The following is a 72,089-nucleotide window of genomic DNA, read 5'->3' on the forward strand; positions in this document are numbered from 1 at the left end:
CTTCTTTACATTTTAGAGCAGAGCTGTCCACATGTGTAATTTAAAATTTTCTGGTAACTAGCCGCATTTAAGAAGTAAAACAACAAAAACTGAAATTAATACTTTTTAATTTAACCCAATATATCAAAAATATTGTTTCGACATGTCATCAAAACAAATTTATTCAGGAGGTGGTCTTTGACATCCTGTGTATGGTTTAGACGCACAGGGCGCCTCAATACCTACCGGCCACACTTTAAGGGCTCAATAGCCCCGTATGGCAAACGTATAGGACAGCAGCCTTAGAGGACTTTGATATTAACTGATTCCTTACATTCCGAGTTGAGGATTTCTCTTACACCATACACTGTCTCCATGGTGCTTACAGATCTGGGAGGAATAAGATTATTTTGCTCTCGGGTCGGTTGCGATCCAAGACAACACAGCATTAAAAGCAGTGAGGGAGGAAGGCAATGGGACAGCCAAGCGCCCAGGAACGTGGCTTGGAGGACGGCCGAAGCCTCTCCGAGTAGTGCGGGCCGGAGAAGTGGCAGACACAGCTTTCGAAGCTGGATTTCGAGACAACCGGGGCGGCCGCCTAGAACTCCGTGTCTTTCTGCGGGGCGCCGGGAAACACTGGAGCCCGACAGAGGGCAAGCAGCCTTCGGGCCGGACACAGGGTCACGTGCCGCCACCGCCGAGGGAGGCCGGTGCGGCGCCGCAGTGCTGGCCTCCCCGGGGCGCCGCCGCCCGACGCCGAGGGTTAGGCGCGGCCGGAGACCGGAGACCGGAGCCCGCGGGGAAAGCAGGCTCGCGTCCAGCAGAAGCCTCCCGGGGGCGCGCTCCCGACAGTGACGGTGACGCAGCGGGCGCGCGGGCGGCCGGGGTGGGCGGGGAGCCGCGGCGCGCACCGCCCCTTAGAGGGACGGGCGCCGCCGTTCCGGTGGGCGGAGGCGGGGCGGGGCGCGCCGGGGAGTCGGAGCGCTGGCCGCCGGTTTCGATTAGTGCGCGGAGCTGCGGCGGCGGAGCAGGGTGTGGAGTTGTGCGGTCCGGGGCCGGACGGCGAGGCGGCGGGGCGTTGGCATCGGGGGCGCAGGCGCGCAGGGTCCGGCCGGCGACCGCGAGGGTGTGGAGAGGCGAGCCTGAGCGCGGGCCGCGGCCGCTCTGACCACGGAGCCCGGCCACCGCAGCGCCCGCAGTCGCGAGCGCGCCCAGGACCGAGCGCGAACGAGTGCGCGCGGGCGGGGCGCGCAGGCCCTGCCCGCCCCTTCCGTCCCCACCCCCCTCCGCCCCTTCCTTTCCCCACCTTCCTCTCCCCTCCTGCGCCCCCGCGCCGGGCGCCCACCCTGTCTTCCTGCGGGAGCGCGGTCCGCGGCGGCGGCCGGAGCGGGCCGGGCCGGGCCGGGGGATGGCGCTGCTGGACCTGGCCTTGGAGGGAATGGCCGTCTTCGGGTTCATCCTCTTCTTGGTGCTGTGGCTGATGCATTTCATGGCCATCATCTACACGTGAGTGAGGGGCTGCTGGAGGAGCCGTTGGCTCGGGGTCCGGGGCCAGGGCCACGGGGTGAGAGGGTGGAAGGTGGGAAGCATTGCGCTTTGGAGAGCATTGGGTTCGGGTGGGGGTGGGGAAAGCTAATTCTCATACGGTTCCCCCCATTCCCTTTCCCCTTGGACCAGCTGGGGCGGGGGTCCTTGAGGGGAAAAAGTGATGAGTGAGGGAAACGTTTTGCTGGGCTGCGGGAGACTGCACAGCCAGGGGGGAAGGAGACTGTGCTCTTTCTACGTGCCGGGAGGAAGGTTGCTTGCTTGATTTCATTGTGTTGGGAATTCGTTTGATTTTTCATCTGGGCCAAGATGTATAGTCTGTTGTTGCTGTTGCTGTTTTTTCGACCTGGACGACATTTCTATTATGATGATGATCGTTCCCACTCTACTGGGAGCTGCACATAGCTACTCGGAGACCTCCCTGTGGATTTTCTTCTTCCTGGAAGAGCGCTATGCTTTTAGATAAGGTGTGGAGCACCTGTCCAGCTTAAAAATGTCCACCAAACCTCCGGGCTGATGTTACAGCCTTGAGTCATGTCAGCTTGTACATTTCATTGTGGTTTTCTTTCCTTTCCTCCAATTCCTTATTTATAGTGTTACTTAATTTGTCCCCTCCGCACACACACCCCTTTTTCGTTATTCAACAAATAACTCCTTGAGGCCTACTAGATGCCATTCACTGGGGACACAGTGGTGAGGAGGAGAGAATTCTTGGCCTCATAGAGCTTACATTCTAGAAGGGAGAGAAAGATAATAAAAATTCGAAAAAGGTTATTTCATATCGTAATAAAGTCTGTGAATAATATAAAAACGGTGGTGGGATGAATAATGACAGAGTATGTAGCTGGTTTGATATTTCAGTTTTTTAAATGTCTTTAAAATAAAATCTGTTTTTCTGAAGAAATGGAAGAATTGCATAGAGCACTTTTTTGATGTGGACTTACTGGCATTTTATCCTGAAAAAGAAAAAAAATGACTATACGTAGTAATCTTTATCACCAACTAGAAGAGGGTATGTGTTAATAGAGGGGATGGAAGGACGTTTAAGAAATCTGTTGCTTTACCCCCCTTTCTTACTACAGAAAAAAATGTGCTTTTTTTCTTTTGGAAATTCTGCATTTTGTTAGTATGGAGTGGCCTTTCCTGGTATTAGAGAAACATGCTACATTGTAGAAGACATACCAATTTGAATATTGCTGATACTAGTTTCTGTAGTTTGTGAGCTGTTGTCGCTGGACACATTGTGGAGTTCTTTTTTTTTAATGTATGTGTTCTTAAAAATCAATTTTGTTACTTTTTTCCAATCATAAAAATTAAAAAAAAAATGCTTACTATATAAGGAATTTAGACAATACAGAGGGGAATAAAGAAGAAAGTTAAACACACACACCAAAACTCCATTACCTTGTTAACCTTTGTGACTGCCCTTCCGTGTGTGTGTGTGTGTGTGTGTGTGTGTGTGTGTGTGCGCGCGCGCGCGCCTGTAGAGAGAGAAGGGAGGGAGAGAGAGGAAAGGGGAGTCGACATGATTATTGTTCTGTAGCTTGCTTTTAAAATTAATCTATTTAGTAAATGCTTTTGGGGAAGCTCTTTTGTACGAGGCACTGTTTAGGTACTTGAAGTAAGGTTGCAGAACAAGACATCCAGGGTTTGCCCAACCTGTTCACATGGAGTTTCCATGTAAAGTGTTACGACCATTTTTTTTCCATGTCAATAAATGTATGATCTCTGCATCATTTTAAATAGATGGTGACATTTTGTTTAGGAGGTACTAATATGTATTTGTTGTTATTAGTTGGCATGTAGGTTGTCAATTCATAGAGATTACAAACAACACTGTGGTGGATTCATTTGTGTATATTTTGAGAGAGGATGTCCTTAGTTTATGCCTCTGAAAGAGGAATTACTGGGCCGGAAGCCTGTGCATTTTAAACTTTGATACATACTGCCCTGTAGAAAGTTGTATCTGTTCATAGTCCTGGTAACAATATATGATGGTACCCATTTCCCCTTAATAAAATATCAGGCTCTTCGCTGTTTTCTGTCTTTTATTTTCATTCCTATAATTACTGGTTCCATTGAATGTTTTTCATATATTGTCATGCTGGTTACATTTAGTTGTAAATTATATACTCATAATCCTTTGTGCTGCAATCCATTGCCCCATTAATCTTGATATGAAGATTGTTTTTCTGTGATAGGTTGCAGGTTTTTTTCCCTAGCTTTTTTTTTTTTTTTTTTTTTTGGTCTCTCAACTATGTTCATATATTTAACATGGAGAAAAATATGTGTGCCTGTGTTTTGGGTTTGCAGGGCTTTTAAAAAATGTTTCTGATTTGTGTAATTTTATATCTCTTTCTCCAATTATTATATAGTTAACATCTGTTTTTTCTTGAATTTTCTTTGTTTTGTATTGTTTTTACATTTTATCATGTGATGTACTCATTTTACTTCGTGGTATGATGAGAGCCAGACCCTTAATTTTAGGTTCACCTAAATATTTAGCACTTGTCCTCGAATCACTTAGTGGATTATTATTTGGTTATTATTTGATTGATTATTATTTGTTCCATGGTTTTGAAGTACTGTTTTTATTATAGACTAAATTCTTCTGTATACTTACATATGTCTCAAGGTTCCCAGTGCTCCCAGTGCTATTTCATTGATCTGTTCCTGTACTAGTATCCACTGTTTTAATTAAGTTTATTACCTTACTACTGGTGAGGCAAACCTCTCATTCTTTTCCAAACTTTATTGGCTTTTACACATTTTTACTTAAAGGTGTAGTTTAAAATTTTTTTTAAGACCCTAAGTAATCTTGTTTTTTTAACTGCAATTTTTAAATCTTGTTTTTAAATTGGAATTGTTAAATTTACAGCTCAGTTTGGGAAAATTTGACTTCTTTCAACATAGGACTATGGTATATCCCTTCCTCAATTATATATACATAATGATAAAGTCCTCTTTCTTTAATTAAAATGAATGCTAGCGATGTAGCCTAATATTCCAAGTAACCTGTGCTGTTAGACTGAGACAACTCCATAGTTGTTTTATTTTTGTGCCTAATGATGCACAGCAGAGTTTTCTTTAAATATTTTTTGTTTGAGAATAGTGCAAGCACCTAGGTAGTTAAAATACTATAGAGAGGCTTTGTATTTATTTTCTAATATCTCATGTAGTTACCTTCGTGACTGATAGTAACAGGATCCTGAAAATAGAAGAAGAAAATGCAATTAGTTTATAAGAGATTATGAGGAACAACTAATTAAAGGAGTTTTGTGAATACCTTTCTGAAATGGGTAATTCAACATAGAGCAAATAGTCAGCAGCTTAATTTATGTGTAAATTAAATCCTGATTCCCCCCTCCTTTTTTTGGATAAGTTCCTTTCTTTAGGTACCACCTTCAAAATTACTTAGGTGTTTGGTCTGATTACTTTCTTACTGAAATAAAAATACATCCCAGTTCAATGAGTTATTTTCAGCAGAGAAATACGGTTTGTGGCCCACCCCCCAAAATGTCTTCAGTGAAATTGCAAAGTAGTTAGCTTAACATTTGATGAGGAAAGCTAAAGAACACTGGCAACAATATTTTGATTAAAACAGTGTGCTGACATTCTGTATTTTATTGAAAAATATATTTTCTGAACACATGTTCCTTGTCTCAAATCTTTTTTGAAATAAGGTAAAGTGTACATAAAATAAGCAAATATTGAAACTCTTCTACTTTGCGCTTGTAACTGGTGGAAATGGAACCTATTTCAAAAACTTACATTGCACCATTATCTGGTTGTCACATTAAAGAGATGAATCACGGACCCCTAATTGTTAAAAGCTATTAAATCATGGAAATATTATAGTAGATGGCTAAGGAAAGCTAAAAACTTTAAAAAATGAATTGGTTAATAAAATTAAATACAGTGTTTAATGGTATCTAGTTAATTTAGATTCAGCGTTCTATTGAATTGTGTCCCCTTAGAAAGAGACAGAGCTAAGTATTGGCCTGTGTTAAAAAATGGAGTTCAGGGGCACCTGGCTGGCTCAGTTGGTAGAGCATGCAACTCTTTTTTTTTTTTTTTTAAGATTTTATTTATGTATTTGACAGAGAGAGATCACAAGTAGGCAGAGAGGCAGGCAGAGAGAGAGAGAAGCAGGCTCCCCGCTGAGCAGAGAGCCCGATGTGGGGCTTGATCCCAGGACCCTGGGATCATGACCTGAGCCGAAGGCAGAGGCTTTAACCCACTGAGCCACCCAGGCGCCCCCAGCATGCAACTCTTGATGTCAGAGTTGAGAATTTGAGCCCCATATTGAGTGTACAGATTACTAAAAAAAAGAAACTTAAAAAAAGAAAAAAAGGAGCTCAATATGATTAATACAATAAATAGTTCTTGCTCAAGTTACTCAGATTTCACAAGTGTCTCACAATTCCTGTAAGCCTGCAATTAAAAAAAAAAAATGAGGGGCGCCGCGGTGGCTCAGTTGGTTAAGCCTCTGCCTTTGGTTCAGGTTATGATCCTAGGACTTCTGGGATCAAGCCTTGCTTGGGGCTCCTCCTCCACAGGAAGCCTGTTTCTCCCTCTCTGTCTGCCTGCCATTTTGCCTCCTTGTCCTCTCTGTTTCTGTTGTATAAGTAAAATCTTAAAAAAAAAAAAAAAAGTTTAAATTGAGATAATTTATAAGCTAGAAAACCACTCTTTTCTTTCTAAAAAAAGATTTTATTTATTTGAGAAATGCGACCATGAGTGGCGGGGGTAGGGCAGAGGGAGAGAAGGAAGCAAACTTCTTGCTGATCAGGGAACCCGATGTGGGGTTCCATCCCATTACCCTGAAATCATGACCTGAGCCAAAATCAAGAGTGGTTTGTTTGCCAGTCCACTGAGGCAGCCTTCCTTTCCAATTTTCATATTGAACTGATGCTTAGTCATTTTGTAATATATTCTAGATGACAGACTTTTGTGGGATTACTGCCTATAGCATCCAAGATAATAGTCAGATTAGAGCCTAAAATTCAGGGCTCTTATTCCCAAGATTTTTTTTTTTCCCCTAAAAATAACTAATGATTCTAACCTCAGGCAGAGTTGGTTAAGTGATCTTTGAGTTTTTTCCTTTTTGAGAGCTAGTGTGGTTTGATAGCTTGAGGGCAGCAGTGAAGTCCTACAGAAGTCTGGAACCAGTAATTTTCTTCTCTTTTTAGTCCTTGGGAGCCATATTGCTTCATGATAAGAGTATCTGAGAGAGGCACCTTGCCTTTTTCCCTCCATCTCCCTATTTTTTCTTTTCTCCCTCTCTTTCCATTTCTCCTTCTCATTGGATTATAATTTTTTGTCCTCTGTTTGTAAAGTTCTAATGTTCAGTGCTAGGCTTTATCTTTTAAGTGACAGGAGGTGCCAGGCTAGTGTGGAAATACTTCTTGTATCTGTAAATATTAACTGCCCTCTAGTAGAGCAGAGGTCTTTCCCTGGAGTTTCCTTTCAAGTTCATACTACCTTTTCAAACCTTCTTAGCACAGCAGCTTTTATACTTGCTGCCTAGCTTTTTAGTGGAATTTAAATAGTTATTGTATCAGGTTGTCTGTGAACATCCTATCAGAAACTAATTGTTTTTAATGTAAATTTTAGCATTTCAAATGTTATTTTTAGATAGTATGATCTTTGCCTTAAATTCATTAATACATTGGTGTTCTGAGCCGTAGTGGAACCTGGGTTGAGAGTTTCTTTCCTAGGTTCAGTTCTGAGGATGCTCTTGGACTTTGGTCATGTGTTGCTCTGTCAGGGTCATTGCTGCCAGGACAACTTGTGGGAGAATGAATGAAGCGATAGAACCCCCCCACCCCCCACTTTTTAAAAATTATTTTATAAACATATAATGTATTATTAGCCCCAGGGGTACAGGTCTGTGAATCGCCAGGTTTACACACTTCACAGCACACACCCTCCCCAGTGTCCATTACCCCACCCCCCTCTCCCTATCTCCCGTCCACCCTCAGTTTGTTTTGTGACATTAAGAGTCTCTTATGGTTTGTCTCCCTCCCGATCCCATCTTGTTTCATTTATTCTTTTCCTACCCCTCAACCCCCCCATGTTGCATCTCCACTTCTCATATCAGGGAGATGATATGATAGTTGTCTTTCTACGATTGACTTATTTCGCTAAGCATAATACCCTCTAGTTCCATCCACGTTGGCGCTTGAACCCCTTTAACCTGAGCCTGGGAAGATACCGAATTTAGACGATAGTGTGATCGCTTTAAAAAGCAAAATGACAGTTGTAATTTGGTGATTAATATTCTGTGATGGTTCTGTTAACTCCATCATCCCACCGTTTTCCTACATCAGGAGTGCAGTACCCTTTATCTCTACTCTAGAAAAGTGAAACTGTCTCTATTCACTGGTATCTCTACCCACAGCCATGCTCTGTTTCTACTTTATTTTTCTTAATGCAGCCTTATCCTCCTGGAGCACTAATATTAGACCATGTGCTTAAAATTTTACCATGGTTCCCCCACTGCCTTCAGGCTAACATTTAGGCTCCTTAACAAGAGACATGCATAGTTCTTTGAGAACTGAGCCCTTGTACCTAGGTCTTCAGCTGTGTGTGTGTGTGTGTGTGTGTGTGTGTTTTAAGATTTTATTTATTTATTTGACAGAGATCACAAGTAGGCAGAGAGGCTGGCAGAGAGAGGGGGAAGCAGGCTTCCTGCTGAGTAGAGAGCCGGATGCGGAGCTCCATCCCAGGATCCTGAGATCCTGAGACCTGAGCCGAAGGCAGAGGCTTAACCCACTGAGCCACACAGGTGCCCCAATTCTTTAGCAATATTGAATTACTGAAATTCCCCTGAATATGCTGTGTGTTTTCTTTAGAACTCTCTTTCCGTTCTTTCCTCTCCCCACCTTTTTTGTTTAACTTCTACTCATTCAAGTTTGTTTACACTTCAGCTTTTATTTTTTTTAATTTTTATTTTTTATTTGACAGAGATCCCAGGCAGGCAGAGAGAGAGGAAGCAGGCTCCCTGCTGAGCAGAGAGCCTGATGCGGGGCTCCATCCCTGGGACCCTGGGATCATGACCTGAGCCAAAGGCAGAGGCTTTAACCCACTGAGCCACCCAGGCGCCCCTAGGCTTTAGCTTTTTACTGTGTTAAGTGGCTCTTCTTCTTCCTTCTCCTCCTCTTCTTCTTTTTCTTCTTCTTTTTTAAGATTTTAGTTATCAGAGACTGAGAGGGGAAGTGTGGGCAAGCAGGGGGAGCAGCAGGGAGAGGGAGAAGCAGACTTCCTGCTGAGCAGGGAGCCTGATGTGGGACTTCATCCCAGGACCCCCGGATCATGACTGGAGCCAAAGGCAGATACTCAAACGACTGAAACACTCAGGCGTCCCAAGCACCTCTTCTGATATTTTAGTGCTTTGAATTTACACATCTAAATTGGAAATGTGTGCTCAGTTTTCTCTTTTTCCCAATTAGGTTGTAAGCTCTTGAGGGTAGGGGCAGTGTCTTATTAACTGTTCTATGTCCAGTGTGTACTAGGCACTCAGTTACTGCTGGTTGAATGAATGAACTCTGATTTTTTTCCAGTAGTAATGGTGGATTTTTCAGTGTCGTTAGTTTAGTGTCATTTGGTCCTTGTGATCTGAGGTAGGTGGTCAGATTTGGGGATGTTTTCAGCAGTGATGGGCTTCAGTGAAATTCATTGGACCAAATGGAATCTTTATTTCACTATTTCTAATGAATAGCACGTTAAAATAGGAAACAGGGTTCTGTTAATGTTTACTTACAAATCTGAATCCCTCCCCCTCCCCAGGGTTTTCCTCTGGGAATGCCTGTCTGGTGATAAATAATCTTTACGCTAAGATCTGACTTTCAGATGGTGCAGAACCCAGTGCTCTCCTCAGTTGGTGTGCAAATCATAATGTGCCCCCGCTTTTCCTCCATCCACAGAATTTTATTTTATATACAGAATAATTCAAACATCACATTCTGCTTTAGGTAATTTTGTAGAAGAGCTTTGGGATAGTCCCATTAGTTTCCTTTTATTTGAAAAGAGTGTAAGCATATGGTATGTTTGAGGGTCTCCTGTGTTTCTGAGCTTTGTGTACTGGGACCATAGCTTCTGCTGGGCTCCTGGCTTGCTTAGTTACTATTAGCGAAGCTCTGTGCTCTTACCTGTTTTCCCTACACTAGGGCCAGCTCTTTTGTCCCCAAAGAATTAGTGAGTTGGGGGGGCACCTGGGTGTCTTAGTGGGTTAAAACCTCTGCCTTCGGCTCAGGTCATGATCCCAGGATCCTGGGATCAAACCCTGCATTGGGCTCTCTGCTCAGCGGTAAGCCTGCTTCCCCACCTCTCTGTCTGTCTGTCTGCCTTTCTGCCTACTTGTGATCTCTGTCTTTAAAATAAATAAATAAAATCTTTTTAAAAAATTAGTGAGTTGGGGTGTTTTGGGTAAAGTTAATAAAGATCTGTTACTTGTTTTCAATGGTAACGGAATCTTTTGTATTCTGTGTTATGTAAGTCTACTGTCCAGTGGAAATAGTTTGTGTTTTTTCATAACACTAACTCACTGTTGGTTGTGATGTGTTCCGTGGGGAAGCTTGTGTCTGCCGAGTTCAGGTTGTACCAGAAGGTGTGCTTTGTGTTGCTGAAGAATCCCATTTTGATGCAGTGCTGTTGTTGAAAAGATCGGTGCATTACGGAAGTACCATGAGTCATGACACATACTGATCATAAACACACGGTAACAGCCTTGCAGGGCACAGTCACAAGTAACAACAACAGAAGCCTTTAATCATGGGAAATTGCAGGCAGGGACTCTGAAGTAGGGGACCTGCTGATACAGCAGTCAGCCTCATTTCACATATTAGCAAGCTTGGAGCAGAGAAGATAAATTCCGAGAATCAGATAAAGTGGTTCATGGGAGCCACCGAGCAGAACTGTAAAAAAGCACGGTCTGGGGCTGGTAAGCAAGGTGAACTTTGCTCTCAAGGAATCCACGTTTTCCTTGGAAGCCTTGCTGGAGGATCTTGGGCTGCCTCTCCCGGAGGTGTTGCTTTGCTGTAGACACTGCTGCCCGCCCACGGAAGGGGCACAGCCTGCCCTCCCTCCAGGGACTTCCCTTCGCACCAGGCTTGCCTCCTGAATGGAATTAGGATAGGAGCCGGTAAAATAAATCATTTGAAATGGTACGCCCTATCAAATCAAAAACTTGAGAGGAAGCAGGGAATGGGAACTACAAGCTTAGACGGATGAAACAGTAAGCCATAGAAAGAGTAACAATTTTAGAGACTGAGCTCTTTGGAAATAAAAATCACCTAAGATAAAAGAAGGCCATTCCAGCAGCTCAGAAGTTGAAAACCCTAGTGCCAAGAGGTGATTAGATCTCATCAAGCTAAAGCTGCTATAAAATCCAGCAGAACCTCCGAATATTTGAATATTTCTTAACAGGCGCTTAGAGTTCTTTGAAGTGTTCCCTGAATAGATGTCCTTCTAGCTCACAGTGGAAAGCAGGGCCCTGAAGGCCTCTCTCTTTTTTGCCTGTGATTCATCCCTCACGACCTTTCGGACTTCACTTACTCTGAGGAAGCACCCCTGCTCCCGGCACCCTGCTGGCAGGGGCACCCCTGCAGGAGCCCTCCCCCCATGGTGATGGGTCTTAATTACAGGAATGCGAGTTTTGTGACAGAGTGACTACCTTCTGATTGAAACTTTAATTCAGAAATCATTCCTCGGGAGTGACATACGGAACTTTTCCTGTGCTTTCTCTCTCCCCAGCGTTGCTTAGTCACATTTCAGGATCATTTTAGTCTTTAAAAATGAAACAAATCAAAAACATTGATCGGATGTAGAGGAGGTGCATTCCTTTTATAGCCATTGTGTTACTGAAAATATAATACAATCAAATTTCTGAAAATCAAATGGACATAGGTGTTAGGGGAGATTCTGTTTCTTAAAGAACTAAGATCATTATCAAAGTCCCAAATTAATGGTTCTGCTGGGCCCGAGGCCTGGACATGCTACCATTGGATTGAGGGCTTTCCAGGTGTTAGGGGTGGTGGGGAGGGGCCTCCCCCTGACCTGGACTAGCAGGAGAAGGGTGCCTTGTAGCATTTGCTCTGGGTACCGCCCTGGGCATGGTGATTTTATGGTCAACAAAACACGGTCATCTGGAATCCCTCAGAACGTCTCCGTCCTAGAAAGGCAGTGTGCTCGGGTTACATAGCAACTGGGAGTTACTCTGCTCATTGTGTCTGGCCTTCTCTCAGCTCTGAGCGTGGCAAGCTCTCCCTCTCGCAGAGCCAAGGGAAGGGTTCTTGTAGCACTGGAATCCCACATTTCCAGTGAGGCTCTGAGGGTAGAGGAATTCAGAGAAGTCAGGACTGTGCAGCACCTCTGCCCAGTGGAGAACGTTTCCAGTGGTTTAAAAGGAGAGCTCAGGCCACTCTCAGTGGCTTATTGGTGATATTTAATGTTCTCTGTTGTACTTCCGTTGTCTCTGTGTTTTTGAATCATCTGTAGAACTTTAAATTGGTTCCTAAATATTGGGCACAATTTTAACTTGGAATATAATTTTAGCCTAAATGCTGCATATAATTTAAACTTCGCATTAAATCTTATGCCCTCTTTCTACTTTGTTTTAACCATGATTTGGGACTTTTGATGATTCTCCTTTCCCCTTTTATCTTTCTTAATACACAAGGATTGTTTTATGTTTTAACCCTCCCACCCCCACCCCGAGAGCTTGGGTGGCTCAGTCAGTTAAGCATCCAACTCGATTTCAGCTCAGGTCATGATCTCAGGGTCACAAGACTCAGTGCTACACGGAGCCTGCTTAAGAGTGTCTCTCTCCACCTGCCCCACACCCCTCAAGTGCTCATGCTCTCTCGCTCGCTCTCAAAGGAAAAAAAAAAGACACCAACGTGGGGGCACCTGGCTGGCTCAGTCCAGGGAGCCTGACAGTCTTGATCTTGGGGTTGTGAGTTTGATCCCCACATTGGGTATAGAGATGAATTAAAAACAAAATCTTTAAAAAATAAACATATATTTAAAAACCGCAACATAATGGCTTAATATTTAAATATCTATGAAAGAATCTTTAAATATATATATGAGTTTCCAGTTCTTCCATTCTGGTATATAAGCGTCATCAATATTTGACAATTCTAAATCTCTTACTAGAACTATGGTAACTCAGAGAAGTGAACTGTGGTAACTCAGAGAAGTGGGAAATGTCCTTGAAATTAGCAGTTTTAAAAAAAATTGGCAGTACTGGCTATCATTGAATGCTTTCTCTGTGGCTCAGTCTCCTCTATTTCTCACTACTAATTGTCCAACTTTTTAAAAAAATGAGATAAAGAAGTATTTTACCCAAGGATACTCAGTTACTTTGCTGTGAAACTGGCATAAAAATCCAGGCGATCTGCTCCAGCCCGGGCTCTAAAACCAGCGTTGGCCAGTGTAACCTAAAAATAACCCGGGAAGTAATCCACAGGGATAGAGTATCTGCGCGGGACTTTGGCTTGAGGTTCTGATAACTGGTGACACAGAGTTCTGTGGAGGGACCCCCTGCTCCTTTTCTGCAGCTTTTCCCATTCTCACGCCACTTGAACTGCTTCACCGCTACCTTGTTCTCTGCCGTCCCGGAACCACTGATCTTCCTTCGCTTCCAGCCCTTCTTGCGTCCTTCTCTTCGCACAGTTACCTAGTCTTCCCAGGTCCATGGTTCTCAGCTCGGCCTTCCCTTTGGAGTCCCCAGGGGAGGCCTTAAAAAAAAAAATACTGCTTACCTGGGTCTTAGCCCTAGACATTCTGATTTAACGGTCTGAGCAGCAGGCTTTTTTTTTTTAAATAAAGCCTCAGGTGATTTTCTTGTGCAGTCAAGGCTGAGAACAACTGCCCTAGGCTGTCTGTTGACAGTTGTGGCCTCCGCCTGTTATCTCTTGGTTTTGTCGGATTCTCCCTCTCGCCAGAACTCAGAGTTCATCACTCCATCAGCTTGCCCCTCGCCTTCCCTCCTAGCAGGCTGCCTTGTTATCCTGAGCCCATCTTACAATTTATAGCTTCTCAACTTTCAAAATCCCGCAGAGGGCAAGCACACAGCCACGTGGGTTAGTACTATGACACATTCATGGTCTCAGATCTCTGCCGAGCCTTCAGCGCTGTCTGGCAGTGCTTGCTTGCTTTATTTAGCTCCTGTCACCCATTACTGGCAGGACCTCCTTGAACTCTTCACCCTTCTACCTCAGTCTTGCCAGATTTTCCCAACTCCTGCTCCACACCGTGGGTCCCAGCGTGCCATGAATTCTTTTAAATGCTCTCTCTTTACCTTGGACTGGCTTGTTCCCCTTACTTTCATACTCAGGTATGAAAGAAGAAAATTATTTTTCCAAAATTAAACTGAAAAACCTTTCTCCATCTAGTTCCTTTGGCCAGAGTAACTTACTCAGATCAGATCTCAGGAGAAACTGTTACCACATTGCACTTCTCATTCATTTGCTTCTCAGCCTGTTTTCATGGACCTGCCCCTGCCCACAGTGCTCCAAGGGCCCCAAGTCCACACAGTCAGGGGAAAATTCCAGTTCTTTTTTTTTTTTTTAAAGATGTTTTTTATTTATTTATGAGAGAGAGAGAGAGAGAGAGAGCGAGCACAGGCAGACAGAATGGCAGGCAGAGGCAGAGGGAGAAGCAGGCTCCCTGCCGAGCAAGGAGCCCGATGTGGGACTCGATCCCAGGACGCTGGGATCACGACCTGAGCCGAAGGCAGCTGCTTAACCAACTGAGCCACCCAGGCGTCCCGAAAATTCCAGTTCTTGTCTTGACCTCTCAGCTGCATTCACTGTTGCTCTTCCTTGAACACTTTTTTTTTAAAGATTTTATTTATTAGAGAGAGAGAGCGAGCGAGCGATCACAAGTAGGCAGAGAGGCAGGCTGAGCAGAGAGCCGGATGTGGGGCTCAATCCCAGGACCCTGGGATCATGACCTGAGCCGAAGGCAGAGGCTTAACCCACTGAGCCACCCAGGTGCCCCCCTTGAACACTTTCAAAAAGAGAAACAGCTTAGCCAAATAAAGCCTTCTTTACTAAATCCTTTCTTCCTGCCTGTCTTTCTGCTTCTTGGGTTACTCACTTATAGTCCCCTTCGTGCATGACCGGCCCTCTCTCTGTTACATTGATCTGTGGCTAACTGCTGATGGCACGCTCTGCCCGCGAGAACTCATGTATTTAACAAACTCTGGAGGGCTCCATATTTTTATCTCTGAACTATCCTTACCTTCTGAGCTCTGTATATGTTTATTTACTCTTACTTAATAGGTGTTTTTTTTTTCTTAATTGAGATACATGTACTGTTTATTATTATTTTGCTGGAGCCTGGAGAATTTGTAGTCTACTTAATGTGTCTCACTGCTGGCCTGCATCAGAATCCTTTGGGATGCTTGTGAAAATACAGATTCTGAAGTTCTGCAGCTGGTCCATTAAGCTGCAGCTTTTACCTCTGGGCATTATATATGTAAATTTGGAAAAACACTCGTCTCCTGGCCTGGAAATTGTTTCTAGGCAGTAAGCTGGGGCAATTGGAGAGCTTACATTATTTGTTTTCCATGTCGCAGGAGCCCGTGTCCTCCTTCACCTTATGTCCGGTTATCTTAAAAATCCATTGTTTTCCAGGGGCGCCTGGGTGGCTCAGTGGGTTAAGCCTCTGCCTTCGGCTCAGGTCATGATCTCAGAGTCCTGAGATCGAGCCCCACACTGGGCTCTCTGCTCCACATGGGGCCTGCTTCCTCCTCTCTCTCTGCCTGCCTCTCTGCCTACTTGTGATCTCTGTCAAATAAATAAAAAATCTTAAAAAACCAAACCAAACCATTGTTTCCCATGTTTTGTCTGATTTTTAAAAAATTGCTTCAGGTGGGCAAGCAAATCCAGTCCCTATTTCTTCATCTTGTCCAAAATTTTAAGTCCAGGGGTGGGGTGGGGTTTAGGCCAGGGTTTTTGATAATTTTGTAAGGACAGAGACAAGGCTGCAGACTCTGTGTGTATTAGCCCCAAATTGGAAATAACCCAAACACCCATCAACGGAAAGTAACTAAATAAAGTGTGGTGTATTAATACAAGGAATACGTGATGTAATAAGAATGAAAGAACTAGGGGCACCTGAGTGAGACAGTCGGTTGAGCGTTGGACTCTTGATTTGGGTTCAAGTCATGATCTCGGTCGTAAGCTCGAGCCCTGTGTCAGGCCCCATGCTCTGCAGAGTCGGCTTGAGGTTCTTTATCCCTCTCCCGCTGCCCACGCTCCCTCTTGAAAATAAATAAATCTTTTTTAAAAAGTGAATCAACTGTAACTAAATTTAACAGCAAAGATGAGTCTCACAAACACTGAAGTCAAAGAAACCAGACACAAAGGAGTACATCCTATGGGATTCCATTTAGATAAAATTTTAATGCTGGTAGAATTAGTGTGTTGGAAGTCAGGATGTTACCCTTGAGGAGGAGGGTAGTTAGTTGGGGACATGCCAAGGGCTTCTGGGGTTCTGGTAATATTCTGCTTCTTGATCTGGGTACACTGGTTACACGCGTGTTTCACTCTGAGGAGATTCATTGTGCTGTGTACTTATATGTGGTCTTTGCTGTATGTGTGTTACCCATCAATAAAAAATACTGTCCTCCACCCTCTAAAAGAAGGACAGGCCCCCAAGCCAAATGCATGATGGGGAGGAAGAACTGGATTCCCAGTGTAGAGCCTGAAGGATCCTGACAGAAAGCAAGTCACCTGCTTTAGGCCAGTGGTGGCAATGGGCACCCATGGTAAAGCCGTGGCCGGCGTGTGGATGTGTTGGGCTCAAGTTCAGTTCTGAGTGATCCAGAGCCCCTGCCCTGAGATACCAAAGTTAACACTGGTTTGAAACCAGTAACCCTTGTAGATCCTGTCAGAGCCACCCCACTTGGAGGACTCCACCACTCGGGCCACTTGTTGAGACTCTGGGCAGACAGGCTGTTGATCACATTTTGAAAAATACTGATTGGTTTACAAAACACTGGCTACGGCCAGGGCACCCACCAGCATCATTTCTCCAGGTGGCAGGCCAAGTTAATATATTTCTTGCTTTAGAATATAGCTTGGTTGACTATAACAGTTTTATATGGGGAAGAGCTTCTGTACGTGTGCAACTCCCCCATACGACTGCAGCCCCTGGACAGTCAGGAATTCCCCTGTTCATCGCCGTTATCACCAGTGCACAGGATGATGGCTGGTGTATATTTGGGGTTCAAAAGTGATTGTTCAGGAGGGGGAATTGCTAAGTAGTCGTGGAACACCACTGTGTGGTAAGCACAGTGCCGAGTGATTTTGTGTGTGACTTAATGGGTATTTTACTGTTTTTGATAAACATTTCACCTAATTTGTAACAAGGGGCTTTGTCAGTTGTGTTACGTAAATCGAAACAGTATTCTCCAAAGTAGGATTCCTATATCCTAGGATATACTCCACGAGATGATGCCTTGGAGTATGAAATACTGGGGGGTGGGAGAGGAGAGATAGATATGGGAGAAACACAAATGGGAATTTTTTTTAAAGGTCCCATGATACAGTCTGGGTTATCGTTATTTTGAGTATAAATTTCTGATACAGTATTAACCAGTTCTCTTCATCATAAACCTGGAGACAGCTTCATTGCTGTTGGGTGAGTCAGAATGTGTCCGATAAAATACTGCATTCTTGATATGAAAATATCTCCAAAGGATAGAAGGTATATCTATATTAGCATTTAAAGTAAAATGTCTTAATAAAGAAGAAGGGAAAGGGGAAATGGAATCAATTCTAGACTATTTAACACTGTTTAAGTTATCTTTGTTGTTTTTAATCTGAAGACTTGCCAAATTCACTGGGTTAGTAGGCTGGGTTTCTCTGTATTGGTCATGAACTCGTGCATGTTTTGATGAATTTAATAGCACTTAATGATCATGCAGTGGGAAGAGATGAAAAATTCCTAGGATTTCAGGCCTTTTTATTTTATCCTCCATGTCTCAAACTGTTCCATGATTTCAGTGTCTTTGCGTCCCATTCTCTTTGTGCCTTCAGGATGTGGCCCATCCTGAATAATTTCTTTGAATCTAGATTCCAGTTCTCCAGTTCTCTTTTGAACTGTATATGCATTCTTCTGTCCTGTCTATTGAGTTTCTAGTGTCAGTGATTATAATTTTTATTTCTCTTGGGTTTTGTTCAAGCAGCGCAGGTAGTTTGCCTTATGGGTTCCAAACCCATGTGGTTGGGTGTTCTCTTGGAAGACTTTTTCCTTTTATTCCACTTTATTCAGGAGTGAATCTAGGAAGGCAACATCCCTATCTTCCTACTGTGGGCCAGCCTTTCAGAGATTCCATATTTCCACAAGGTGGACAGAACAGAGTTCCCTCATTCTTGTCTCAGGCTTATCTGCACCTCTGGATCACCACGGACCAACAGATGGCCCTGGGTCAAGCAGCCAGCTCTCCCTCACTCAGAGATTTCTCCTCATTTCTGACCTGGGAGGTTCCTTTATTCTCCTAACAGTTCTGTTACGTATTTTAAAACATGCTTTTAATGCATCTATGTTAAACATTATAAATATTATGGAAGAATTTGTATGTGTGTGTTGGCTTGTATATGCAATTTTTTTTTAAGTTTCTGGAAAGATGAGTAAGAAACTAATAATGCTGAGCCTGGGGGGCAGGGGTGACAGGGAGACTTCTTTCATGTGACTGTCATAATATCTTCAGTGATTTGAACCATGTGAATATTACTGTCAATCAATTAAATATATAAACTTTTTTTTCCTCCAGCAGTCTGTATGTTCTGTATTGGATAGGTTTCTCCAAATATCTCCAGTCTGCCATTTTGTTAGGTATGGAATAGTGGTCATTTTTGTGATTATATAAATTTTGTTTTATTTATTTTTATTGTTTTTTTTGGAGAGAGAATGCATGCATGTGAGAGTGGCAGCGTTGGGGAGCGGGAAGAGAGAGAATCTGAAGCAGGCTCCATCTCACACTCAATCTCATAACCTGAGATCCATGACCTGAGCCAAAAGCAAGAGTTGGATGCTTACTTAGACAACTGAGCTGCTTAGGCACCCCTTAATTAATCTTTTTAGAGAGAGAGAGAGAAAGAGAGTACATGCATGTGTGTGGGGTTGGGGGAGGGAGAGAGAGAATCCTAAGCAGGCTCCATATTCATGAGCACAGGCTCAATCCCATGACCCTGAGATCATGACCTCTGAGCTGAAATCAAGATTCGGACGCTTAACCAACAGAGCCATCCAGGTGCCCCAGTGGTTGTATAAATTTTAGATCGTGGTTTTTACCTCTGTCCAGCCTCTCGATGAACTTGCTAGATGAATATTTTCCAAACTATCTATGGCAGAGGATCAGCTCTTTAAAATTTTTCCAGTCTGGCACAGACTGATACTTTGGTAAACTACAATAAAAATAAATACTGATCACGTGCTTGGATGGCACGTAAATGTCAGATTGCTGTAAATGTTTCTAAACACTTTCTTTCCATTTCTTCTCATGGCAGACCAGTAAAACAACTTGCACACTAACTGTACCGTGCAGCACTACTGAAAATGGCGCCCCATTATTTTCCAGCTTTTGGGGGCTGTAGATCTGATAGTGATACCATCTTGTTCTTTAAAAAAATCTCTTACTGCTTTAAATGTTTTCCATTGTAGGTAACCCGCTTTCTTTCTGTGAAATGTCTTGTGGCCTTATCTGAAACATCAGATGTTCTCTGTGGCACATCCCTGCCCTTCAATTAGCTGAGCATGAGCACATGGCTCACTGCTCTGCCTAACGTTAGTGGTGTACTTTCAGAAGTCATTCATGGATTAATAGTGTATTTCATCAAATCAGAGATGCATTGATGCTGGCATTTTCTTGATCTTCTAGAAGGTTTCGTTGGTTGGTTTTCATGCTACTAATTTAGGACTGCCATCTGGCTGCCACCAATTGTTAAGATGCCTTCGATTTCAGAGATGTTAAAATGTGGAAGAACGTGTGTCTTAAAATATCTCGCGCATGGTCCCGTGATTGTTCTAACCTCTAATTAACTGTTGAGTGCTTGGAGACTTGCTTATAAGAAAGAGGAAAGACTTCAGTGACTTCCTTTAGAAACATCACCACTCTGCCGAAAGGCATCTCTTCTCTTTGTTCACGCCACGAACGTTAACCAGGGCACATTCTCTCATTAAGCGGCATGGCTTCCCTCCTTAGGAGCCCTGTGCTGTCATACCCTTGGGATGGACCAGCTCGGAGAACCTTGGCCAACTGACTTGTGTTTTGGTGGCACCGGTGTATCTTCCAATGTTATTAATAGACATTTTGCTCATCATAGAGATTTTTTTCCCCTTAACTTTGAAATTCACTCTGTTCCATTCCTGCCGTTCTGATCTTGTGAATATCAGGAGGTCTGCTAGTTATCCCAGCTTGCCATGCTGGCAGTGTCGTGCTTCTTTCAGTTGTGTGTTGTGTGGACTGCTTCTTACAAATATTTCTCAGATTTTTCTGGTTACATTTCTCCCTCTTTCTGGGGAAGATGGGGTCCCTCCCCCCACTACTGTTGCAATTCTTGGTCCACATATATGGCAGGCTGGGAGGAAGGGCAGTTAATATGTGGGCTAACTATAATTCATTTCTTCACCATGTATTTATTTATTGGCTGCGTACTCTCTGCTGGGCATAGTTCTCGAAGCATAAACCACAGTCTTAAGCTCCAGGCTTCATCTGAACATTCATTCTGCTTAGTTCTGGTTTTCCTAAACTAGACATTTATCTGGTTACTTTCCTTCATTTTTAGATAGCTTTTTAAAACTGAGAATTTAGTAATTTCTTCTTCTTTTTTTTTTTTTTAAAGATTTTATTTATTTGACAGAGATCACAAGTAGGCACAGAGAGATGGGGTGGGGGGGGCGGGAAGCAGACTCCCTGCTGAGCACAGAGCCCGATGCGGGACCAAATCCCAGGACCCTGAGATTATGACCTGAGCCGAAGGCAGTGGCTTAACCCACTGAGCCACCCATGCGCCCGAATTTAGTAATTGCTTGATAGGCTGATTTAGCACTAATGTGTTCTCCAGAAATGATGTATACATCCTTTGCTTTTTAGCCGATTACACCTCAACAAGAAGGCAACAGACAAACAGCCATACAGCAAGCTCCCAGGCGTGTCTCTTCTAAAGCCACTGAAAGGAGTAGATCCTAACCTAATCAACAACTTGGAGACCTTCTTCGAATTGGATTACCCCAAAGTAAGTACAACCTTGTACTCATTAGGTATGGGTGAGACCTCTTTTTTTGAGTGGGGGGCTTTTCTGTTGTGGTAAATGCTTAGAGAGGCATCTTTTTTTTTTTTTTTTTTTTTAAGATTTTATTTATTTATTTGGCAGCGATCACAAGTAGGCAGAGAGGCAGGCAGAGACAGAGAGAGGGCGGAAGCAGGCTTCCTGCCGAGCAGAGAGCCCAATTCGGGGCTCGATCCCAGGACCCTGAGATCATGAACGAGCCAAAGGCAGAGGCTTAACCCACTGAGCCACCGAGGTGCTCCCTCTTTTTAATCTCTTCCCTTTAATATTCAACCTGTAGTTTCTTAGGACAACTTACTAATCAAGAGATTATGTATCTAGCTTTATTGCAGCTTTTAAAATTGCTTGAAACACTGCTTTTGAATGTGTCTTTTCATTTCAAGCAGGTAGCTGCTTGATTTTTCGGTCCATGTGGATTTTCCTCCTTGGTCCCTATTTGCTTGTGTCTGTTTTGACCCTCAGTGTCTCAGTTTGTCCATAGTTTTTGCCATTAGGAGGCTCTTCCCCTCCTATTTCTTTAGGACATCTGAAATTGTGAGAAGGAAAATAATACATACACCACACTTCTCATGGTGACAGGTTTTCACACTCATTTCTTTCCTTTTAGCTTGTACTTTCTCGGTAGCATCAATGAAAAAGAATAGAGAAGACACAGATGTGATGTAGCCTTAATACAACTCTTATTAAGTATGTAGACATGAGTATAATTTGGTTAATTTTTTAGTGTTTTTTATATTAGTGCTTTTAAATTTTGGAAGTCTAGGTATTTGAAGCTAATTTGAAGCAAAATGGTTATTTCTTCTAGTTTGTGTGTGCGTGTGTGTATGTATTTAATAATTTTAGAGCTCTGACTCATGTATGCAGTACCTATCCAATAAATTGAATATGTAATTTTTTAAAAATAAGATTTATACTTGATTTTTTCAAACTAAAAGTGGAGAAAGTGTCCTTTTGTAATTTAGAAAGAATGATACAAATAAATTAATTGCAAAATAAGTTTTACAATAAGAAAAATGGAAGGTTTTTAAACCTTATGTAAGTAAATGCAAAGAGAATTTTTCTACTGAAAAATATTCATTGATTATTATTAAATATTTTATTGATTATAAGCTAGAATCATATATTTGTCCTTGTGAAATTTAATGTCACATTTCAGTTGTTTAATCATCATCCCACCCTTTACCCCCATTCACCTACTCTCAGAATTTGGTTATGGACCTTTTATTTCGGGTCCTTGGGAGATGATAGTCATGGAATTGAATTGGTCATGGAAGTTAGTGTGGGCTTTAGTTGTAGAAAGAGTGTCTAAGAATAACCCAGGAATATAGTATCCATTAATCCTGAACATTTGGGATAAGTCAATAGTTGATTGCTTCTTCTGAATGAAGTGTTGTTTTTTTTTTTTTTTAATTACAATTTGATATTATCTCAAGAGCTCTAGTTTTTGCTTTTTCCATTTTTGTCATTGAGGTATTTAAATTGATTGTGGAGAAAATGGTTTTGATACGTACTATAAAATGAGGAACCACATAGAAGATCATTTTTATTCTTTTTTTCAGAACTTTACTAATTATAAAAGTACTGTTTGTTAGCTGTGTAAATAGAAAATAAAGAAAGCGGAGGGAAAGTGCTAAGGACCTGTAATCTAAAGGAAAACTTGGACCTCATGGCATTTTTATTGGCTTTTTAAAAAGACCAAGCCCAGTGGCAAATATTCCACAGGAAACTGAAGTTAAACCACTGAAATCCCACAAATCTGAGTGTGAACAGGCAAGTGGCTGTGTCACCCAGGAGGCATGTAGTCCTGAAACGAATATTTGTGTGACTGCCAGGCCCAGCACACTTTACTATTGGCTTTTTGTCGAGGGCGAACATTGTTTTCCAGAAGTATGTCTGGTTTCAGTCCGGACATACGATTTTCCTGCTAATTTGATTCAGAACATTATAGACCACTCTAGAAAAAGAACATGTTGAAGTTCATAACTTTTGTTTAATTTGGGGTACATGCAAGATTTACTACTGGTACTTGCCCTGAATTTCTGGGCTTAAATTTTGGTGAGAATCGTTACTGTACTTTGCCCTGAAACATTTCTGTACTTGACATATCTTGTCAGTCCACTATTTCGGGTTGTTTTAAGATTTTATTTATTTGAGAGAGAGAACGCATCAATGGGGTGGGGGCAGGGACCTTAAGCAGACTCTGCACTGAGTGTGAAGCCTGACTTGGGGCCCCATCCCAGGACCCTGAGATCATGACCTGAGCCAAAACCAAGAGTTGGGACACTCAGGAGCCCCAATCCACTTTTTTGGATATTTATTCCTTGGGGGGTAAAAAAAAATTAGAATGAAAAAGTCATATAGTTGATTTTCTGCAAAACTGAGCACTTAGCTTGGCTCAGTATAGACTGCATTTTGGGGGGAGATTTAGCCACAGAGGGAAGAAGCAGCAGTCAGCTTTACGTTAGTAAATTCTGGCCATATGAAGAGTTTTTAAATTAAATGATCAGAGTTATTACAAGAATGAGGCTGTGGTAATAGTGGTGGGTTTTTTTCCCCTTTTTTTTGCAAATACAGAATTGGTTTAAAATGTTACAAGTCTGGTGCCATGTTTGGACTCTTTGTTGCCAGTGGTGTAGTTATCCTTAACAGGAATTATTTCTTACTGAATGATCTTCTAAACAAAGAATTAGAGAAGACAGAAAAGCAAATCCATTTTCAGAAGATCAAGCACAACATACATGGTGAAACTAGTAAATCTGCAAGATAGGAATTTGCCAAGTGAATTTGGAAAACTGTATAGACAATTTTCTTGAAAATAAAGAAGTGTATAACGTTACCTGTCTAGACTTTGAATTCAGAGCTGTGTTCTTACAAAACATCTCCTTCCTGGCATCTGTCTTTCACTCAGAAGTTATCCTAAGGATAAATGCTTTAACTTAATAAGTGTATTAATCACTCCATGCCAGAGAATATTTTAGGCATTTGGGGTCTAAATATGTTATGTCAGAAAATTCATATTCTGCTGTCATCCAAATAGCATCATAAAATTTTTCTGTAAAAGTGATGTGTAGTGGGGCACCTGGGTGAGTCAGTGGGTTAGGCCTCTGCCTTCGGCTCAGGTCATGGTCTCAGGGTCCTGGAATCGAGCTTCTGGCTCTCTGCTCAGCAGGGAGCCTGCTTCCTCCTCTCTCTGTGCCTGCCTCTCTGCCTACTTGTGATCTCTGTCAAATAAATAAATAAAATCTTAGGAAAAAAAAGATGTGTAGTTATTTGTAGAACAATTCAAGATATTCCTACTTGATATGCAATATAATGTTTTAATGTCATTAAAACAGTTTTCTATTTTTTTTTTTTTTTATTTGACAGAGATCACAAGTAGGCAGAGAGGCAGGCAGAGAGAGAGGAGGAAGCAGGCTCCCCGCTGAGCAGAGAGCCCGATGCGGGGCTCGATCCCAGGACCCCGGGATCATGACCTGAGCCAAAGGCAGAGGCCTTAAACCACTGAGCCACCCAGGCGCCCCAAACAGTTTTCTCTGTTAAGAGGATGTTTTATCTTGTTTGCTGTAGTACACAGTTTATATTCCTAATGTCTACAGGGCTGAATCAGTGGGGTTTTTCTAATGTTACTTATATACCTAAATCTGATACTGTATATGCATCGTAATTTATTCATGCATATGAATTTATTCGTTAAAGCTGAAAAGTAGCATTCATAATTATTGCTGTTTTCAGATACTCAATTCTTAAATATCAAAGGGCTGAATCCCTGTTTGTGGATTTCCTACACCTCTTTTGTCCTCAGCCTTTTAGTTGTTGCACTGTTTGAAAAGGAAAACGGAAAATTAGCCACTTTAGCTATATGTATAGTAACCTTAGTAAAGGGTTGTCAAACACTAACCTTCTCATTTAAACTACTCTGGGGTTTATTACTAGGCTTTATGTATTCATACTATACTGATTTATAATGGAATTCACTATATCTTACAGCCCTTTCAAATCCATAAAGTAAGTGTTTTCTTGAGATATTTTTAAAGAGTAATATTTTTAAGATTTTTTTATTTATTTATTTTGACAGAGAGAGATCACAAGTAGGTAGAGAGGCAGGCAGAGACAGAGGGGGAAGCAGGCTTCCCACTGAGCAGAGCCCAATGTGGAGCTCAATCCCAGAAACCTGAGATCATGACCTGAGCTGAAGACAGAGGCTTAACCCACTGCACCACCCAGGTGCCCCTAAAGTATAATATTTTTAATAAACATTATGTTTTTGAACATATATACTTCTGCCCGATCCTTTAGATAATACAAAAATATCCAGGAGCGCCTGGGTGGCTCAGTCAGCTAAGCCTCTGCCTCTTGATTTCAACTCGGTCATCATCTTGGGGTCATGAGATCGAGCCCACGTCAGGCTCTTCGTGCAGAGTCTACTTTGTCCCTCTCCCTGTGTTCCTCTCCCCCACCCCCATCTCATGCACCCTTCTCTCTGTCTAAATTAAATAGACAGTCTTTTAAAAATAATTTCCGAAGAAATTTTTTGTATCCTTTAAAAAAGCCTTTAACCAATTTGTACGTTCTGTCTGGCAAGTTGCAGGGTAGTTGGAGTGACTTAAGTATTCAATTACAGAGATTCCTAGCAAATAAGTGTTCGATCAGACTGAAGGCACAGGTGATTATCATAGCTGAAAAATGAACTCCAGGTTAAAATCAAATACTTTAGAAAATATTTGAAATGCTTACCTCTTATTTGGTACGATTTTAAGTATCAGAAACAAGCAAAAGTTATATGTTTAGTAAGAATCTGAACATTTCTTAGATAATGTGAATTGAGTTTTATTTGCACTCCGCCTAATCAGGAGGTTTTTGATTTTCATTTTAAGAGGTATAATCAGTAAAAATAAAAACTTCAATTTTTTAAAGATACTTATTTTAGAGAGTGCATGTGGGGGTGTAGGGACAGAGGGAGAGAGAGAGAATCTCAGGTGGCCTCCCCGCTGAGCACGGAGCCTGTGTAGAACTCCTGCTCTCAGGACCCCGAGGTCATGACCTGAGCTGACACCTCACTGACTGAGCCACCCCGGTGCCGCTAAAATAAAAACTTTAAATCTTGCATTTGAAGAAAGGTCAACTCTGCCTCCTTTGAAATCATTTCTGGAACTATATTCTTCAAAGTTTTCTTTTGCTAGGGGAAAAAAAGCTAAGACTAACTTTTTGATTATATTTTATGGAATTATATCACTTACTAACATTTCCTTTCACTGCGTTCGCTCGTATCTGCAAAACAGCATAAACTATAAAAGCATTAAAGAAACCATGCGGTGTTTGGAAAAAACGAGGAATTCGTTACTGCGAGCCCGGCTGAACAGCTTGCTCTAGGTCGAAAGCCAATAGTTACGTTTACCCTTTGTAAGTTCACTTAATCTTTCTGATCTTCATTGTTAAGGTCAATGTCTTTAGGCTGGTTCAGCCAGACATTGTTTTGAGAGTCGGGCTGGGAGGATGACTGATGCTTTATAGGACTTAAGAGTCAACCCTTTGGGAAGTTCAAGGGTGTGGCCAGAGTGGTGCCCTTCCCATACTCCGATTTTTATCTGGTCCCTGGAGACTGGGTAGTTGTAAAGTTGTTTTCAGTACCTCCTGAGTGGCAGTGTTGGTCCGTCATCATCAGACGGTAGGTAGGTAGTTGATAGAATGTATAATAATAGTAGGTAGAAAGTATGAGGGAAGTAAGTATAAATTGTTTTCCCCTCTACTTAATTATTGAGAAAACATTTTCTTTCACTTAAAAAATCGTGTTACCTTCTTTGACTTTAGTCCTGGCCCTTTTCATACTCAGTCACGAATTTCTATATTGCCAGTTTTTGCTGGGTTTCCCATTTACCTGAGCTAGTCCCTGTATGTTAGACACTTAAAAAGTTATGTCCTTAGCTCTTTTTATTTTTTAGGACACATAGTTTTTTTTTGTTTTTTTGTGGACATAATTAACCTCCCTCCTCTGCTTAAAAATGCCCACCCCATATTACAAAGAGGATTGGTAGGAAATTTGTCAGAGTCCGCATGAATTTAGCAGCACTCTTGAAAAAAAAAATACTGCTTAGAATACTTAGCCCATAAAATATTATAGTAGCATCTTTGTATGTGAAAGCAAATATTTTTTTTTAAGATTTTATTCATTTATTTGACAGAGAGAGATCACAAGTAGATGGAGAGGCAGGCAGAGAGAGAGAGAGAGAGAGGCAGGCTCCCCGCTGAGCAGAGAGCCCAATGCGGGACTCAATCCCAGGACCCTGAGATCATGACCTGAGCCGAAGGCAGCGGCTTAACCCACTGAGCCACCCAGGCGCCCACAAATACTTTTTTTTAAAATTTATTTTTATTTTTTTTAAAGATTTTATTTATTTATTTGACAGATCACAAGTAGGCAGAGAGGCAGGCAGAGAGAGAGGGGGGAAGCAGTCTCCCCACTAAGCAGGCTCCCCACTGATCAGAGAGCCCGATGCAGAGCTCCATCCCAGGACCCTGGGATTATGACGTGAGCCGAAGGCAGAGGCTTTAACCCACTGAGCCACCCAGGTACCCCAAGCAAATACTTTTTAAAAACTTAGTAGTTTACTAAATGGTAGCTTAAAGGTTAAATGCTCAAGATTTGATAAACCTGGCTACAGGTTTATCAGATCATCCCAGAGTTCTAATTCAAAAGTTAGAGTGGGGCCCAATATTCTCTACTTTAAATAAATATCCCAGGGTAACAGACATAGCCAGTCAAGTGCAAAGAAATAACTCCCTAACCTACTGAGCGGAATAGAACCCTGGGTATTTCCATTGTTAGAAGGCTAACCATGCTTTTCAGGATGATAGATTTTCTTTCCTTTTTTTTTTTTTTTTTTTTTTTTAAGAATTTATTTATGTAGTTGACAGACTGATCACAAGTAGGCAGAGAGGCAGGTAGAGACAGAGAGAGGGGGAAGCAGGCTCCCCGCTGAGTAGAGAGCCTGATGTGGGGCTCAATCCCAGGACTCTGGGGTCATGACTGGAGCTGAAGACAGAGGCTTTAACCCACCGAGCCACCCAGGCGCCCCAGGATGATAGATTTTCAATCAAATTCTACTTTATTTCAAAACTCACTATACAGCAAAAATCAAATCTCCCTTTGTCCTTTTCATGTGAAGAGTTTGGGGAAACCCTTTAAATCATAATGGGAGTTGATATGTAATTTATAACACCATCATGAAATAGTAAATTCAGAGACCGAGCGAGCTTCTAGAGAACAGAGTGGGTGTTTATTTTGTTTGCTTTCCATGTTGCTTTTACACTCCTGGGCACCCTGTGAGTATTTGGTAAAGCTGCAGTGATGGAGGCCACGGAGAAGCTCGAGAGGCAGTTTAATTACAAGGTCCTGCCTATCTGGGAATGGCAAGACTTCAGCTGTCAGGGCTGCCGGGCCTTTCCTTATCTCTTCTGCTTGCAAATAGGCCCCTGTTCAGGGAGAAGCTGCTCTCTGTTAAAGCAGCACTTGATGTCTTAAGTGTTTGCATCCACTATGAGTACTCTCTTAACTTCTAAACTCTGTGTGTACCATTGCTCGTTTTTCCTCATGCCTTTTTATCAGTCAGTAAATACTAATAACGTGCTTATTTTTGTAAGAGAGATTAATTTACATAAAATGTGTTCTTTGACTAGTATGAAGTCCTCCTTTGTGTACAAGATCATGATGATCCTGCCATTGATGTATGTAAGAAGCTTCTTGGAAAATATCCAAATGTTGATGCTAGATTGTTTATTGGTAGGTAAAAATTAATTCTGCAACAACCCTTTTGCTTTAATATTGTATTAAGTATCAATAATCTTTGCATTAAACTAGAGTGAAGTTACTAGCATGTTTGCTTTATGCATGTTAGAGTAGAAATAGGATGTGTTTATATCCTTTTGAAAAAACTTAAGTTCTAAAAACACAGGTTTTTTTTTCATATCTGGCATTAACAAAACAACAACAAAAACCCTACTGCCTCACCCCCCACCCCCACTGCCATTACCCTGTTACTGTTTTTCTCAGTCAGACATGAGAGTCTGGTTTTTCTTGTTGTTGTTGTTTCTTTAATATTTTCAACCTGTGGGCTTTTCTATATCTTATTCACTGTAATTGAGAGTGAGTGATAGAATTTGCTTTTATGATATGACAAAAAGAATATACATACATATTTTGTATAAAAGATTTTTTCAAAAGCCTATAGGCTTATTCTGAAGACTTGTAGAGAGATACTTGCTATTAAACATTGATTCATACTACTGATGCATTAATTTAAGAATTAAGAAACTGAACCTAATACATTTTCAAAGAAATTAATTCCCTTTGAGAATGAACAATTTCTTTCTAAACATACTGTGAATAATAAGGAACATACAGCATAATGTTAAAAGTATGTTTGTTTAAATTATTATGTATGAAAGTACTTTTCACTTCTCTCTACCCTGTATTTGTATTCTAGAAAATATTCTCAGTGTTTCATGAATCTTTCACTGTTGCACTTTACATTTCTAGGTGGCAAAAAAGTTGGCATTAATCCTAAAATTAATAATTTAATGCCAGGATATGAAGTTGCAAAGTATGATCTGATATGGATTTGTGATAGTGGAATAAGAGGTGAGCTTCTTTTTACTTATTTCATAAAACTATTCCTTTGATGATAAAATGCCAAAAGCAATCTGAAAATATATTTATCAGTCCTTTTTGTTTGCCTCATGAAGTAATTTATTTCATCTAATTTATGGTAAAATGTCAAGTTATACTTACTAAGATTAGGACCTTTTTAATGCTAACCTAGACTGTTAGATATATAAAAATATCTTTGCTTTGAAGAGAAAATTCCAGCTATTAAAAAAAAAGTTATGGTCCATTTTACAGTCCCTTTTACAAGATTTTTCGTAGTTGTAAATTTTGCCTTGTTCATGCTGCCCTTATCTTCTGCTTTAATATGTTTGGCACCAACAATATACTCTCTCACACAAAGGGACAAAATTAATAGGTGAATATATTACCAGGATATGTACATGGCTTATTTTAGTAGGAAGGCGTTTACATACTGAAATTATAATTTGCATCTTTGCATTTTTAAACATTTATATTCTTTTTTTTTTTTTTTTTTTTTAATTTATTTGACAGAGGTCACAAGTAGGCAGAGAGGCAGGCAGAGAGAGAGGAGGGAAGCAGGCTCCCCGCTGAGCAGAGAGCCCGACTCCGGGCTCGATCCCAGGACCCTGGGATCATGACCTGAGCCAAAAGCAGAGGCTTTAACCCACTGAGCCACCCAGGCGCCCCTAAACATTTATATTCCAATCACCACCAGTTTCTCAACCTTGGCATTCGGGGCCGGGTAATTCTGCTGTGGAGGCTGCCGTGTGGGATGGTGAGCCAGCAGCCCTGGCTCTGCACACCGAATGCCGGGAGCACCAAACACTGGCTCTAAGCATGGCTAACTGTTCGCTGCAGGGCAGCCGTGGAGAACCAAGGCTCTAGAAGATGCGTATTGAAGGTCCAGATACACTTTCATAGAGTGGATTTCGTTGGTGAAGACTTGAGGGAAGTAAAGTCATGTAAAAAGACAGGAGGTGTTTGCTATTTGAAGAGGGGACCATGATTTAATTTCTTCTTACTAGTTTTAAAAAGCAGATTTGAAAATGAATGGAAGTGTGTCCTGCCTGATTCATCAGGACTGTTACAGATCACTCAGTCATTCTTCGTGTTTGCTATCCTAAATTATTTTTATCATATATTACGTTTTTATAACATATGTATGCACCTCTGTGGAGTATCACCTCGTTCAGTTCCCGCTAGCAGTTTGACAAGATAGGACATCTCATACCCTCTAGGAAAAGTGGAGGCTCATTTCCTGTGGTTAGAGAATGCAGGAACCAGCAGAAGGACTGAGGTCCTTTGACCTTTGCTCCTGTTCCTTTTCTGTTAGGACACGTTATCTCTAGTCCGGGTTGGAGGTTCTTAAATAGGGAGAGTAACGTTTTCAGGGTATAGCCTGTTTCTGATACATGTTAGGTATATATTAGACTGAAAGTGTATCATGTAAATTAGCTTATCATGTATTAATGCCTCTTTTGAGATTTTGTATTCTAATTAGAAAAGTGATGGAGAATAGTTCTATTATATCCAAATATAAAAAAAGACTTTAGTAATATCTCACAAATACATTTCATGTTAGTGGATGCTTTACTAAAAGGATTTTTTTTTTTTTCTTTTTCCCCTGTCACCTTTTTGTCTTGTAGTAATTCCAGACACACTCACTGACATGGTTAACCAAATGACGGAGAAAGTAGGCCTGGTTCATGGTCTGCCTTACGTGGCAGACAGACAGGGCTTTGCCGCCACATTAGAACAGGTAAGTATCATGGTCATGTGTCATATTCTTACTGTCGCATCCCTCATCTACCAGAAACCTGAGACTAGTTTAAGTGTGAGAGTTGGGATGAGCTTCCCGAAGTTAACTGTAATTAAGTCTGTTTTAACCTGCTGGCATCCTCAGGATGAGAGTAGTAGTTTTCTTTGGTTCTTTTTTTTTAAAAGATTTTATTTATTTACTTGACAGAGATCACAAATAGGCAGAGAGAGAGAGGAGGAAGCAGGCTCCCCGCTGAGCAGAGAGCCTGATGTGGGGCTTGATCCCAGGACCCTGGGATCATGACATGAGCCGAAGGCAGAGGCTTTAACCCACTGAGCCACCCCGGCACCCCGAGAGCAGTTGTTTTATTAATGAAGACCTCTTTGGGCGCCTGGAATCACAGCTGAAGTTACTGCCCTCTGGCAGTGAGTGGATGTGCACATCCTTGTGGTCTCCTCACCAGCTGAACACAGTATATTCTTTCTCCTTATGGGTCTCCCTCTCAGTTCTAGAGTCAGGTTCTAGACTACTGACTTACATAAAAGCACATGGCATGTGGTTCTTTCAGAGATCCAGTATGAAAAGAATCTTTTTTTAAATATCACAGAATATTTTAGTTTTTAAAGATTTTATTTATTGAGTTGTCAGAGAGAGCACAGGCAGAGGAAACAGCAGGCAGAGGGAGAAGCAGACTCCCCACTGAGCAGGGAACCGGATGTGGGACTCGATCCCAGGACCCTGGGATCATGACCTCAGCTGAAGGCAGATGCTTAACGACTGAGCCACCCAAGGCATCCCTAGAGTATTTTAAATATACAAAAAAGGGAAAATTATTTGTACAAATCATTATAAAATCCATGTGATGTCCTCTTTTTTTTTTTTTTTTTTTTAAATTTGAGAGAAGAGAGAGCGTGCTGGAACTTGGTGAGGGCGGGGGGTGGTGGCACAGAAGGAGAGAAAGAGGGAGAAGCAGACTCCCCGCTGACGTAGAAAGCATGACATGGGGGTGGTCCTGGATCCCAGGACCCTGAGGTCATGATCTGAACCAAAGACAGGTGTTTAACCTACTGAGCTACCCAGACACCCTTATTTGATTTTCTTTTAAAGAGATTTCTAAAAGTTACATGAGAAACTTATTTTGCATTTTCCTTTTTTTCCCCCCTCTTCACCCTATAACAAATAGAAACTATAGATTGTGGATAAATACAAGAAACAAAAAATAAAAAACAACCCATGACCCTACCAGTTAGAGGAAGTTTCTGTTTTTTTCCCTATGTGCATTTTTAAAAACAGTTTGAGATGGTACTCTAAAAAAATGTGTATCTGACTTTTGTCACATCATTAGCTTTTCTCCATATTGTTAGTAACTTCTTATAAAAGTGATTTTTATTTACTGTATCACAGTCTATCATACGTATGTTCTGTGCCCGATTTAACCATTCCTGGGTTGTTACACATTTAGGAAGAAAAGCTTGCCTTAATGTCATCAGGGAAGGATATACTGTTACAGTCTTTTAAACGTATCAACTTGCTTTTAAGCATACCTGCACTTACATTATTTTGTACTGGAGTCTTGTGATTACCACAGATCTGAGAGGGTAAAAGTACATTGTGAGTGGAATTTAACCTCTGGCAGTTGGACCCAGGAGCTCTTAATATTGCCCATGAATATATTTGTCCTATTGTAAGAAATTGTTAAGTCTTTAAATACCAGAATTTTTGTTTAGTGAGTGAAACTCTGAGTAGGTACTTTAAAATAAAATACTTTCTATTTTTATATGCCACATCGTATTTTTGTTTTAGAAATATCCAAGTTGATGTGTATGGCAGTGGTAATCTTCTCCCAGATCACGGTCAGTCCCTTAGGTTAAATTTAATCCTTAAAGCGCCCTTTTGCCTTACTCAGAGTGAAGGGAAGTAGAAGGATTATTCCAGTCTGTAAAGAAATCCTGCGAGCCATTGACATAGTTCCTGTTTCCACCTCATTCTTAAAGCCCCACATAGTAACTGCTTAAGGAATTAAGATATGGGCTTCTGGTCTTACTTACTTGGTTCAGTTCAGTCCCACAAACACCAAAGGTTCATTGTAGTCTGGAAAAAGGGTAGGTAGCAAGAATCATCATCTTCATTACTCCTGATACCTCCGTCGTTCCACACTGCGCATAGCTGCTGCCATTGAGAAAAACCACCCTTCTCCTTTCAAGCTAATTAGAAAAGGCAGCGTATCTCAGATGTAAATAATAGGGTTTTATGTCTCATAATTAGGGTGATGACCATTTTATTCTACCACTGGTTTAGCACCTCGCATAGCTCATGACTTCAAAGCATATCTTGGGAAAGGGGGAGTAAAATGGGAGGAAGAATTTTGGTCTCCACCCTGTTTATGGAAAATTCATTGAAAAGTAACACTGGGGGAACTGGGAAAAAGCTCGGCGACTCAGGCAGAAAGCAGCTAGCTATGAAAGGAATTAAAATAGGATTGTCCTGGGGCGCCTGGGTGGCTCAGTGGGTTAAGCCGCTGCCTTGGGCTCAGGTCATGATCTCAGGGTCCTGGGATCAAGTCCCGCATCGGACTCTCTGCTCAGCAGGGAGCCTGCTTCTCTCCCTCTCTCTCTCTGCCTGCCTCTCTGTCTACTTGTGATGTCTGTCAAATCAATAAATAAAATCTTAAAAAAAAAAAATAGGATTGTCCTGTAGGTCGATATACTTACAGGTGGTGTTTGCATGTGTGAGTACACGTGACATACAGTCACATACATACACCTGTATGTGTAGGTGTGTGTGTGTGTAGTTACATCTGTATCAGATAGTTGTTAACATTTGACATGTCAATGAGTGATACTTCTGACTTTATATCCCATTTAAGTTTTATTTGGATAAATCTTTGAATCTTGCAGCTTTACAGAACACAGTGTTTATTTGAGAATAGAATACAATTTTTTTTCCCCAGAAATATATTTTTCTTCGTAATGGTCCTAGTAAGAATAGTCAGTCTAGGGGCACCTGGGTGGCGCAGTCGGTTGATCCTCTGACTCTTGGTTTTGGCTCAGGTCATGATCTCAGGGTGGTGGGATCAAGCCTCACATTGGGCTCCTTGCTCCGTGCGAAGTCCGCTTGAGATACTCTATCCCTCTGCCACTGCCCCCTGCTCACATGCTCTCTCTCTCTCTCTCTCTCTTGCTCCCGCTCGCTCTCTCTAAAATAAATAAATCTTAAAAAAAAAAAAAAAGGAATAGTCCATCAAGTAAGAAATTACTGATTGTCCTCTACATGTAAACATTATTTTGTAATAACTTTTATTCATGTAGTTTATATAAGAATAATAAGATACTCAGTCATACTTAAAGGAAGTTCGTTAGAAAAAAAAAGTTTTATAGCTACCATACTTTTAACATAACATTCTAATTATACATATATGTTTTTGCTTTTGTTTTGGCAGGTATATTTTGGGACTTCTCATCCAAGGTCATATATCTCTGCCAATGTAACTGGCTTCAAATGTGTGACGGGAATGTCTTGTTTAATGAGAAAGGATGTGTTAGATCAAGCAGGAGGGCTTATAGCTTTTGCCCAGTACATTGCTGAAGATTACTTTATGGCCAAGGCCATAGCTGACCGGTAAGCAAACTAAATTACATCAGGCTATAGTATTTTTAGTACCTGACTTATGTAGGTTTATTGTATTTGTTAAACCTATGGGTTAAGGGGCTGTTTCATTTCTTGCTAGTGAGTACAGAATAGGTTAATATTTTTAGGAAGTAATTCCTATTATTCATAGATACGTTATGAAAGAAATGAGTGAGGAAAATAAGTGTTCTGATTCTTTCACATTCTTTAGTGTGGCTTGACATTAAAAGGAAGCTTCTCTGTGATTATAAATTTACATTATTATAGATGTGAATTTCTACGTGTTTTAGAAGAATTGAAAATACTAGTGTGGTCATAAGCCAGCAGGTGAAAATTGAAAGAATATGATTTCACATTTTGGAATTTCTTGGTAGATTATGTGATGCTTTGCTAAGAAGCCACCTAACAATTCACAGAATGACTTACAACATTTCTCTGTTACAAGATACTCGTTTGCTTTTAAAGGGGTTCATTGCCTTGTATGATAATTTATTAAAGATAAGATTTTAAAAATTGAGGTGTGCTTTTAAAATTCTTAAATGATGTTATTCAATGTGGCTCATAGTTCCTTAGTGTTTCCCATGAGCTGCAGAATGCTTTCTGTTTCATTTCTTACTGAATAGCCTTGTCGATGCCCACGTGTCACACATACCCCCAGCCCACGATTGAGTTGGTGGTTTTTGGTTTTGGTTTTGTTTAGTAGTGATCAGGGACTAAGCTGTGAAATACAGAACCCACGTCACCTAGTACTTCCAGAAAGTCTGTGTTTTAAGTTTCTTAAACTGTAGACTGAGGGGTGGTAGTTCTTTCAGCAGTAGAGGGTACTGTCACGGGCTGTGTAATTGCTAAAACATCCGTAAGGATGATACACCCCAAGAAGGGTGCTAATCCTGAGAACTAGGCTCCCGCCGAACACCAGCATTTGCTTTCACTTTATAGTGATGAGTAAATGCATAGTCAGTCATGCCTGCATGTGTTCATCGTCTTGGTACATTTTATAATTGTCTTAATTTTCAGAGGCTGGAGGTTTGCGATGTCCACGCAGGTTGCAATGCAAAACTCCGGCTCTTATTCAATTTCCCAGTTTCAGTCCAGAATGATCAGGTAAATCAGCTGGTTTTCTTCTTTTTCGGCTAAAAGAAAAGGGTGGGGGAAGGTGTGATTTTTACATGGTCTGACTCGGTATTTAAAATATCTAAAAGTCAAATTTTGCTTAGTTCTAGAAAAGAGAGTTTAGCATCTTTATTAAATGTATTGTCTAAATATATTTTCTTTGCTGTGTAACCCTGAAAGCATTCAGTAAAGAGCTGTTGAGGTGGGTGGGGGTAGGGTAGCTGGGTGACGGGCATTAACGAGGGCACATGATGTAATGAGCACCAGGTATTATATGCAACTGATGAATCACTAAATTCTATGTCTGAAACCAGTAATACAGTACATGTTAACTAGATTGAATTTTAAATAAAAAAGAGATGTTGAGAATTTGATTCTTTAATGTGCTGATCTCTATTTTCTAACTTTATTTATTTGACAGAGAGAGAGAGAGAGAGAGATCACAAGCAGGCAGACGGGGGTGGGGGGGAGCAGGCTCCCCACCCAGCAGAGAGCCTGATGCGGGTCTTAATCCCAGGACCCCGAGATCATGACCTGAGCTGAAGGCAGAGGCTTAACCCTCTGAGCCACCCAGGCACCCCTATATTTTGACTTTTTTATTCGGTAGAGTGTAGGCCATACAAATAAATTTATAGGCTTTTTTCTTTGATAATACTAAATACAAACAGAAAAGAGATTCATTAAATACTCTTTAAAGAGGAGGGCCTTTATATAACAGGATAAAGAGCTGATCATTGGGGGGGAAATTGATTAGTCTTGTAACCAGGCTGTTGTTTAAGGAAAACCTTTTTTTTTTTTTTAATTTTTAGGTGGACCAAATTGCGAATTAACATGCTTCCTGCTACAATAATTTGTGAGCCAATTTCAGAATGCTTTGTTGCCAGTTTAATTATCGGATGGGCGGCCCACCATGTATTCAGATGGGATATTATGGTATTTTTCATGTGTCATTGCCTGGCATGGTTTATATTTGACTACATTCAACTCAGGGGTGTCCAGGTATGTGGATAGGCATGAAAAGGTTGGCAGTCATTTGGAGAACTAAAACTATTTTCATTTAGAAAGGGTTGGAGCAATCTTCCTGAGCCATTCTGTGGCTTCCCACCGGAGGTTAATAATCAGGTTTAAACATTACTTTCCTTAGTAGAATGTGGATGCAGAACTTAACATAATTTTCAACTTTCTGTTGGTAGTTACACTATGACTTTTTTTAAGGCTCCCCCCAAAATCATGTTAATAAAATGACTCTCATTAAGTCTCCCCCCAAAATCGAGTATTCAAACTAAACTATGTCAGACTAGCCATGATTTTAATGCCTTTTTTACTCATCGTTAACACTTTTTAATGGATATAGCTTGGCAGTTAAATTATATCAAGAAGCAGGCTTGATTTTATATAGTGTCTATATTAAGAGTGAAATTGAAGAATTTCATTTTTTTTAACTGTGTCTAGTTCGACAGTTGGTCAGTCAGTTCTGTGTGTTTTCTTTTTTTCCAATCCCCAGGGTGGCACACTGTGTTTCTCAAAACTTGATTATGCAGTAGCCTGGTTCATCCGTGAATCCATGACAATATACATTTTTTTGTCGGCATTATGGGACCCTACCATAAGCTGGAGAACTGGTCGCTACAGATTGCGCTGTGGGGGCACGGCGGAGGAAATTCTCGATGTATAACGACAGCTTTGTGACTGTACATAAAGGAAAAAAGAGAAGTATTATAAATTATGTTTATATAAATTCTTTTAAAGATCTACCTTCCGTAGTTTTATCACATGTATGTTTGATATCTGTTCTTTAATTTATTTTGCATGGCAATTGCATCTGTGAAGAAAAAAAAAAAACCACATCCGTAGTCTTGGCCAAATGGTACACTTTATTTTGTGGAAGTAGTGAATCAAGAGAACTGGTTCTAGGAACCTGGCTTTGGTTTTTGTCGTTTATTTTTTAAAAACAAATAAATATATATATATGACTATATGAATGCTCTGCAACAAACACTATGACAGTATCCTTCAGTAGAGAAAGTTTCTTATTTGTGAGTACACTCTGGTAGAACATTTACAGGACGGCAGCAGCTTTGCTTTGGGGTTTAGGGAAGACCAGAAAGTAATCCCTTTACGTGTCTAAAATGAAAGGTGTGCGGTGAACAGCCCACAGTGAGGTACTAACTAAGAAACTTTTTCATGCTCTATGCCTACCTCTTGTAGTTGTTGCAGAGCAAATATAAATTGTAATAAGGTAGCTAGGCCTTGCAAAAACAAATGGGAAGACTTTAAAAATAATAATAATAAAAGAGCTGGAGTCTAGTATTTATATGAATCTGTGAGAGAGATTTTTTTGGTCTCACTGCAATGAACCAAAAGTGGCTGAGTTTGGTTTTTAATTGTAGCCATGTATTGAAGGCATCCTTTTGACCAACTCTTGTTGGTTCTGTCTTGAACCATTGTTAATCACTGTGCTGGTAAACCTTTCCTTCCCTGCTCCTCACCCGGCCCCACCCCATCTTTCCCGAACTTTTTTTTTTCTGGGGGGTGGGGTGGGGGGGCTGGGGTGGTTTTGTTTTAGTGTGAGTGGATGTTTTGATAGTTGTGAGGAAAAATGCATTTCAGACACATTTCACACATGAGCTATTTTCTTACACAGTATGTCTTATTGTTAAAAAGAATGTAATTTCATGATACAGGTATTTAATATCTTTTTTAAGTAAGTGAATATTCTAGCCATCAAATAAATTGCAGTAGAGTATTAAGTGGGGACGGGATGAGTTTTACTCTTAAAATTAATCAGTATCAAACTAAGTCTACTGTGTGTGTGTTTTTTTTTTTTTAACTCTTACAGTTAGTCTAGTCTTATTTAAATTGGATTTTTGTATTCCAGTTTGTATGACAGAATAGACTAGATCAGCGCTAGTTGTAAATGCATGCTGTCTTTTACTCTCCTCTCCCCATCCTGTCGCTAAACTTGCTTGTCAGGTTGTGCTTAACTTGTGGTGAACTGGACTAGTTTTTGTTTTTTGTTTTTTGTTTTTTTTTTAAATAGGCAAAAATGTAAGGGACAGTGCATAAGCCTTTTTTTTTTCCTTTTTTCTGTAGTGGAATTTTTGCTTTTTCTTCAGGATTGGATGGCATGTTGTCCTCATGAACGCCTGCTGCAGGGCTGACGCTGGCAATACGGCCACGTTAAATTCTGAGTTTCTACAGTTTCTGTGTCCAAGCATAATGTGTAGCCTATCAGCAATAATTACGTATTTCTAGAAAATGGACACATTTTCACTACACTGAGCCAGTTCATTTGTCTAATGACTAACATACATGGTTTCCATTGTAATATATCTATTAATGTGTATATACTATGTATACACATTATGTATAAGCTTTTCTCTGGGCCAAACTGCTTCATTAAAAAAAATTTTTTTTTTCTTTTTTTGCGCCTTATGACGAATTTGTTTGGAGGGCATTTTCTTCATGAACAAAGGCTTTGATGCATACTCCTTTCTATGTGAAATGGGTAGTATTGTTCCCTGAGGAAAGTTGCACAGTGAAAACCAGTCTAGTTGTGACCCACTTTGTGTTTTGTTTTTTTTGTTTGTTTTTTATCTCTATTACACAAGTTGAATTTTGCTGAATATGTTTGTAATTTGTTGGTTTGTTTAATGAAGTTTGGTTGAGGCCATCTTTTGCACTGCTGAAATGAAATCTTGCTTATTACTTAGCTTTTTGCTAATCTCAGTATGGGCAATGTAACAACAAATCCAAATGGCTGGACAGACTTCTTGTGTTTTGTAAATATAAAAAATGACTGTTCTGTATGTGTGTTTTATGTGATAAAGTGAAGCTTCAGTCTTCACTTAGAGTGATTCTTTGTTTAGCAAGTTTAGAGTGGTGATAATATGGTAAATACTATAAATGTTGAAGAAAGCATCACAACAGAACTGTAGGAGTCCAAATTTAATAAACTGTTTAAAAAAAACCAACAAGTGTCTAGAATATACCACGTTTTATTATTTAAAATCATTGTATTAAGTTTTTTGTTCAAAATAAAAATTTGAATACAATCAAAACATTAACAATAATGTATTGTTGTTTACTGTCTTTCCTTTTTTTTTTTTTTTTTGTATTTTTACAAATAACATGTTCCACCATTCACATCAGAACTACTGGGAGAATTCTGTCAAGTGATGATTTTGAAATCTTCCTCTTTACCTGTGCTACAGTCATGCTTTGGCATAACATGGGGCTTTTCTTTTTTGTTGTTGTTGTTGTTGTTGTTTTAAGATTTTATTTATTTATTTGACAGAGATCACAAGTAGGCAGAGAGGCAGGCAGAGAGAGAGAGGGAAGCAGGCTCCCTGCCGAGCAGAGAGCCCGATGCGGGGCTCGATCCCAGGACCTTGAGATCATGACCTGAGCCGAAGGCAGAGGCTTTAACCCACTGAGCCACCCAGGTGCCCCAACATGGGGCTTTTCTACATTGATTTCACATTAGAACCACCTGGAGAACTTTAAAAAAAAAAAAAAAAAAAAAAGATGCCTGGGCCCTGCCCACAGAGATTCTGGTTATTCTGGGGTGAGGCCTGAGCTGTCCTTGTTCTGAGCAGGCAGACCTGAGAAGCACTGGCCCAACCTGGAGAAGAGACCCATGGGCCCTTTTTGCCCCCCCCGCCCCCCGCCCCAACCTTGGCTCACAACCTGACTCAGCCTCTTAGATGTTACCACTCCAATGGCTGGGAAAGGCCCAACCAAGGAAAGGGAAGGAGTGGCTCTGGGACTGGAGACCTAGATGGGAGATTGACTAAGTCGTCCCACACACTGGCCAGGCCAGGCTCCTCCAAAGCTGGAGGCATTTCCAGACCTGTTTCACTCTGAGCCTGTGAGGGAAGAGTACTTTTAACTGGAGAGTAAATCCCAGGGGAGGAAGAGTCTAAAAGGAATTTGAAACGATGAAAATGTTTTGCCGTAAAACAGCAGTGATGGTTGCACAACCTTGTGAATATACAAAAAACCCTGAATTATATACTTTAAAAGGCAAATTTTATGGTCTGTTAACTATATCTGAATTTTTAAAAAAATAAGGAAATATTGAAACCACTGTTAAATATATTATTTCCCTCTAGTCTTCTGACACCTGTTCAGGGTTCGAGAGAGCGTGCAGAACTGTTTGCTCGTTGTTGGGTATCCTTGCTCAAACCCAGAATGGCCAGTTTTAAGATCTTTCCAAAATTGACAGATAAAAATACTGTACCTCATTGTTTAAACAGGGAGGGTTTTTTGTTTGTTTGTTTGTTTGTTTGTTTTAAGTGGGATCCATGCCCAGCACAGAACCCAATGCAGAGCTTGAACTCAAAATCCTAAGACCTGGGGTGCCTGGGTGGCTCAGTGGGTTAAGCCTCTGCTCAGGTCATGATCTCAGGGTCCTGGGATCGAGCCCTGCATCGGGCTCTCTGCTCGACAGTGAGCCTGCTTCCCCCTCTCTCTGCCTGCCTCTCTGCCTACTTGTGATCTCTCTCTGTCAAATAAATAAATAAAATCTTTAAAAAAAAAAAAAATCCTAAGAACTGAGCTGGGTTCAAGAGTTGGATACTCAACCCACTGAACCACCCAGGTGCCCCTCAACATACAGATTTTTTTAATGACTGGCAAAATTGAGTATTTTTTTTAATGATTTGTAACTACTGGAATTTCTTCCATTTCTTGGTCTTACTTAAGCAAGGGTCTTAATGCTTCCTTATTGAGTATCCATGTCTTTTAACCCTAATAAACAATCTACATTACCAGACAGAACAGTGCTAAAATCTTTGTATTTAGGATAATGCTTTCCCAAGGCAAGATGGGATGGGCGTGGAAATAACTGATCAACGTTTGTGCAACCAAATGGCCCACACCAGTGTCCCCATCAAAAAGATCAGCCTTCCCAAATGTGGTTTCCCTCCCTGTCTTAGAACAGAACCATTTTCAGCTTTGAAGTAACAGTATTTTCACAGTCTGCATGTATTCACATTTCTGACACAAGGTTACTTGGCCTTTGGTTACTACTGGTTTTTTTGTTTGTTTGTTTTTAAATACATTTCTGAGCTTTATTTGCTAGTATTTAATGAAATATTTTCTAGGCTTTAGAGGGAGGTTATGCTAACCACAAAGTCAGTTCCCCCCCCCCAACCCCCGTGCTCCAGAAATTATTTAGCCAGGGATGATCTGTTCCTTGAAAGTTTGAAAGGATTTATCCATAAAACTTCATGGGCTTGGCACTTCAATAACTTTTTCAGTTTATTTCATTGATACTGATCAGTTCACATTTTCTATGTCTATTATAAAGTCCATTTTAGTCATTTACACAATAGAGCTGCACACAGCATGTTCATAATTCCCTTGAGACTCTTGCTGGCTACAGACGCTGCTGGGCAGGAGGTTTGCAGCCCCTGTGCGGATTGAACTTGGACCTCTCGTCTGAGAGCAGAGTTGCAGGCAAGACCATCCCTCCTGAGGCTCCCAGTATCCTCTTAATATAAAGAAAACCTGGCCGCATCACTCCTCTTAAAACACTTGAATGGCTTGATGTTACCTTCAGGATAAAAGCTCAAGGTTTAGGCCATTTTAGGGTACATCCTTGCCAACACCTCCCCTCTTGCTCTTTCGCCAAACCTGCTCACATTAAACTCACTGTAAACTTCCTGCCCTTTCCCTGACATCTGCTCTTTCCAGCTCTGGGCCTTCACACATGTTGCTTCCTCAAACTCCGTTCCTCCAACCTCCACATCGCCCGTGGGACTCTGCTCAGGTGCCGGCTCCTCCGTGACTTATCTGCCCAGGTTATGGACCCTGTGCCTGCCTCCACGGCCTCACCCTGCACTTCTGCCCCAGCACCTAATGCTAGTTATTTTAATTGGGCCTATAGTTGTTTGTGTTCATCATTAAATTGGAAATACCAAGGGCCGGGAGGGTCGGTAATGTACTTGACCTTGTGTCGCGAGCCTCCTGGCTTAGGACCTGATACAAAGTCCATTTTCCTGACTGAATGAACAAATAAAGGTGTGCCTGTGTCACTAATCTCCGGCCTACAGCTAATCACATAATAGGAATGCAGTCCGTGGAGCCAGCCTGCTTGGGTCCACTTCCAGCGTCGCCATTTGCTTCCTGGACACGTTCTCTGTGCCTCAGTGGACACCAGCGTGATTGACTTCTGAGGGTCAGCGTGAGAATCAAAAGGAGTACTGCGTTTAAAAAGCCAGTAAAAGCTTGTGTGCCAATAAGGATCTCAAGTCACTAAGTGAAAATGAAAGCTGAGTTACACAGTCAACAAAGTAGCTCTTCTTCCACCAAGGGAAAGAACGCTTCACAATCTGATGGAGAGGGTTGCATGATCTTTCGTAGGGCAACTCACCCCTCAGCCCTGGGTGGTTCAGAGTAAATATTCTAGCATTCAAGATGAGAATCAGTCAGATTTATTTAAACTGTTCTAAACAGTGCTATGGTAGCCCATATAATACTATTCCGAATGTCAGAGCCAATGGCCTGAGCTGCAAGGCTTGGTGAAAATTGCAAGACCCCACTGCGCAGACTGCATTCTGACCAGAATGGTCCAAAGCATCTAAAGGCTGAGGACGTGGTGTTCACAGCAGAGTGTGGCAACACACCTGTGTGGAATGAGGTGCACCCATGACATGGGCAACATTCAAGGAACTTTACCTGGCTGCAATATTTCCAGCTATCAGTCTTTTATTTTATTTTTATATTTTTAAAATATTTTATTTATTTATTTGATAGAGATCACAAGTAGGCCGAGAGGCAGGCAGAGAGAGGAAGGAAAGCAGGGTCCTTGCTGAGCAGAGAGCTCGATGCAGGGCTCGATCCCAAGACCCGGGACCATGACCTGAGCCGAAGGCAGAGGCTTTAACACTGAGCCACCCAGGCACCCCCCAGCTATCAGTCTTGTAAAGGGCAATTCTCTGTATACCTCAAAGAGAATTTTCTGGTGCTCTCTGCCTCTGGGCACTGAGAGCAGCGAGCATGGAGGCTGAGGTCTCTAGACCTCATCTGAAGGGGAATTTCCTTCCACATAGCTTTGTGGTTTCCCTGGTTCCCAAGCTAGTACAAGAATTTATTTTTTTAAGATTTTATTTATTTGTCAGAGAGAGAGAGAGAGAAAGCACAAGCAGGGAGCAGCAGGCAGAAGGAGAAGCAGACTCCCTGCTGAGCAGGGAGCCTAACATGGGGCACGATCCCAGGACCCTGGGATCATGACCTGAGCCAAAGGCAGATGCTTAATGACTGAGCCACTCAGGCGCCCCTTTCGCAATCACTTCTCATCTCAGTCCCTCCCAGCTAGGACCACTCAGCAATAGTATAAAGAGTCCAGACACAGCTAGGACCTCATTGCTTGAAATCTCTGCATGAGGATCCAAATCTGGCTGCTGCCATCCTTGCTGTGATCCTGTCTGAGAGACACTGGTTTGATTCCACTGACAGCAGTGGTGCTAGAAAGACTGAGCTTTCTTCCATCAGAGAACAGAGACCCCACCCCCAAAGCCTCAACAGAAATGTCAGGCTCCCTGTCCCTGTTACAGCTGGCCCATATTACAGTGGCAGTCAGCCCACCAGTGCTCTAGGGAGTCCAACAGCTGACTTGCCAAATTATCGGGCAAAAGAAATTGCAAACGAAGAGAACACATCATTTGCAAGAAAGAGACCAAGCTGGCCAGAAGATGTGGATAAGTGGAGGCAGAATTAATAGGAGAAACAGAGGGGAAGTTCAATTAAAACACCTAATGAGTGGGAAAACATAATGAGAACTTTCAAGAAGACGGAATTAGAGCATAACAAATGAAATTATGGAACTAAAAGGCAAGATTTCTAAATTTAGAATTTCAACGGAGAAATAGAGTGATTCTGTCTAAAAATTAAATTCGTATTTGGGGGGTGGGAAGGTGTCTCAAAAACCCAGTGCCAAACAAAACAAAACATACTAAATGCAAAAGTGCAAAGGCCCAAGATGTAAAGAACCAGTAGTAGTCTAACAGTAGGAGTCCAGGGAGAAAGGGGAGAGAGAAGAAACCTGAAGACATAATGATTTCTATTTAAAGGGCCCCCGTGAGTTTATTGAAAAGACACGCTCACAAGGAAGCATCCTGGTGAAAGTTCTGAGCTTCAAGAATGAATTTCCCCCTCATCAGCCAGAAAGAGCAAGTTACTGACAAAGGAAAGAAAGTGAGGCCAGCATTGGACTATCAGCAATACCAGAGGCTTTTGGGAGGCACAGGAATGAAATCTACCGCTAGTCGGGCGGGGGCATGGATTATGATCAGAAAGGCTCATGTCCAGTCAAAACATTATTATAGGAGGGCAAAAAAAAAAAAAAAAGGCATTTTTGGACACGGTGGGTCTCAGAAAGTACACCAGCCATGTTCTCTGGCTGAAGAAATTAGTCAAGAAAGTACTCAAGAAAATAACCCCAATCAGAAGTCTCTGCGTGGAAGAATTAAGAGAATTCAAGGAAACTGGTAAATAAGGAACCTTGTGTTACTCATGTTCTGAATGGATTGTGCTAGTGTGACGTGGAATAATGAGAAATTTTTGAATCAGGTAAGACTTTTTTATAAGCGAAAGTTCAATAGTTTGGGCTAAAATTCTAATTTATCTTTAAGCCTAGGAGTAGGGACCTGAAAGGCGATGGGGAGTAAAAGTGGTTTCAAGCTTTGTTAAGGTTTACCGAGTCTCGAGGAACAACGGGCTACAGTGCCAAGCCACAGGGCTCAACAAACAACTTCAAATTGTTCCTCAGACATGCAAAGTCCTTTGTCTGTCTTTCAGTGGAGGATTTCCTAAGAGTACTAGTAGTATCTCTTCAATCTCTCTCTTTCTGCCTGTATGTGTGTGTCTCTCTCTCACCTAGTGGTGTCCTTTCTTTACCTTCTCAGCTCTCATCCTTGTTTTTGCTCCTAGACACATGTCTTACTCTTGACACAGGGCAGATTAGCTACAGATTACAAACTTAGCTCCAGGCCCACCTGCTCAGCTCCAAAACCCATCAAGATGCTCAGTTGGATAAAAGGAACAATGTCTCCCTTAGAAATAAAAAAGGACTAGCAGAAACCTTGTGGTTATGGTCTTTCTTTTGATAGAATGCACCCCATTAGAAGGCTGTGCACTTTCAAAGTACATTTCTTCCCCCTTCATGACAGAGTCCTGGATGAAGTTCAGGGTCCCTGGGAAGTGATAGGGTTGGGAATAGGGGTAGGGGTGGAGGTGGGGACCATGAGATGAAGGCGGACGGAAAGACAGGGCAGGAGCATGCTAAGCCTTGAAATCCTAGATAAAGAATTTAAGCTTTATCCTGAAGGCAGTAGGGAGCCATTGAATGTTTTGTGTGTTAGAAAGATTTCTCTGATGGCTACATGGAATTAAAAGAGTTTTTAGTGATAATGACCCTGAAGGCAGAGACCAGAAGGAAGGTTTTTGCTCTAATCTAGAGGAATTGTTTATTTATGGAAACCATCCCCACCTTTATGACCACAATGTGGCTAGAAACTTCCATCTTCCCTTTGTTCAGGTCCCTACAACTTGCTTGCTTTCTACAGTTGGGAATCCTTTTATGTTCCATACCGACCTTAAGTCTGCCTTCATGAGGGTCTGACTTCTCAAAGTCCCGGGAGGCTGGACACGTAAGAAAAATCCACGTCAGGATGACAGCCCTCTGCATCTGATTTCCTGCCTTCAGCGGACTTCTCAAGGACACGACTCTCCCATTTGTTCCAGCACTGACTGGCTCTCAGTGCTACTAACCCTAACCCTCGTCCAGTCTCCTACTCACAGCTTGGCTTTCCCTGATGCTAATATTCAAAATTTGATTCTGAAGCTCGTTAAATTAAAGGCTTAGCTGAATCCATAGCTTCATCAGGTCTGTTGCAAAAGTTACGGCATTGATGAGAAGGAAGTAGATACCCAAGAATTGATTCGGGGGGCTTGTGTGCTTCAGGGTATCCCAAATCCCATGGAGCCTCTCACCAGGAGAGGCAGATTCTCTTCCTCCTCTTCCAGTGGGGATCCCACAATGACCTTCTCTAGGGAGTTACTCTGCAAGGGGAAGCCAGTTTCTTGTGCCCCATCCTTATCATCTCTGATTATCTTCAAACTTACAAATAGAATTATATCCTCCTATGTCCCCAGGGGCCCAGAACCAGGAAGATGGCTAAGACATCAAAGGAACTTTTAAATCTTTGCTAATTTTTATCAGCAAAACCCTGGCGAATGCGTGTGAGATTAAGGGCTTGGCCAAAGAGAGGGACATGACCAAAGATTAGGCTACATATTTCGAGATGGTATTTTTGCCAGAGATTCTGGATGAAATACTAGCACCAGCAGCTGGGAGTACATCTGATTGTTTTTCTCAGTTCACTGGCTGGAAACTGCCTCAGAGATGGACCCCACCAAATGAAGCCAAAAAGTCAGAAATTTCTGGGGCGACAGTGAGAAAGAAATAGAGAGATTTAGGAAGACAAGGATTGGGAAATGCATTTATCACTGGTGATTCAGCCCATCTCCCAGTAAAGAGCAAGACTGTACTCCTATCGCCAAACCGTTGAGAAACACATTTGTTCAGGGAGAGCAAGGATCTTTCAAATGTATTTGGCCAAAGATGCCGATGGGAGGGACTGGCTGTACAAAATATCTTCCTGATTTCAGTAAGGATGGTGCGATCATGGTAGGGCTCTGGAGCAAGGCCCAACATTGCATTTAACCATCAGAAGCATGGTATCTATGATTAATGTACGTGGCAAAGGTACTATGGTGATAATCGGCATGGTCTGATGATCAAATTAATAAGCAGAAGTTCCGGAAGTGAAACAGATGGGCAGCCTCCTACAAGGTTGTAACTTGGTTTCTAGAACCAAAAAACCTCAGTCTGGTGGAAAGAGAGCTTCCTTGAGCCACTACAATAGAAAAGCCCTTGTCCTCCCTCAATTCACAGGCCTGATTTATTTCAGAAACTCTGAGCCCCTTAAATGAAAGGAAGGGTGGGTATCCCTGATAGAAGCTTCTACAATAACATGTCAGGGTCATACTGTGCCTCTTTCTCCTCATCTTCCCCCAAAAGGACAGCAATGTATCAGCATCAATATATACTGAAGGAAAGAAAATCTCTAAACCTTTAGCTTTGAAATTATGGCAAGCTAGGATGTCTCTGGGGATTACCAGTGAGGGGCAGCCTTCTCACGATCAGATTATAAATATTTTAATTCTAATCAGCCTCACCTTGGGCCCTGTGGAACCCCACAGCTATCTGGTGGCTGAGTGTAGCTGGCACAGATAAATTTAGCAATGAGAATAATTTCCAAGTTTGCTTCCTGGCCTGTCACGTGGGCTGCTGTGGTAAGAGAAGCAAATTAAGCCTCCAAGGAGTACTGTTCAACAGAGATAGAATGCGAGCATACATCTGATTTTACATTTTCTAGTGACCATAAGGTAAAAAGAAACAGGTGGGGTAACCTGGGTGGCCCAGTCTGTTAAGTGTCTGCCTTCGGCTCAGGTCATGATCTCAGGGTCCTGGGATCGAGCCCCACGTCAGGGTCCCTGCTTGGTGGGGAGTCTGCTGCTCCCTCTGCCTCTGCCTTCCCCCGCTGTTTTTGCTCTCTTTGTCTCTCTCTCAAATGAATAAAAAAAAATCTTGGAAAAAAAAAAACAGGTGACATTAATTTTAGTAGTATTTTTTTCTTTAACATGCTATACCCAAGGTAGTATCATTTCAACATGAAATCAGTACACAACTTATTAATACACTTATTTTTGTTCTAAGCTACACTTACAGAACATCTGAGGAAAGAAGACCTATAAACACCAACTCTGACCAATTTAAACAACAGTGGGGCAAAAGGCTATGTTATGTACTTGTATTTTTCCTTTCTGTGATGTAACTAATTATTATTGTCGTGGTGCTGGTGGTTATCTTTACAATATAATCCCTAGGTTACAGGATATAAAGTCAGAATTCAGACGAAACTAGAGGAAGAATGTACGTCACCCAGAAATCCGGGACTTGAAGCTGGACAATGTTGGGTTGCCTCCTTTTTGGACAGAGGATAAGTCTGTTTTAATTTGGTGGATAGTTGCATTGTCTCAAGGCAGAAGACTTATCATTGGTAAGCGTAAGTAAGCAAGAAGGGTGTAGGTTCGTGGTGAGTAAACAGAGCCGAATATAGCATAAATATTTATCCCATTTTCTGGCTACCCAGCAATTTTTGAGCACCCTTGTTATGTTTTGGGAATTTGCCGCCTTATAAATAGCAGCCCACTTCACCCCAAGGTAAAAACCAAAGGAACTCTCCTAGCATTCCTGTCAACTGTACTGTAAACACGTACTCCAGACCCCATCGATAAGGCTCATTCACAGTGATAGTGATTTTGAAGTAAGCAATATAAGGAAATAGTAATGCATATATATTTATTTTTTCTGTCCAAAGGGTAGCAGAACTCTGGCTTCTAGAGCCCTACAGACTGAGTTCTTGCTGAAGAGATGTCACAGATGTTGGCAGAAATAGCAATTGCAATAAAATTGAATTTCCCACCCAGAGATGGCAGCAGGGAAAACCACAGATTTGGTTAGTGCTCAGGGAGACAACCAAGGTGTTCTCCTCATAAAGCCAGTTCTGTGGCTAGGCTGTTTGGGCTCTAGAAATACAGGGTTGTGGCTGACTCTCTGGTCCTGTTGATCAGTCTACAAACTACCCAATCTCTAGAGATTGTTTCTGTCGCTTGGACCTGGTGACTGACTGAGCCATACAGGTGCTAGTTCCACTTGAAAGGGTTGAAACGTACATAAAAAGAAGGAATGGGAGGCAACTTTAAAAACTGTGATAGTGGAACCAGCGCAGGTCTCTGAGCAGGGAACTGGTCACCAGAGTAGTACGTTGGAAAAAATTCAACCATCAACAGTAGGGAAGCTTTATTGAAGAGGAACTTCAGCCAAGTTCCAATTAAGGCCAAGAATAGGCCCGTGAAGGGACCATTGCACTAGTCTAGGTGGCACACCAAGGCTTGAACCAGATGGGGGTCTAGGTCAGGAATACAGAATTGGAGAAGTCTCATTCTGGTTTGACTGTTGGCAAAGAACTCACATAGCTTTCTAATCATGACCTTTAATATATTAAAAGTCACTGCTGGGGCACGTGGGTGGCTCAGTGGGTTAAATATCTGCCTTTGGTTCAGGTCATGATCTCAGGGTCCTGAGATCAGGCTTCCTGCTCAGCGGGGAGTCGCTTCTCCCTCCGCTCCTTCCTGACTCATGCTTTCTCTCTCTTGCTCTCTTTCTTTCTCTCTCTCAAATAAATAAAATCTTAAAAAAAGAAAAGTCACTACTGGTATTTTTTTTCTGTTTTTGTTTTGTTTTGTTTTAAATTTGACAGACAGAGATCACAAGCAGGCAGAGAGGCAGGCAGAAAGAGAGAGGAGGAAGCAGGCTCCCCGCCGAGCAGAGAGCCCAATGCGGGGCTCCATCCCAGGACCCTGGAATCATGACCTGAGCCAAAGGCAGAGGCTTAACCCACTGAACCACCCAGGCGCCCCTTTTTTCTGGTTTTTGACTGAAAAAGTCACCAAACTCCAATCTGTCCAGATGTCACGTGACAGTTCTCTGTATGGATTCAAGTTTGAGCTTGACATTCTGTGAGCTTTCTTTGCTCTGTGGTCCTCAAAAATTGCATTTCTGCCAAGCAAGTTACTTCTTCTTTTTTTTTTTTAAGATTTTATTTCTTTATTTGACAGACCGAGATCACAAGCAGGCAGAGAGGCAGGCAGAGAGAGAGGAGGAAGCAGGCTCCCTGCTGAGCAGAGAGCCCAATGCGGGGCTCGATCCCAGGACCCTGAGATCAGGTCCCAGAACCCTGAGATCATGACCTGAGCCGAAGGCAGAGGCTTAACCCACTGAGCCACCCAGGTACCCCCAAGCAAGTTACTTCTATAAGAAACTTTTCTGAGGAGTAGCATCTTATGCAGCATTTAATGGAAAGAAGAGAAGTAACATTTAACTTTCTAATCATGTGCCAGATCTCTGAGCCTATTTACTCCCCCGTAGAACTTCATGAGATTGGAATGATTATATTCATATTATAGATGATAAGAGTAACCAGGGATTCCAACTAGTGAATTCCCCACAGTTTTCAGAATTCCCATCCACCAGGCTGATTTAGCCCCAGTTAGCCTGGCTAAGCCCAAATTCTTCTTTTGCTCCGGATGACGGGGCTCACAGAAAACTTAGCAATGCTATAATCACCAGAAAACTACTGCATCTTTTTCATTTCCAGCTTGGGACCACCAGAACTCAAGAGGAAAAGCAGAGGGAGATGGGTAGGCGAGAAGAGCACAATGCCTCATTCCTGGCGGGGTTGCTGGCAACCACTCCCATCTGCAGAGTCAATCAAAGTGTTCCCACTTCTTTCCTTATTGAATGAGATTTTCACAAGGACTGAGTAGGTATCATGAGGTCCATCTTAAAGATGGAGAAACTGAGACCCAGTAGACTTACACATATGTACAATTATGCAACTAGTAACCAGCAGAGCCAAGGTTTGAATTCAAATCCTTTGACTCTAAACCCAGAATGTTTTCCACTGAACCGAGCCACAGGAGAAAATGAAAGATGGAGTATTTTTCTGGATAGAGTCTGGGGCCTGGGGTTCCCTGGTAGGAGGCCAATACCACTTCTTTCCTCAGGTTGCTTTGGGACCCTTGAAGCAAAGGTATAACACTCTGTGTTATATCAAAGCTGGCGTGGCAGGCTTTTTCAAGCACCCAGGCCCAAGGATGGCCATATACTGGGGAACAAGGTGGTACTTGTTGACCATATTCCTCCCTCCTAAGCCACTTTCCAAAGTGACTGAGACATAATTTTAAGTTTTTACAAAGACAAAAATCAAGATACTAGCTTTATGGCTATAAAAGAGACCATAGCATCACCTCCCCAGACTTCCTACTGAGGGGCAGAATATGTTCTGGTAAGTTCACTGCATGGAGAAGCAGAGAATCTATGTTTTCAGAGAGTAAGCTGCTCCAAAAGACAATTTTCCAGTTGGTCACTCCTCCTCCCTTGGGGAGCACTATGTGGAGAGTCAGGCTGAACATGACTGCCCATGCTCTCTCCATGGCAGCGTCAGGAATGGGGAACAAGCATTCCTTCCTCTCAACACTGTGCTTGTCACACTGCAGCATCTTGAATCTATCAGGGACCATCAACAGATGCAATATGTAATCCATTGTGATGAGGAAAGAAAGACAATGGTCTTTGATGTCTTATCTCAAATGGAGGTAAATGAGACAATCATATAAGAGGAAGGACTGGTAACCAGGAAGAGCAGATATATTATTTGTGGACCAGTATAACCACCAAATTAGATTTTCAGGGCTGTAAAGAACCTTGGAGATCATGTACAACAAATCCCTGCTCACTTAACAGGCTTGTGTGTCAAGGTCATATGGGAATCCGTGGAGTTGGGATATGAGTCAGGTTGTTCTAAAGAAGTCTAATGACCTCAGTCCCATCCCATGACCCTCTTCTGAGGCTTCCTCACGTTTGATCCCATGTTGCCCCTGTTGACTCCTCCAGCATGGCCATCTGATGGAACAGTAGCCAGCCCAGATGCCGGTCTATAAACTGAGCAGAAGGGATTCCAGTGACTAATTGAGTCCACCAGATTCTGTCTTTTGAGGATATTTAAATTTGAGACAACGGACACTGAGTAATAGACAGGAAGAGCAAAAGACACAGAGAACATGCAGTTAGAAGACATGAGTTGAAGCTACGAGTAGAGTGTGAGGTCAGGTGGCGTGAAAAGCATTTCATTGGCAGAGATGTGGACGCAGAAGAAAGGATGGAGGAGCTGGGTCCAACTGATGGAGAAGCTCTAGAGTAACAGTTAGCTCCTCCTGCTGCTGAAGGAGGATGTACATCACCCAGTTGCCAGAACCACGTTGGAACATAGTTATCAAACTGTGTTCTAGGCCCTGGGGAGGTTAGCTCCTGAGCTATTTATAGGTTCACCAGAGACCTGGTTATATGGCCAAGATGTCACTCTTTCTTAAAACATGTAGCTTCAGAAACCACCAACACTCAGGGTAATCTGGATAAACCTCTTTGTTCATTACAACCCAGAGGCTAACACATTGGCTTCTCCAGTGGCAACTGTCCCTGTACAAACCATATCCATTAGTATTAAAATTTTTGATCCAATAATTTTACCCCCCTTGGCAATAAGACCTCAGGTCTTTTGATCAGTCCAGAATCTCACTTATGATCCTGTCCTCTATCCTAAACAATCACTAATGCAGCCTTAGAAACCAACCTAAACAACTCCCTTTTTCCTGGCACACTTGGCAGGGACTCCTTGGGCAGCAGTTGCCTCCATATCTAGTGTCCCTCCTGAGGTCCAAGAATGGCGTCAGGATGATTAAGTGCCCAGGGCATGACTAACCTATTTGCAGACGTGGAGCAGCTGGGTGGAATGTATGCGCTGGGTGGAGGGAGGCAAGTCAGGTGGGGAGACAAGAGGAATGCACCTGATAGCTAGGAACTGTCATCTCTAGCTTTGCTGGCTGTGCCCCAACCTACTACTGCTGGACTTCTTCACCTTCTTCACCGTATTTTTTCTCGGTACCCCTCTTCTCTCCTCGCCACCCCCACTCTCCCCAGCCTCTCTGTAGGACCCTGGGGGGATATAAGTCAACAACAAATCTTCTTCAGAATCCAGATCTCCTTCTGCCGGAGCTTCCACTGATAAAAGCACGAATTTTTCACAGTTGAATGCAAACTTTATTTTATTTTCTCATCTATAAAATTGGCAGAGTTTATAAGCCCATTTTATTCAGAAGGGTACAGGACAAGAAGCACTCTTTCTCATACGTTGTTGGTGGAGGTATAAATTGGCACAATTTTTAGCATGAAAACTACAGATCACATGCCTTTTGACCTAATAGTTCTAAGGAGTTTATCCTAAAGATATACACATAGCAAACTTTATTTTCATTCACTTTCTTTCAGGAGGTATCCATTAAGGATGGCTCCAATGAGGAAGAAGCAATCTTTGGAAGTCTGTGCAGCCCATGATATGGGGGAAGCAGTGTTGTAGCCAACAGTCTGTCTGGATCAAGAATGGACAGAAGTAGAGGGCATCTCCCTCCATCAAGCTTTCCTCGATTTTTCCCATAAACAACACAGATAGCACTTTGCTGTGTCTCTTAGAGATTGCACCAGAAGAACTCAAACTATTGCCCAACTATTCTGAATTTCTGATGAATGAAAGAGTGCAAGAGGACTATAACCACATAATAGGAGATACTGGGCAAAAAGTGACAGTAACAATTGCATAGAAAATGCCAGAATTTTGTGTAAATGTTGAGTTCTGACCTCAAGGAGGAAGGGACTCCTCTGGCCAGAGAGCCTTTTAAAACCCTTTTTTTGCCACCACAATTTATAATGAATACAGTCAGTAGAAAAGAGGATCCCAGCAGAATCTACACTCAGAGTCCTTGGGTAAGAGATTCAGGGCACCAGCTTCACTCAGCTATTCCCAGACTCAGCATCCAAACATTGTACCCTCAAGTGTGTGCAAAAAAATGACATGTAGCAGTTGGATCCTCCAGAAAGAGGCAGACCTTGGGGTACCTGGGTGGATCCGTGGGTTGAGTGTCTGACTTTTGGTTTTGGCTGATGCCATGATCTCAGGGTTGTGAGATCAAGCCCCACATCAGGCTCCAGACTCAGCACCACAGTCTGCTTGAGATTCTCTCCCCCTCCCTCTGCCCTTTCTCCTGCTCAGGTGCACATGTGCTCTCTCTCTTTCTCTCTTAAATAAATAAATAAAATCAAAAGAAAGAAAGAAAGAGAGAGAGAAAGGCAGAGAGAGAGAGAGAGAGAGAGGGAGGAAGGAAGGAGGAAGGAAGGAAGAAAGGGAGAGAGAAAGAGGCAGGCTTCCCAGTGCAGGGCATACTGTGTGCAATGGGGATATATGGGCTGCCTACAGAGAACTAGACCCCCTCTGCCCCCTCTGCTTTAGGGTCATTGCCAGAATCATCTAAAGAGGAGACAGAGCTGGGCTTCAGAACTCACCATGGGCTGTTACCCAGTGTGTACCAGAGCCTTGCCTCAATCATTCTCAACGTTTCACTTGGCCATTTCCATAAAATTCTGAGCATGGTGAATTCCAATGCAATATTATAGTCCTCTAGAAAAATAAAAGATATGTACCACCACTCCTATCATTCTTGCCACATATTACAACAGTTCTTCATTTGAGGAGGCATGATCATTGGATGAAAATATCATTTCACTTGCTATTTGATGTAGAATGAGCCTTCCTGTGCTTTGTTTCCTTATCTGCAATATTAACTTCGATGATTCTGAGGTAAGTTCTCTGACATGGAAAGAATGGGGGAGGAAGGGAGGGAGTTGAACAGAATAATGGTGGGGCCTAGAGTTCCTGGATGGCAGGGAGATACTTCAGACAGAAAAATGGCAAGGCCCCAAATAAGTTGTGTCCCAACTATGATGTTGGCTGTGTTGTGAGGATAGGTGTTTGCCCTCTGATAATGAGTAGACTTTAATCCTAGGCATGAGTACAAGTCGTGTCAACAGGGGTGGTTCCAGAGAAATCCACAGTAATTGCCCAAGACACAACATGAGCCCACAACCAAATTCTCACACTGAAAAATGACTGGCAAGTAGGAATGTCAGTCTTGATGCAGCTCATTAGGTAATTGATTGTTCCAAGACAACAAACATCTTCTAATGCTTCAAAGGCTAGCCAGGCAAGCTATACCAGCAATGGAGAGGTGTGGCTCTGGCATGTGGTGACACATGGTGAACACCCAAGCTCCGCAGTGCTGATTAGTTGTGTAATGGGCGGATGAGTCAAAGATCATGCTTCCTAGTTTGTTGGCTACGTGGTAGCTCCCAGGAACTGGCTCCAGACTTTGGTGGCTCCATGCAAGCCATCCTGGGACTGGTGATGAGCCCACAGAGTCATCATCAAGACTCAAATTTCAGTGTCTTCAGCACGGAAGCAAAATACTCCTGACTCACATCCTTGAATCCATGAGGGAGCTTTTGGCCAGAGATTGTGTTTCTGTGAGCTTCTTCATTTTCATCAAGGCCTTGTGAACTTATGCTGACCGTGCAAGAGATGGAGCTAAGTAAGGGTCTGGTCCAGCAGAGTCCACTCTTGCAAGATATGAAATCTTACTGACGAGACACAACCCCACTGGCCAGTCAATAGCGCCCACAGTTGTGGTTCCATGTTTCCTCCAGTGAGCTTCCTCTCACAAGTTCCCTGACTGCAATATTGCTATCAACCTGGATCACCCTGTTTCCCAGTAGCCACGGAGTGGGCGGAATGGTGAGCTTTCATTCCAGTCCTCAGGGCTCCAGGAAGAATCCAGGAGTCATATACTCCCAGGGATAATCCCTGGCTAAGACACTTAATAATTAGATGACTATGATCAAATACTCTGAATCTCAATTTCTTCATCTGTATATTAAAAATAATAACATCCATTTTGTTGGGTGGTTATGAACATTAAATTAAATCAGGTATATAAAGTACTTAACACAATGCCTTGCACAAGTAAAAGCTCCATAAATGGTAGCTTTCTTATTTATTTATTTATTTATTTATTTTTATTTTAAGATTTTTAAAAAAGATTTTATTTATTTGAGAGAGAGAGAGAATTGACAGAATGAGTAAGAGGAGGAACAGAGGGGAGAAGCAGACTCCTTGCAGAGCAGGGAGCCCAGTGTGGGGCTCAATCCCACATGACCTTTGCTGAAGGTAGACACTTAACCTACAGAGCCACCCAAGTGCCCCAGGTACCCTTATTTTTAAGATTTTATTTATTTGTTTGCAAGAGAGACAGAGAGCACTAACAACAGGGGGACACAAGGAGAGGGAGAAGGAGACTCCCCACTGAGCAAGAAGCCTGCCGCAGGGCTTGATCCCAGGAACCTGGGATCATGACCGGAACCAAAAGCAGATGCTTAACTGACTGAGACATCCAGCTGCCCCAATTTTTATTTTTTAAACAATTTTATTCATTCATTCATTCATTCATTCATTCATTCGTTTATTTTAGAGAGCAAGCACAGGAGCAGGAGGGACAGAGGGAGAGGCAGAGAATACCAAGCAGACTCTGAGCTCACTGCAGAGCCCAACACAGTGCTTGGTCTCACAACCCCGAGATCACAACCTAAGTCAGGCACTCAATCCACTGAGCCACCTAGGCTCCATGATAAATGATAATTTTAATCTCTGGGATTAGTGAGTCTCAGAATTGAAAAACATGTGAAAGTCATCCAATAAAACTCTCCTTCTGCTATTCTGTTGACAGAACCCCCTACTGCACACATGGCCATCCAACCTCTGCTTTGAGTCTTTCTAAGGCAAGAGAAAATACTCTAGGAGTTCTGAGGTTCTTGCTGAAATTGAGCTGAAATACAACTCTTGGGGGCTTCTACTCTTTGGAATAGCAAGCCCTTGCCCACATGCAAGAGTAGCACTTCTGGCTGTGTGGACTGCTGTTCACGTAGACTACACTGTAAGAACTGGGCAGTGTGATGGCCCTGTCCATGTAACAGTCATCCAAATATTTGGTGTCAACCTCATATTCTTTTAAGTCTTTTCTTCTTCAATGAAAACCTCCAAATTCCTTCTGTCCTGTCTCACACGACAAGTTTTGTATTTCCTATCACTCAAGTCATTCTTCTCTCAGTACTCAACTAAGTACTGCCTCGATCTGGGCACAATGCTCTAGTCATCACCTGACCCATTGGGAGAAATGAGATTTCACATTTCACGCTACTAAGCTATGTTCTCCCACTCCATCCTAATTTGCATGATGTGTTTTATTATTTTAGTTCTGACTAATCCTTACACTTGCCCTATGAAATTTCATCCTGCTAGGTGTGACTCATCATTCCAGATGATGAAGACATTTTTGTATCATGCAACATACTCATTCTCTCATGTTGTTACAAAGATTGCCCAAGACTCATAGGACAATGGGCAGAGCTCTCTATTCCACTCTTAGAAAATTCCCTCCAATGTGACATATATTCGTTCATTCTCTCTCTCTCTCTCTCCCCTTTTCTCTTTCTTCCTTCCTTCTCTTTCTTTTTCCCTTTTGATATTTGTTGCACTAGCATCCAGTTAAGGCGTCTCTTTATTGGCCACAGACTTACTATGGGAGACTTTGTTGAGTTTTTTGTCCAAGTTATTTATTCCTTCTGACAACTGTCTTGGCAGTAGTAGACACCTAGAGTCCAGGCAGTATTGTGCTGCAATATGTAACATTTGCTGATTTCCATGACATAAGTTACTTCCCAAATGGCAGATTCCAAACTATTAATGTGATGTCACTGAACATGGAGTTGGGAGGACATGTGTATGATCAGCTCTTATGAGCCAGCATGAGCCAACTCCAGCACACCACTGATGAGGTACGTATGGACGATAAGTGCTTTCTTTTTCTTTTCTTTTTTTAAGGCTTTTTTTATTTTGAGAGAGAGAGAGCTGTGGGAGGAGCAAAGAGAGAAGGAGAATTCCATGCAGACTCAGTGCCGAGTGAAGAGCTCATTGTGGAGCTCTATCTCATGATGGTGAGATCATGACCTGAGCCGAAATCAGGAGTTGGATGCTTAACTGATCGAGCCACCCAAGTTCCCCAAACCAGACATCTCCTTTCTGTTGTAGAAAAGTTCCAAGAAGTTCTTACAGTATGGTGATGCGCAGTGCCTATCTTCCCTCTAGACCTACTACGGAGAAACCCTATCAGTGGAGAAAACAAGATTTGTCTGATGTGATTTGTTCTCAGTGAACCCATGTCATTTCATCATTGCAACAGCCCCTTTTAAGTGCTTGTGAACCAAAATGTTTCATCCAAAGTTACTTCCAGAAGCAATGTTGAACTCATTCACTTACAGGTTAAGGAATCTATATTATCCCTTTTAAAAATCAGTACATTTCTAATCTTTTAACATGTTCACTGTTCTCTGTAAGTCCTTCAAACTCTTCATGAGCAATCTGGACATCTCATTCCTAAATGCTCAGTATCTTGGAGTGAATTCCATTCCAGTCTGAGAGTCCAGAACACATCCTGCCCCTTCACCCACCCTGAGCTATTTATTCTTCTCTATCGTATCCAAAGAACTTTGTACTTGATAAGAATGATCAAAGGAAAATAAGGATAAGGATCCTTTCTCCATGTTTTCAGGACAGATAATCTTGGCTAACTGATAGGCAGCATAAGCTCCCCCTCCCCAAGACATCCACATTCTAATCCCTGGATTAGGAGGGATATATGTTCCTACATGTAAATATGTTGTAATTTTTGGCAAAGAGGAAGTAAGGTTGGACATGGAATGAGGCTTGCTAAATAGCAGATCTTAAAATGAGAAGACTATTCTAGATTATCCAGATGATCCCAGTGTGATTACAAAGGTTTTTTAAATGTGGAAGAGAGAGCCAGAAAAGATCACTACATTGCTGACTTTAAAGATGGAGGAAGGGACCATGAGCCAGAGAATGCAGGTGGCTTAGAACTGGAAAAGGAAAGGAAATGGATTCTCCTTTAGAGCCTCCAGAAGGGAGATGGTTCTGCTTGCTCTTTGATTTTAGCTCATGAGACCCACTTTGGAATCTGACCTCCAGAACTGTTAGAGAATAACTTGGGGGTTTTTAAAACGATTGGCTTTGCAGTAGATTTGCTGCAGCAGCCACAGAAAACTCATACATGAAGAATGCCTGTGTGGCTCAGTCAATGAACCATCTGAATCTTGATTTCAGCTCAGGTATGATCTCAGGGTTGTGGGATCGAGACCTGTGTCGGGCTGTGCCCTTAGAGAGGAGTCTTCTTGAGGTTCTCTCTCTCTCCCTCTGTCCCCACCCCCAGCCCTGCTCATACATGCTCTCTCTCTAAAACAAACAGAGGAGTCTTTAAAAAAAAAAAGAAAGAAAGAAAGAAAGAAAAAGAAGAAGAAGAAAGAAAGAGAGAGAAAACTCATACATCAACCCATTCCCAGGCCTTCTTCCTTGCATTCTTCCAGTATCAAGGCTGGAGGGTCCAGTACAGACAACCCTCAATTTACAATGATTTGCCTCACAATCTTTCGAAATTAGGATGGTGTGAAAGCAATACACGTTCAGTAGAAACCATACTTCAAATTTTGAATTTTGATCTTTTTCCAGGCTAGTGATATTAGGATTATCTCTCATGATGCTGGGTAGTGGCAGCCACAGCTCCCTGTCAGCCATGTGATCACAGGAGCAAACAACAGACGCACTTACCACCATTCTGTACCCACGCAGCCACTCTGCTTCTCTACCCTTGCTTTTTTAACAGATTTGTCCCCCAACCCCCACCCCAACTTCCTCTCCAACATGAAACCATCAGGAAAGCAAAGCAAGAACTTTGCCACATATTTGGTAGAGAGGCCACTTTTAGGCAGCAGGCTTGAGGAGTAGAAACTTGAGCAAGGCAAGAGGGCCCACAGCGACCACCAGGCTGAATGCAAACAGGATCCTTAAACGACCCACTTCAAAATAGCCACAGACCCTAACTGACCAATTACAACCAAGCACAGTTCCTAAGATCACCAAAAAAGGGAAAATTCCACACAGTCCCACACTCCCTCTCTCTATCCTATAACTGTGGTCCCTCCCACCACCTCACGGCGGTCTCTCCTTTGCTGTCCTGCCCACCTCTCCTTAATGATATAGTCAATAAACTTCTCTCTCTTTTGTTCTGCCCTGGGCGAATTCCTTCACTGTCTGAACCACTGGGCCCCACTCAATTGGGACACCCCACATTTGGTGCCCCCCATCTGATTGGATAACCCCACATTTGGGTCTTCCATGAGTGAGATTTTCAGGAGAGTGTGGAGAGCTCACTTACTGCCGTTATCTTGCCCTTTATTTCCCCTCAGCTGGGTGGGTGGGATACAATTCTTTCCCACAACCAAAGTTCTTACATGTTCTCCCTCCTTATCCTTCCTTACCTATGTGCCCTCCACTGAGTCTCTAGCCTAAGGTAATTGATTCCACACCACCATAAATGTCCCCTTGAGTAACTCTGTTCTCTTTTATCTCTGTGTTCCAGCCTTACACTTCATGCTCCAGAGTCTCTGGAATGGTGTTCAATGAGCTTATTACTCCTGCTCTGTACTCAAGTACCCTGAGTTCCATCAATCATTAATATGTCCTAGGTGCTGTGCAACACAAAAGATGCTCCATGTGACTCGATTTCTGCTTTTTAGTTGGGACATTATCAGATAACTACGCTGTGAGGAAGGGATTGGTATGTGCTTTAAGAAAAGAATTGATAAGGTCCAATGGGAGCTCTGAAGTGGGCAATAAGTGACTTCCAATCTGAAGACAGGCTTCAAGGAGGAAGGACTTTCCAGCTGCGCCTTAAAGAGTATGAACAATTGAGAGATGTGAAGAAGGGGGCTAGCCTGTGAGCAAAAAGTTCAGAGTTGGGATAAGTCTGGATATATCCAGGGATAAGAATGAAGGTCAGCTTGGACAAGCATAGCTTGGTGAGTGAAGAGTGTGAGATAAGACTAGAAATGTGGGTGGGGCCAGACCTCGGAGGTTTGTCAAGTCAGCAAACAGGATTTGGCCTTTTGGCTGTCCTCAATGGGTGTCTTTGAAGTTTGGTAAGCAAAGAGTAAAGTCACATGCTTTTCCAAAGGTATAATAACCACTCATTAAAAAGAAAATCAGTAATTTAACTAGGTTGCATGGGTTGTCGCCTAAGCACTGATAGCTCTCAGAAAAGTTTTTTTCTCTAACAAAAGTTCTGAATGAGGGGCTCCTGGGTGGCTCAGTGGGTTAAAGCCTCTGCCTTCGGCTCAGGTCATGATCCCAGGGTCCTGGGATCGAGCCCCGCATCAGACTCTCTGCTCAACAGGGAGCCTGCTTCCTCCTCTCTCTCTCTGCCTGCCTCTCGGCCTACTTGTAATCTCTGTCTGTCAAATAAAAATAAATAAAATCTAAAAAAAAAAAAGTTCTGAATGAAAAGGGGAGAGTGAAGAAAGTATAAATCGGGTCCTAAAAGGCCCTGCCTGTGTGTACCCCAGAGATTGAGGCTGGAAGCAAAACTTTCTCCAGATCTACCAGGCAGAGGTCTTTCCTAAGCCATGCACTTGGATACAGAGGAAGAGGACGCAGCTTCCAAATGCTGCTGTGCTGCGGTGGAAATGACATTCAGGAACCTAGCTTTGTCACTGATTCACAGGTCCCTTCCCTTCTCTTGGCCTCAGTTTCCCATCTGGACACCAAGGGAGTCCATTAGAGTGACCTCTGGGACCTCTGTCCTGATAGCTTCTACAATCTCTCACTCCCTGTTTCTGCCCCTGAAAGGACCCGAACTGAATACACTTCATCCAGGCTTCTGGCCTTAATCTCTGGGACTTCTCTTGTTCTAAATGCTGCACACAGAACTCTAGATTGAGAGAATGTCAACTCTAGGCTCCCTAATTCCATTACCTTCCCAGGTAGGTTTTGGCCTGCACTGGAGAGAAGTTTCAGGTGGGAGTGATGCTGGGGTGAGGAAACTTTGAAGAAACCAGCTACAACCCTTCCTCCAAGAAAGGCCTGCCCTACAGTACTGTGAGAAAGAGGTTTTTAGAAAAACCTTGGTTCAAGAGAATTAATGAGGCCATGGAAAGTTGTAAAGTGTCAGGTGGGGTGGAGATGACAGTCGGGTCTTGGATGGGAAGTAGCACTGGAAAATGGCCCATTAACAGGGGTTCTACTCTTTACAGATTCCCTGGTCCCAATACCCAGAGTTGCAGGTTGGCCTGGGAAGACATATCTGATAGATTCGTAACTGTCCATATTTCAGGATCTGCTGTCTCCATTGAGGGGCAGGACAGCATTGGAAAGATGGCCATAGAGAGAGAGTGGAGGCAGAAGTAGGGTTAGGGAAGGAGGAGGAGGCATGCAGGGTCCTAAAAGCCACCCAGGATATTACTGCCTAGCCTGGCTCTGAGTGAGTCATACCCCAAGGTAGACCTTGCAGAGAAGAACCACATTTCCCCTGGCAACAACTTCTATCCTCTGGAGATAGATGCCTTCTCAAAGCTAAGCCAAGATCCCATCTGTTGTTGAAGTCTTCCAACCAGACCTTGTACCATAACGTTAGTATGAGGCCACACGTAGCAGGGCTAAACTCAAAGGCTCCTGGAGAGTACCTAAGTGAAGACCTCTCTCTACCAAGGAGGAAAATAAGGCTCAGAGACAGGAAAAGATTTGTCAGAGCCATTCATCTAGCAATTAGCTGCATTTGAACTTGGCGACAAGTCTTCTTATACAAGGTGTAGCGGTTAAGAGAACATCAGCCTCAGAGCCACACAACACACCCTCAAAATCTGGCCTCCACTCCTAGCTTAGCAATTTGACCAACATCACCCTCTTTCAGGTTCAGCTGCCCCACGTATCAAAATAGAGATGGTAACAGAATATACCTCAGAGAGTTGTTGTCAGGCTTAAATGACATAATAAATAAATAATAAATAATAAATGAATAAATAAATAAATGAAATAATAAATAAAAAATAATAAAAATAAATGACTTGACATAACTGACTTAAACAAAGCAAGTGTTCGGGACATGTTTGGGGAGCAAAGTATAGTCTTTTTTCCCCTTAAAGCCTGGGATAAACACCTCCTACCCCTAATTCTTGTGCCCAGACCAAGCTACTAGGCAGCTGATACTGTGGTTTCCACAGCTGGTCACAGGGATCACTCCTTTGGTTTTGCTCAAAGCACGGGTCAGGGAGGGGAGGAAGATGAGGGCCTAATTCCACAAGTCCCAGCTCTCTCCCGGCTCTCTCTGTTTACACTGGACTTGCAATGGTAAACATCCACAGAGAACAGACAGGTATATAAACCTGTGAAGCAGGCCAGGTGACCTGGGTGACAAACTGGAGAGTACAGTTTGATCCTGGCCCCATAAAATCGCCTTTGCTTACACTTCCTGGGGTGCCGAGGGCTGGTAGAGAGATAGCAGCCATTATGGACCCAGCCAGGGTTTGAACCCTACGCATGCTTACAATGTCTCCTTGTAAGGAGCTGACTCATGTGTCAACTCTCGACTGATAACGCTATCAATGCGGGGTGGGTACCTGTAACCCGCGGCCTGAGCTTTTACCTCATGGACGTGGTGAACTGTACCGAACAATCCGTAGGTGAGGGAACTGAAGTATTGACAGCTGGGAGGAGACTTCCTGCCTCACACAGAGACGCGTCAGTTACTATGCATTTTAGGGTATTTTTGTTCCTTCTTTTGTCTTACCTAATTTTTTACAGTTCCCTATATCCATTAAGAAAGAAATTGTGCTTTGTGTAACACGTTCAAGGAAAAGTGTATAAAGTCAAGTGCATAACTAAAGTCTCTTCTAGAACCACCTCTTCGGAAATGACCTTAGCAAGAGTTGGATGGATTTTTTTCTGGTGCTATTTCATACACACGCTGTACTCATTTGCTGGGGCTGCCATATCCAAGTACCAAGGACTGGGTGACTTAAATAACAGAAGTGAATTTTCGGGGCATCCGGGTGGCTCAGTGGGTTAAGCCTCTGCCTTCAGCTCAGGTCATGATCCAGGGTCCTGGGATGGAGCACCGCATTGGGCTCTCTGCTCAGTGGGAAGCCTGCTTCCTCCTCTCTGCCTGCTGCTCTGCCTACTCGTGATCTCTGTCTGTCAAATAAATACATAAAATCTTAAAAAAAAAAAAAAAGAAGTGAATTTTCTCACAGTTCTGGAAGCTAGAAGTCTGAGTTCAAGGTGACAGAGTAGGCCTCTCTCCTTGGCTTGCAAATGGTCATCTTCTACGTCTGTCTTCACATGGTCTTCACTTGTGTGTGTCTATGTCCACATTTCCCTTTTTAGAAAGACACTAGTCATATTGGACTAGAGTCCGCCCTCAAGACCTCATTTAACTTTAATTACCTCTTTAAAGATCTTTCCTCCAAATATAGTCACATCCTGAAATCGTGGGGATTAGGGCTTTGGCATAGGAATTGGCGGGTTGTGTACAAGTTCCAGCCACAACACACACATATAATAATAATTCCTTTTCTGCACAGTTTTGCAACTTTTTTTTTTTTTTTTTTTTTTGCTTACTATAGTTTCAACACATTTTCATGTCAGAAGACTGTGTCTTCCTGAAGAGGTTGAGCTACTGAGTATTTAGCTTTCTCAGAGAAGAGGCTGGGAATGATCATTTGGGTCAACTCCCAATAGCGTCTGTCCAAAAGCTCCGCTGGCCCTTCACTGCCTCTCTTCCTTCTTCGAATCGCTTTTATTGCTTTCTGTTTTCATCGAAAGTCCATGTGACTTTCTTATGCTTTTTCTTCAGATCCCACACTAAGCTGGCTATTGCATAAATTATGCCCTGTGTGCTCCTTCTATGATGTGTACTCATTGAAAAATGCTATTATGTCCTTGCTTTCTTTTCTTAGCCCTTCTGGCTTCCTTGTTTTATCTCAGTCCATTGATTTATGACTGTATCTTTTATCTCTTTATTTTTTCCACAAAGGTCACATGCTCTATCCTCTTCTGTGGGAAGTGTAACAAGGCATGGGCTATCTGAAAGCCCTTGCTGCTCCCTGGGTTGTGTTCTCCAAGTCTCCCGTTTAACTCTCAGTAGCGCGAGTGGTTTCTCCTTTACTCACCTCCTTGTGTCTTTGGCTTCCCTGTATGTTCTGCCCCTGGTACTTAACAAATGCACACTGATGCCCTTTCATTTGCCTTCAGAAGTCTGTGTGTGCATGCATGCGTTTGGGGAGTTTGTCTCCACTCTCTTCCTTGACCTTCTCAGGGCCCATCCTGTGGGCATGCTTTCAGTCTTTAGAATGTTCCCAGCCTGAGGTGAAGCTCATTCCCTTTGCAGGCTCCTTGGGGCTCCTTGACCATTGCTTTGATGTGTCAGTCAAATGTATTTTAGTGTCTTTAATGTCATCATTAGGAAAGATTTTCTTACTTTGAGATTATGTAAATGTTCATCCATATATGGAAATATACTTTTTTTCCAAATGGCTAGCTAACTTTTCCAATATAATTTAAAAAATTATCCAAATCTTTCCTACCTACATAATTTGCAGGACAGTGTTTATACACATAGTGTATATAACATACTAAATAATGTATAAACATAGAACTTTTCCAGCCTTTTCCTTCAGCCACACTAAAATAGCTTTTCAGGTTATATCTATTTCAGAACACTAAAGTATATTCACAGATTATATTGTATTATATTATATTATTATACATAATATACATAAAATTTTAGCTTTATAATAAAGGAAATTAAAAGTTGTACAAATTAAGTAAAAGCTCCCACCACTCTCACCTCCCACTTAGATCCCACGGACAATGTCCAGTCATAATGCTAACCTGATTAGAGCACAACAGATATGGCCTAAACAAGAAAACTTAGGCACAGCTTCTATGGCCTGTGGGTAAGTCTGCTAGAGCAGGGCACAGGGACCCATGCTGTGACTCAAGAGTGAGAAATTTGTCTGAAGTTATCAAATCTTTATTTTCATTAAACAGACAGGGGCAAGTCTTATAGAGATCATTCTTCAAATGATCAAAACAAATGGCTTAAGGATTTATCTTAGGGAGGGAGCATTCAGTTTAAAAAACATTTCATAGTCCACTTAGATAAAGTTGGTTCTCATGTCACAAAGCCTAGTCATGAGGTGCAAAAAGGGAGTTCAACTGCTTTATGAGAACAAAAGGAATTATTTTAGAGTCCCATGAGAAGACAGAAACAAGGAAGGAAGACAGAAAAAGCAGAAGAAGTGATACGTAAAATCCCCAGGGCTGGGAGAGCTAAACGGACTCTGAAGATACCCAATATTCAAAGTTGAGTTGTTAGTATTCTATTTTTTTAAGAAGATTTTATTTATTTATTTGAGAGAGAGAGAGAGAGAGTGTGTACCAGTAGGGATGGGGGAGGGGCAGAGGGAGAAGGAGAAGCAGACTCCCTGCTGAGCAGGGAACCCTCATGGGGCTCATTCCCAGAACCCTGAGCTCATGACCTGAGCCAATGGCTGATGCTTAACCCACTGAGCCACCCAAGCACCCCTGTTAGCATTGTTTTGACATAAACTCCCCCATTTCTCCAAGTTCTCAGTATCCTTTGCTCCTCAAATGAAAATCTTGTGTGTAGTGGGGGTGGAGAGGGGAGTAGAGGACAGTGGCTGTGCTCATATCTAGGTCTATGTGATGTCATGGATGATCCATTATCTAAACTTACTCAGCAGAAACATGAACCAGAACAGAGGTAGCCGTGAGCAGGTAGGTTCCTCAAACTATTGCAAAAACTTGGGGAAGATCATTGGTTTCTACAAGTTATAAAATGGGGACTTTAAATCAAACTAAATTTTGCAAGCAGAACGAACCCAGCTGATGTCCAGTAGCTCTCCAAAACTACACTGACTGTGCCTACATTTGCCCCTCATTACTCATATCTTTGGCAAAATGCATTGCCGTATTCCTCAGTTTACCTCCCTCCCAGAAACAAGTGGGGAGAGAGAAGGAATAAACAAAATTTTAAAACCTCTGCTAGTTTTTCTAATGGTCCGTTTTTAAGCAGAGCAGATTGGATATGATTACATTTTTTAATTTGTAAAATGTGGCTAATCATAATAATAGCTTCTTCATAGGATTGCAGTGAGGATGACATGATTAATGCTGTATGTACCGTGCTTTAGAAGTGCCTGGCACACAGTAAATTCTGCAAATACACCTGTTATTATCATGCCTGCTCAAATAAGGGGAATTGAGCTGGAGGGATTCTAGGAGGAAAGGAGCTGGAAACTTCAGAAGCAGGGAGTGGAGAACCTGCCTTCGTCTCCCCCGTCACCTCAAACCTTTGACAACTGGACCATATGCCTGTGGGAGGTTTTGCGGGGGGCAGTTGTGGGGCAAGAAATCACAGAAAAGGAGCTGTGTTACGGAGTAGAGAAGAGAGAATAGCTTCAGAAGATGGAATGTAAATTAAACCATCCGTGTGAGGCAGCTGGAGCTTGAACTCAAAACCAGAAGTGACTGGGGGTCAATAAACTCGCAGGGAATCTGCAAACATAATGGCAACGGACATTGAACTTTCCATTGAATTTGGGATTAAAGCAATCGTTCCATGGGGGGAAAAAAAAAAGCCAAAACAACATGCGAGGGATGATCTGAGCTGACCTAACCTCACATTAAAAATAGGATGTACAAGAAAGTTAAGAAACAACTTGTTGAAAATATATCAGATAAACATTTCTGGGAAACTGGTCATTTCAATGCAAATTTATAAGTTCCTTTCCAGCCTAGACTCATTAAAATAAACAAAAATATCCCCCAATAGAGAAGGTCCCCATCTCATACATATTAGGAAAATTGGCTGGCTATGACACAATTCATACCAAACTGAAAAGTGGTGCTGGGCTTGAAAGCATTAACATTAGAGTTGGTGAGCATTGCTGGTACTGGAAGGGGACAAAATTCTGCGAGTCCCACCATTATAGCCAGCAGCGAGTTGGGGTACATTCGGGATACACTGCTCTGTAAGATCTTAATAAAATTACAGAGAACACTGGGTAAGTAGATCCTCTTGTTGACTTGACACTGCTTCTGTCCTGGACAGGTTAGGTCTTCAGGGAAGCTGCAGAAAAGGAGTGAGTGGGGGGCGGAGGGGATACGCCAACTCACAAGACCAAGCACTAGCATCTCCCTAGCCTCCTCCAAAATGGTTGCCTTTCCCCAAAGCTGGGATCAAACAGGAGTGTGGAGACTCACCCCACTGTTCCCCCACCAGATAGACAAGATCCTAAGTCAGCGAAGTTGCTCACAGCTATGGGATTTTTAACAACTCCTGAGAGGAAATGCTGCTTCCCAGAGGTTATCAAAAAAAACCCAAACAATAAATAAACTAATGGAATACAAGAGAGAGACCGGAAGTAGAACTTTACGTATATAGTCAATTGGGTTTTGATAAAGGTGCCAAGGTAAAGCAAATAAGGAAGGAACAGTCTTTTTCAATAAATTATGTTGTTGAAATTCCTTATCTCACACTATTTATACATCAACATTTATGTCTTACTGTACACAAAAACTAACACAAAATAGATCATAGACTTACATGTAAAAGCCAAAACTATAAATCTTCTGAAAAAAAATGTAGGAGAAAATTCTTGCAATCTTTGCCTAGACAAAATTTCTTTCTTTCTTTTTTTTTCAAGATTTTATTTTTAAGTAATCTCTGTGCCCCATGTGGGGCTTGAACTCATGACACCAAGGTCAAAAGTTGCATGTTCCACTGACTGAGTCAGCCAGGTATCCCCTAGACAAAGCTTTCTTAGATAAAACATGAAAACCATGAATCATTTTTTAAAAAAGCGGGGAGGGGGGAGAGATAAATTGGACTTCAAAATTTAAAACTCTGTTCTTCCAAAAATGCTGTTAAGAAAGCAATGGATTGGGATGCCTGGGTGGCTCAGTTGGTTAAGCAGCTGCCTTCGGCTCAGGTCATGATCCCGGCGTCCTTGGATCGAGTCCCATATCCGGCTCCTTGCTCGGCAGGGAGCCTGCTTCTCCCTCTGCCTCTGCCTGCCATTCTGTCTGCCTGTGCTTGCTCTCTCTCCATCTCTCTCTGACAAATAAATAAAATCTTTATTTAAAAAAAAAAAAAAAGAAAGCAATGGATTGGGAGAAAATATTATACTGTGTGTCTATTTCCCAAAGCATGCATACCCAGACTATATAAAGAACTTCTACAGCTCATAATAATGAGGCAAGCAACTCAATTCCTTGTCTTGGTGAGGGAGGGAAATGGGCTTTGGAAACCTAACCGTGATAAAAATAATGCAAAGTGTTTACTATTTGCCAGGCACTTTTCTAAGTCTCGTATACGTATTAGGTCATTTAATCCCCTGAGCAATTCTGTGAGACAGGAATTCCTATCTCCATTTCACAGATGAGCAAACGGAGGCAGGGTGAAGATAAGTAGTGTGCCGAGTATCGCAGAGCTAGTAAGGGCTGAGCCAGAGTTTAGAGCCCAGCAGCCTGGCTCCTGATTTAGGCTGTTGTCTTCTGCCTCCTCCCATTATAGTGTCAGGAGCTGTAGTGTGGGGGAATGGCTTAAGGAGTACACTCTCCCTTGCCCTTTCCTCTCTCCAACGTTGCCCTCCCTGGGTGAATGACAGAAAGATGGCAAATGCCACAGAAGTTCAGTCAGAGAAGGCCCCCCTGTCCTCCACAGCATCTTCTGATAATGACAGGTGAGGAGGCTGTTCGGTCCCTGGTCATGACCTTGCCTCTCTCCCTAGTCTATAACTAGGAAATGACAAACTAGGATACACCTCTGGAAAAGATCTGTGCCCCGATACAGTGGTTTAGAGATTGTTCAAAGAGTGGGCTTGCCAGGGGGTGTGGGGGGGAGGATTCCCCGGGGGTGCACTAATGTGGAGCAGCTGAGCTTACCCAGGACTCCCCCAGCCCACTCATCTGGAGAAGAATACAGTGCTCAGGTCTTCATCCCTCCCTAGGAGACACATGGTCAGCCAGAGTGGCCAAGGCACAAGGGAATATGAGCTCACAAGAAAAAAAAAAACAATGTGACATCCGAAGAACGCAAACACTATAAAATCCAGATGACGGACTGAAAAGCCAACAGCAGAGGAAGCAGAGTTAAGGACCAGCAAAATAAATATCAAATTCAGATTATCGATGTCCTCAGAAACACAGGGGAGGAATTAGAAATGCCACGGTATGGAAAGAATGATAGATGTTTTGAGGAAGAAGCAATGTCATGTGAGAAATAAGGTAAGTAAATAACTTTTATTTCCCCCTAACTAAATAAGGGCAAAAATTAAAAAACAAAACATGTGTTCATGACAATGCATAACTACAGCTAGAGAATTCCAACATTCTGGGAGAGAAGACTGGGTCACAGGGATGTGAAACTGTGCTGAGAGACTCGACTCATTTGGGGAGAAGACACGGAAAATTTTAAAAGGTATAAGGTGATAAGGAGGAACACATCAGATGACAAGAGCTGGAGAAAGCTAGAGTTGCAGCTTAATTTTAGGCAAAATAGATTTCAAACTCTTGATTCCCCACCCCCCCCCCAAAAAAAACAGACTACGGGAAAAATAATGATGTCATAAAATGATGTCATAAAATAATGATGACATAAAATGTCATAAAATAATGATGTCATAAAATTATACAAGTATAATAGACCCCCAAGATAATAATTATAAGCATGTATACATCTGACTCCTTAGCCTTAAAATAGAGAAAGCTATGACTGATGCAACTAGGGGAGAAAGAGATAAAACCACCATTTTTAGAAGAAGTTTTAACACTTACTCAGAAACCGCTAGATCCCACAGATTTAAAAAATTAACCACAGTACAAAAGATTGAATAGAGGATCTGACTTTTTTTTTTTGAGGATTGGACATTTTTAAACAAGGACTTAGCAACATTGTTTCTCAGCACATCTGAAGGAAGAGGCTCACCATAGCCCCAAAAGCAGGAAGTCTTGCTGAGAAAGAGACGGAATGCTAACTCATAAAATTAATGATAAAGGAAACTTACAGAATCAGAAAAATTAAAGCAAGTCTAAAAGTTTAAAAATCTGCAATGAAAGAGACAAAATTCTAGGACAGTTGGCTAAACAAGAGTGAGACTTTGATGTAAACATGGAATATCTGTCTAGGCCTGGGCTAACCCTACCTCGTCTCCTTCAGTTCTTGGAACTACTATTTAGTCAGCACCTACTCGGTGCCAAGCACCGTTCCACATCATATCTCATCTCCTTCCATCCTTACAACTCTATGAGCTACGTACCATTAATATCCCCCATTTTATAGAAAACTGAGGCATGGAGAAATTAAGTATCTTGCTCAAGGTTACCCAACTTCTAAGTGTGCTATAAGTAAGCAATTAAAATATACTAAATACTAGAATGTGAGAGGTAATATTCATCATTATATCTCTTCATTTTTTTTTAGAGAGCGAGCATGTGCATGTGTGCATTGGAGAGGGGGCACTGAGAGAGAGAAAGAGAGAACCCCAAGCAGGCTGTGCTCTGACTGAGCC

General features: G+C 42.1%; 1 protein-coding gene across 2 annotated transcripts; it reads left to right on the top strand.

The window, feature by feature from the left end:
- Positions 1-974: 974 nt before the first annotated feature.
- UGCG (UDP-glucose ceramide glucosyltransferase) lies at positions 975-39,926 on the top strand. Of its 2 annotated transcripts, XM_032865595.1 has the most exons (9): positions 978-1,485; positions 20,639-20,780; positions 28,509-28,611; positions 29,368-29,469; positions 31,104-31,216; positions 34,656-34,834; positions 35,861-35,947; positions 36,766-36,955; positions 37,461-39,926. In XM_032865595.1, the coding sequence occupies exons 1-9, from the start codon at positions 1,388-1,390 to the stop codon at positions 37,629-37,631; spliced, it is 1,185 nt and encodes a 394-aa protein (XP_032721486.1). In that variant the 5' UTR covers positions 978-1,387; the 3' UTR covers positions 37,632-39,926. The 2 variants fall into 2 exon arrangements, with proteins under 2 accessions (XP_032721487.1, XP_032721486.1); XM_032865596.1 differs by lacking the exon at positions 35,861-35,947 and having other exon boundaries at positions 975-1,485.
- Positions 39,927-72,089: the final 32,163 nt, after the last annotated feature.

Source organism: Lontra canadensis, unplaced genomic scaffold (genome assembly GCF_010015895.1).
Source record: "Lontra canadensis isolate GAN:19392208 unplaced genomic scaffold, GSC_riverotter_1.0 scaffold30, whole genome shotgun sequence".
NCBI classification, from domain to species: domain Eukaryota; kingdom Metazoa; phylum Chordata; class Mammalia; order Carnivora; family Mustelidae; genus Lontra; species Lontra canadensis.

What these genes read in the sequence shown, in the direction of transcription:
- UGCG (XM_032865595.1), top strand. Translation starts at nt 1,388, where the DNA reads ATGGCGCTGCTGGACCTGGCCTTGGAGGGAATGGCCGTCTTCGGGTTC. An exon ending in TGATGCTAGATTGTTTATTG is followed by an intron (nt 28,612 to 29,367) that starts GTAGGTAAAAAT and finishes TTACATTTCTAG; the next exon opens with GTGGCAAAAAAGTTGGCATT. An exon ending in TTTCAGTCCAGAATGATCAG is followed by an intron (nt 35,948 to 36,765) that starts GTAAATCAGCTG and finishes TTTAATTTTTAG; the next exon opens with GTGGACCAAATTGCGAATTA.